Consider the following 72,089-nt stretch of genomic DNA (forward strand, 5'->3'; position numbering starts at 1 on the left):
CACATAGCACTTCAAAAGAATGTGTCTTTTCGAGGTCTGTAATCATTTTCTCCAGTCCCTCAGCACACACCGGACCAGTGACTTTTTTCGTACGCTTGAGTGACTGGAAGCTCTTCAGGACTATTGGCACACAGTCACAGTTCTTGTAAAAGAGCTTTACTAGTAACGCGCGATCGTTCACGCAGACGGTCAAGTTAGGCGTCTCGGACGTAAAGTGCGGAACAATCCGGCCCTTTAACTGAGTGGTCAGCGCGTCTAACTACATGTGGCGGGCTCCGTTCGATTCCCGGCTGAATTGGAGAATTTCTCCGGTCGCGGACTGAGTGTTGTGTTGTCATCATCATCATTTCATCATCATCGACACGCAGCTCGCCCAATGTAGCGTCAACTGAAAAGATTTCCAACTCCGCGGCCGAACTTCCCTAGGTGGGGAGTCCCGGCCATCAATGCCTTTCGGTCATTTCACTGAGCAACAGTCGTGTGCCACGTTCTGTTGTGCGCATGTTCTGACACTTACAGCGTTATCTAGTGGTCAAATTGTCCTTAAATTCTTTATTTATTTATTTTTACATTTCCTCTAGCGCCAATAATTTGCTGTACAAATTTGACGTCATTCTGAGCAGTGGTACCCTTTCTGCAGCGTTTTGAAACTGAAATGTACCGCATTTTTAAAATGTGACTACGCCTATTCAGGCTGTTTTAGTTTTATTTCTAGACCATGCCGTCTTAGACAAATTATAGATTCAGGTATATCTTCTGAAGAAGGCTCAGTTATTTGGGCTGAAACCTAGATTACCACAATCGAGGATGATAGTTTCTTATATATTAGATTATCACGATTGCTGACCGTGCTGCAATGTTGAAAGTACAAAAAAGTTTAGTTTCAGTTTGTTGCGCTGAGATCGAGTGTAAGCAAGTGCTCTTTTTTGTGGTCGTCTCGTTTTCAAGTAGTTTCCATAGTAACTGCATGTAGTGCCTATTCTATAAGCACTAACGTTTTTTGAGGAATGGAGTATGATTGTTCTGTTTAGAGATCACGACAGACCTTTAGAAGGCTAAACGCTCTTATGCGTTACAGGCCCTGGGAGCTACTTGGCTACGATGATATCGTGACCAGTATTGTACTTACGTACAGATTCTTTGGTAAGCATGATCTGAGGATAGTTGCTAGTCAACCGAAGTCGATTACCAGCTAGTTGCAGTTCTACCTCATGCTCATCAGGACTATTAAAATTTTTTAACTTCTGATGGCAGGGTTCACAATCATGTAGAACTATTTAAATGACATCATTTTAGCCATTGTATGTATGAAGTATTTATTTTCAAAATTTTAATTGGCCTTAACACTTATCAAATGCTACACTGATAACGACCGTGCTGCAGTATACGACAAACTTTAAAAATCCCCCAACATGTACTCATGTCACAGTCGTATCTGTGCCTTTTAAGTCTTTGAGGCATCAGTGTCATTCTAACCCTTCAACAGCGTGAATGTGTGGGTAGGATCATTTCTACGCAAGATACCGCTTCTCCACACATAGCACAGCAAATGTAGCTGGTGTTGCCGAGGCATTTCGGAAATGCTAGAACATTTCCCTACGGCCTAGCTGCTCAGATTACCTGATCTTAATCCAAGTGGCTTTTGGTTGTGAGGTTATATGAAAGATGTTGTATTCACCGCTCCGTTTACGAACGTAGCTTAATTGAAGGCATGCATTGCGCAACGCATTCTGAATATGACCCAGAGACACTCCGATCTGTTATGTAACATGCTGTTTCTCGATTTCAACTTGCTGCAGAAAACGGTGGACAGCATACTGAAGATTGTAAGAAGAGATGCTATTTATTGTGTTGCTATCAGTTTCGGCCCTTCAGTGCACTATCTTCATGCGTTAGTTGATACTGAAGGGATGACCACGATTCGTATATACGATGCATCAGTGGCCAACAGGACCGGTTTATGCAGACTGCCTGTAACTGTGATGTTGTCTCTCCAAACATCAACTGTCAGCTCCCAGTTGATAGTTGGAGACACGACATCATAGTTACAAGTGGTGTGCGTAAACTGGTTTTGGTGGTCACTTATACATCGTATATATTGATCGTGATAACACCTTCAGTATCAACTGAGGCCTGAAAATGGTGTATTGAAGCGCCAAAATGTGTAGAAACATAATAAATGGGATCTTAACCCTTTCGTGGTTGATGGGTCATATATGTCCCACTAACTTTGAGCGCCAGTTCGAGTGTCGGGATATATGTTACCCAACTCTGCACGGTGCTACCATCTAGGGACGACTGTACTGAACCTAAGAAAAAAATCGGGACTGCACTGCAAAGGCAATAGAGAAGCGGTGACTACTTTTGTTGACTGGCGTGTATATATGACCGCTGCAAAGCCACTTATTTGTGTCATTCTTCAGTTTTCATCATTTCTCACTTTCCAGCGATGTTTGAAGTAAGTAATTCATCTTATTATCCACTTAATAATCATTTTTTAGTACAAATAAAGTGTGGAATGTACTTCTCAGCGACTGTACTATCTTATAATCGTAATAAAATTAGTGGGACGCATGTGTCCCAGCAGACATTATTTGTAAAGATTAGCAAGAAAATTGATTAATGGGTATTCATCCAGCAAAAAAAGGGGATCAATGCCCACTTTCTTCCCAGCAAAGAGAGGAGTCTCTAGTGTGCCAGATGACGTCCGGCTCGTGAACGTAGGCAAACATGTACCGAAAAACAGTGGCACTAGGAAGCGATGCAGATTCTGCAGCACAAACTCTAAAGAGAAGAGAACAAAAGTTGTTTGCACTGTTTGTGGTGTACCTCTCTGTGCCACACCATGTTTTTCCAAGTTTCATGGCGTGTAAAGTTTTGAAGTATTGATCACGTATGCCGGCCGGAGTGGCCGTGCGGTTCTAGGCGCTACAGTCTGGAGCCGAGCGACCGCTACGGTCGCAGGTTCGAATCCTGCCTCGGGCATGGATGTGTGTGATGTCCTTAGGTTAGTTAGGTTTAATTAGTTCTAAGTTCTAGGCGACTGATGATCTCAGCAGTTAAGTCGCATAGTGCTCAGAGCCATTTGAACCATTTGATCATGTACCATGAAAACTGAAATGTAATGAATATTTTTTACACTGGCTCTACACAAATAAAAAGATTACATGCATGTATAATTTGTAGTTATTTTATTCTTTGCAAAATCCTTTTTGTGGCTAAAAAAATCAGTCAGTCAGCAGAAAAGGTATCTTGCGTAGGTTCATGGGACATGTGTGTCCCACTTCCTGTTGTGAAAAAATGGAGAACTTAAAAAAATATTTTGGTGGTGAAAATATAATAATGGTACTGAAAAGAAACTGTTATCACCTTAGTATTTTAAAAATCTGTAAAAAATGAATTTTATCCATGAAAGGGTTAAGGACGGCTGAGCCTGTTTCACTTTCTTACGATAGTGGTCACTCGTAGACCTCTGGACCTCCGGCAACAAGGATGGTCGGCCAGAGTGGCAGAGCGGTTCTAGGCACTACAGTCTGGAGCCGTGCGACCACTACGGTCGCAGGTCGAATCCTGCCTAGGGCATGGATGTATGTGCTGTCCTTACTTTAGTTAGGTTTAAGTAGTTCTAAGTTATAGGGGACTGATGACCTTAGAAGTTAAGCCACATAGTGCTCAGAGCCAACAAGGATGGACACAGCAAAATTTGCATACTGAAGAGGTCCTGCGCCACTATCACGATAGTCAGGAATCAATGCTATTATGCTTTTTATGGGAATTTTGGCCCCACGACACTTAAAAACCGATATCATTTTGTTTCTTATCTGAATTCGGCATCATAACAATTGAATACCAATGTTTTCCATTAGACATAGTATGACATTGCCGTGATGGATAGGGTTACCTAACTAACGGTGCCACAATTGTTATCTGCCGAACTTGTGCAATCTTGCACATTGAACAGTACAGATGATGTAATGTGCAATTCAAGCTAGAACCGTCGTATTGCCATTCATCTGTGATTTACAGCCGACCACATTCAAGTTATTGTGAGCAGTGATTCTCTCTCTACAGCGTCTTAAAACTGGAAATTTAATTACGGACACCCTATATATCTGCGGATAAAGGTAAAGCTAAGGTGTCTGGTGAAAGCCCAGGATCAGGCTATTGGGCAGACTGCAGGTATACACTTTCCTTCACCATGATACTAGTAAATGAGGGGTGAGCTAATCGATCCGGCCGCCTTTTACCCCCTCAGGTAAAGGCTAACACACAAATTACACAGCTATCTGATCATTTAACTGAGAGATAACCATTTTTTTTACTACATCAGTGACACATGTTTACGCAATTACACAGTTGGGTAACTTCACACTTATTAAATTGTATTTTGTCTGTACTTTGTGAACTGTTCATATTTTTTTGGAACCATTGTGATACTATGAGAGCTTTGAATGATGTATTTGGTAAGGGAGCATGATTTTAAAGTATGTTTGACGTAGATGACACTATTGAAATGAGCAGAGAATTTTTTTTAGGTTTTGACATTATTGCAGAAAGCTACAACGTTTTTGAGATTTGACTGAGGTGTTATGATGTTATTTTTACGATGACGATGTGTATTATGCTGTTGAGGTATGTTTATGATCAATAAGCTGATGTTATATGAGTAATCTGATTATGCTATGTAGTTATTATGATGAAATATTGAAGACGTGTTGACGAAAATGAATATGTATATGTGTAATAAGGTAAGGAATAATGAGTAGTGGTTAGGGACTCTGGTTTGTGCATAAGGTTGTTGGAAACCAAGAATCGTACTTTAAGAGTTATGAAATGTATGTAAATGCGTGAAGTATCACAATGCCGACGAAAATTTTTTGGACACTGTTATATCAATAGGATTTTGTTTCTACAGATTTGTAACGCAAATTCTTGACCTGTGAAATATTTTTATATGAGACTGTCACTGTAGCGGAAACTGCTGTCGTAAATATTTCCGTAAGAAAGTTAAGTGACCACCTGCACATAATGCGTCGTGGGCACCCAGCTGTGTCAGATGCCTGGAGAAAAAGCCATTAGTGCGTGCCTTTTCAGAGGTACAGGTAGAAAAGAAAAAAAAAGGGAGGCCATTATACTCGCTATTGACATTCCTTTGTAGAAAGCACCACAAATACGACACGCTCATTACTTGGAAAGATACTTACATCTGCACACCTGATTATGAAAAGCGTCTTTCTCGAGAATTGAGAGAATTTTTACTGCCTTATTAAATGCCATATGGCTAATGAATGATGTTTCATGCCATCCTTTGTACATATTTGCTCATTTTCTTTAATATCTAGTTTCTAGCTGCACTGCAGCATTGGTTAAAATAAAATTTTATGAGTGTACTAATATAGATATTTTCTGCCTGCAGATCCAGTAAACAATAACTTAAAAAAAAAAAAACGAAGGAGCACAAAAAGACATTTCCCTTCACAGGACTTGCATACATAATTTTCTTTTCAACTACTTGGTAATATTTTTCGTAGAATAAGTTGTGGTGCACCACTTTAATTACATAGACATTAAGACGTGAATAGACATTTCCCTTATCTGCATTGTTGTCTTTAGTGTACTATTTTTTCTGCTTGAGCTTTGTCATGCTTAGGTATAAGTTATAGCATTTACTGCTGCTGTTTGCCAGGCATAGTGCTACTAAATTTCACTTTGTATTACTCTGTTAAGATAGTTTTACTACTGATTTATTTTTCTTGTTGCTGCACATTCGCTCATATTAGTTGTAATGTTGCATTGCTTGGTAATTTAGATTTACTGTAGCTTGCTTTGTAATTTTCCATTTTTTTTGTCATTGCTGTTTGTGTTAATTGTTTTGTGCTGCTGCATTGCCTCGTCCCTTAGTTTAGCATCTGAGCTCAGTAGATTTAAGTTAGCTTAAGAGGGGGTAGACTATATAAGAAACTAACTATGATGAATTGGAAGAAATGCATCGAGTCGCTATAAGAAAATGGTTTGACCAAAAAAGTATTTTGAAAGAGGATATGAACCAAAAAAGTAGGGTTTAGGGACAACAGGTTTAGTTAGGATTTTCTTGGAAATAAATGATGAGGTAAGATAATGGAAAATAAATAATGAGGTAAGAAATGTGTGAACATATAAATACAGAAAGCAAGCTTGGATTGGATTTTTTTGGTGTAAACAAATGTTGAAATAAGACGAAAGATCTATGGAATGAAGTTTTGGGTTGGACTGCAGTACCAAATGTTACACTGAAAACAAACCCTGCCCTTTCCTCTTGTGTTATTCTACTATGTGTCTGTGTACCTTGTATATTTGTGTTCTTCCTGTCTTTATGTGTTTATTTGATAAGACTTATGTTGTAGAACTTTTCTAATACTCAGCTACATTCACTATGATGAGGAATACTGTTATCCTCAAACATAATTTGAATTTATAATATGTTATTTACTTTGTAAAGATGTTTAGACATTATTTGTTGTGTTCTGTTTTAATGCTCATGTGTGAAGTTGGTGTTTCAAAAGTTATTCTGATCTTTTATGTATGTACTTATGTCATAATTCCTGTAACAATGATGTACATGTTTATTTCTATTATTTTGTAAAGCCTGTTTTACTACAAATGTTATCTGTATTGTTATGTTCTTTAATGATGTATTTTGTACCTTTGTTATTGTATACTTATCTTATAAAATTGTAATTGACACCAGTTCATCAAATTAAGTAACTTTTAAGTTACATTTCTCTGCACACGTTTCTGTTGGTCATAGTATATGGACAATATGTGAGAAGTAGGGACTGATAGTGTTTGCACATGTGTTAATAATTCAGCAAGGGACTGGATAACAGCATTGCTGGTTCTAAGGACAATTCCAAAAACTTCGTGAGTGCACAAGTGGTGGTTTATGGACTTGCTATATTCTCCGCAAGACTCTTCGATGGTGATTGTGCACCTGCGCAGTCGCAACAGATGGCTGCTGGCCATCTCTACAAGGACTACAGTGGGTCTGCATCTTTGATGACCCACCAATACCATTATTTCTATAAGGACTACAGTGGGTCTACACCTTTGCTGACTCACCAGTACCATTATTTCTACAAGGACTGCAATGGGTCTGCACCTCTGGTGGCCCACCAATAACGTAATCTCTACCAGGACTACAGTGGTCTGCTCTGTGATGACCTACCTACCAATATTCTTCAAAACTTCGACTGACTCTATTGTGGGTTTGCTCTGTTGTGACCCATTACCTGTCTGCATGTCGAGAGTCAGCACTGTCTTTCCGTTGGAAGGACAACACTACTTGTTCAAGACTGCAAGGAAATCCACTACTTCCATGTGCATTTTCTTTTACTGCTCAGACTTTGAAAAAAAAAAAAAAAAAACACTGAAATTTTACTGTGATGAACAATCTGGACTGTCTTTATGAACTGTAAGAAAATTTTAGCTTTTGACCAACATTGTATCAATAAGTGTGTACATTTGATTTCTTTGTTATTGTAATTATGAAAAATTTTATCAAATCATTATTGGCCACTGCCCAAAACAATTTGTAAAATTTTTTGTGGGGAGCATGGGGGCTATGTAAGTAGGCTGTTTATGTTTTCTTATTGGCAACGTTACATAGCGCTCTGTATGAAAATCACTGGCTGTGCTGTGTGCAGTCTGTGGCTAGTTTGCATTGTTGTCTGCCATTGTAGTGTTGGGCAGCGGCAGCTGGATGTGAACAGCGCGTAGCGTTGCGCAGTTGGAGGTGAGCCGCCAGCAGTGGTGGATGTGGGGAGAGAGATGGCGGAGTTTGGAAATTTGTAAGACTGGATGTCATGAACATGTATATTATGGTTTTTCAACACTATTAAGGTAAATACATTGTTTGTTCTCTATTAAAATCTTTCATTTGCTAACTATGCCTATCAGTAGTTAGTGCCTTCCATAGTTTGAATCTTTTATTTAGCTGGGAGTATTGGCGCTCGCTGTTTTGCAGTAGTTCGAGTAACGAAGATTTTTGGTGAGGTAAGTGATTTGTGAAAGGTATAGGTTAATGTTAGTCAGGGCTATTCTTTTGTAGGGATTTTTGAAAGTCAGATTGCGTTGCGCTAAAAATATTGTGTGTCATGTTAAGCACAGTCTCGTATACAATTCTTCAAAAGGGGACGTTTCAAAACCACCTCCTTCCCCTAACCCAGTGTGACTTCCAGCCATCCTTCTCAGCCAGCGACCAGCTCCTTAACCTTACCAATCCTCTTTCCCTCTAACTTAACTCCCGTCGCTCCACTATCCCTTGACCTCCAGAACGCCTATGACCTTTTATGGCATCCCAGACTCCTCTTCAAACTCCAGACATATGTTCTCCCTATCAATTTCGTCCGTCAAGTTGCTTGCTTCCTCTACCACCGTCCCTCCTTTCCCAACGCAGCTTCCAGCATCTACCCCTCCCAGATGATGAGCTTTGCCCTGATGTCTACCCCTCTACCAACTCTAACCCCACCTTCCTCCTCCCTCCTCCTCAGGGCTCCCTCTCCTCCCCCTCCCTTACCCTCCTCCTACACCCACTCCCTGTCCTGTGCTCCCCTTCAGTGTCTCTGCATTCCCTCCTGCCTTGTCTTCCCTCTTCATCTCCTGCCCTGTCCGTCTCATGCCTCTTGGTGCGCCCCCTGTCTCCCCCTTTTCCTCTTCCTCCCACCCCCCCTCCCCCCGCCCCTCTTTTTCCCTCCTCTTCAGTCTCCAGTCCCTCAGCAGGTCCCCACCAGCGGTTTTTATTCTTTGTGAACGTTCCATCGTTTCCAGTAGGTTTGTTTTTTAAGTGACTCGCTCTGTGTGATTTTTATTCTGTGGCCGACTTTTAACTTGTGTTTGACTCCTGTGATTTAAAGTGCGCAACGAATTGCCAGCTGTGTTCTTCTAACTACATGCCGACTTTTTAACTGCCCCCCCCCCCCCCATTGTGTATGTCCCCATATTACTGTATATTTTAACTCCCATCACATCCATTTGCTGTGTTTTCATGTCCCCCTTTCATCACCCCCTTTTTTGTAAGCACTTCCCTTTCATGTATGTTGTAAAACCGTTTGGCTGAAGAGCGGTGGACTGTACTACTGCCAGCCCAGAAATTATAGTATAGGAAAAAAACTCATACTCAAAGATATGTGAGCAACTTTGGGGTCATTCTTTATAATGCACTGCCAACTTATATAAATGTGCTGGAGAAGGAATCAGCTATTAGAGCAGAATAAAATCATTTCGTGTTGAAAAGTGTTTATCTTACAGGAATAGTTGGCCCCATTTACTATTGAGTTCTTTTGATTCTGTTGACTGATGTTTCATCAGTGCCGAGTTCGTCTTTGCGAGGGAATGTTTCTGATGTTGGATTTCTGTTTCCTCTGTTTCTGATGCAGTTCAATATGCCTCCTTACAGAAGGGATCTCGTGCTAGCTTAGTTATGATGTCAGCAGGTTACCGTGTGTTCATGTGTTCTGCTTTTAAGTAGTACTATAGAGGATGGTTGGAAACAGTCTGAAAAGCTTGTAGGGGTGTTGCAGGGAAGTTGTGAGGAGGAAGAGTTGTTAAGAAGAAAACTCTATACGTTGAGCCATTTCCGACTTAATTAGCGTTGAAGTTAACCAATAATGTCGTTAAACTACAATCAATTAAAATCCGTCTGAACAGGCCTTGATAAGCACAACGGTACCGATCGGTCGCCGTGTCATCCTGAGCCCATAGGCGTCACCGGCTGCGGTTATGGAGCGGCATGTGGTTAGCACACCGCTCTCCCGGCCGTATGTCAGTTTACGAGACCGGAGCCGTTCGTCCCCAAACAAGTACCTCCTCAGTTTGTCTCACAAGGGCTGAGTGCACCCCACTTGCCAACAGCGCTCGGCAGACCAGATGGTCACCTATCAAAGTGATAGCCCAGCCCGACAGCTCTTAACTTCGGTGATCTGACGGGAACTGGTGTTACCACTGCGGCAAGGCCGTTGGCAATCAGGTCGTGACGAGCGCAAATTCAAGCGCTCCCCAAGATACAATTAGTGTCACTTGTTCTCATAGCATAGATGATAGCACACGAGACTACCCAGCCTTTGGCTCACCATGGATTCGCACTAAGGTCCCAAACCAATTTCTGTATCGTTCTCTTGTTCGGTTTTAGGAAACCAAACGAAGGACAGGTTTCGCGACATCGTCTGTGGTGGTCCGCTTGAATTTGCCTAACTGCAATCCTAAATAACGCGGAAATGGCCAACGTATCGAATTTTTTTTCAACAATTATTTCTCAGCGCAACTTACCCTACAACACCGCTACGAGCTTTCCGGATTGTTACTGACCACTTTGTATAATGTGTTCATTAAGTATTGTTTTTCCAGACGTGTTTCATATCAAAATTTCGAGATCAAATTAGATCACTGATTTACTTCTTATGCATGCAGCAACCCGAATGAGGGCTATTTATTTGTGATTTCCTTCCAGTGACTTTAAAAATGGTTCAAATGGCTCTGAGCACTATGGGACTTAACATCTATGGTCATCAGTCCCCTAGAACTTAGAACTACTTAAACCTAACTGACCTAAGGACATCACACAACACCCAGTCATCACGAGGCAGAGAAAATCCCTGACCCCGACCGGAATCGAACCCGGGAACCCGGGCGCGGGAAGCGAGAACGCTACCGCTCGACCACGAGCTGCGGACCCTTCCAGTGATGTACTACACCACGTGGCTATGCATATCTTACTGCAGTGGACTTGCATTTGAGTGAATGGGGTTTATTCCCAAACCGGCCATCCCGACTTGGGTTTTCCGTGGTTTTCGCAAATTGCTAAGGTGTATTGTGGGGTAGTTCCATTCATGAGGCCATGACCGACTTCCTGCACTAACCTCGCCTAATCGTTTACTGCTTCATGTTTTATATACGTATATATTGATTTTGTAATGTATCTCACATGTCTTATATTGTTGTACTGAATGGTCGAAGGGCAAATAAATAAAACATAACGATAATCTCATACGTTAGCACGGGGTCCCGGGTTCGATTCCCGGCGGGGTCAGGGATTTTCACCTGCCTCGAGATGACTGGGTGTTTGTGTTGTCCTCATCATTTCATCATCATCCAGGAAAGTGGCGAAATTGGACTGAGCAAAGATTGGGTAATTGTACAGGCGCTGATAACCACGCAGTTGAGCGCCCCACAAACCAAACATCCAGGTGGTACTTACAGCTGCGATAGGCTAGAGGCTTTAGCGTAATCCTCAATACTGGCCCTTGAAACTTTGTAAGAAGGTTTACATGGGATAGCTGACACGACTGATGTCTGTCTTGAAGCGTCCACCAGCTCAGGTTTTTCAGCATTTGCTTGATCTTCTCCCTTGACTCAAAGAAACTTGTGGTCAATGGTGTTTTCCTGCTTTGTATACGTTACTCCTGCTCGGTATGGATCCTAAACACCAGAGGAACATGAGTGATTTGTAGGCAATCCCCTTTGTAGACTCATGCAGTTTCCCAGTATCTTGTCAAATAAACTGACGCTCGCCACCTAGTTTACCTAGAACCGAGAATATGTGATGGGTCCATGCCAAATAGCCACGAACAGAAAAGCCGTCTGCAGAGTTTAAAACTAACGGAATAACTACATTTAACAGGATGGTTCAAATGGCTCTGAGCACTATGGGACTTAATATCTGAGGTCATCAGTCCCCGCGGTGGTCTGGCGGTTCTGGCGCTGCAGTCCGGAACCGCGAGACTGCTCCGGTCGCAGGTTCGAATCCTGCCTCGGGCATGGGTGTGTGTGATGTCCTTAGGTTAGTTAGGTTTAAGTAGTTCTAAGTTCTAGGGGACTTATGACCTAAGATGTTGAGTCCCATAGTGCTCAGAGCCATTTGAACCATTTCATCAGTCCCCTAGAACTTAGAACTACTTAAACCTAACTAACCTAAGGACATCACTCACATTCATGCCCGAGGCAGGATTCGAACCTGCGAACGTAGCGGTCGTGCGGTTCCAGACTGAAGCGCCTAGAACCGCTCCGCCACTCCGGCCGGCCACAGATTCCAATTGTGACTTGTTCACATTGTAGTCATAAGATAATAGCTTTTTACGTTTGTAAAGTGCACAGTTTTGTATTTCTGCACGTTTAAATGCGAGATAAGATGACGATTTTTGTGCGTCTTTGAGATCTTATAGGTATGTGGCAGGATTTTCGTGCAGCTTTCTTCATATGTCACGTCAGTGCAAAACAACGGCGTCATCTGTAAAAAATCTGAGTATGTTGTACGAGCAATATAGAAACACAGTGTGTATCATGCCTATTCATTCGATTGCTGTTCTCTCGAACAGACTGCGGTTTTCTACAAATCTCACGCACGAGCGCTTCCACTAGAACAGTCAACCGTTAAAATTACTATGAAAGAGAAATCCCTTAAGTATCACTAAATATTTATGGAGCATAATTCGTTACTCAGTATACATTGCCTCTGGTAGACAAGTAGTATGACAATACATGACGATAAAGGAAAAAAATATCAGCACTGAAACCTTATAGTCATATCGAGAAACTCCGATATTCAAGAATGTTCGGGAACAGTACGACAACACGACAGTAAGGATGAGTAAATGTACGTTTCAGTTATTTATGTTACTATCAAATACAGATTAATGAAATCCTGAGAAATGAAGAGAGTTGTTAGCAATAAAAGTTTTGCTTCAATTTTACAAAAAAATGTTCAAACGTGTGTGAATTCCTAAGGGACCAAAATGATGAGGTCATTGGTCCCTAAGCCTACACACTACTTAACGTAACTTAACCTAACCTACGCTAAGGACAACACCACACACACCCACGCTCGAGGGAGGACTCGAACCTCCGACGAGGACAGCCGCCCGGACCGTGGCAAGACGTCTAAGACCGCGCGGCTACCCGGCGCGGCCTCAATTTTACAAAAATTTGGAAAACATTTGTGGTTATTCTTACCTCTGTGTACTCTCTGTCTGCGAAACAAAACAATTTTGAATCAGTGACAAGATTAGTGGAAATGGAAGTCTTTCGAAGCATGGGAAAACAGTTTTACGCAAAACTGTACATTGTATGTAAATAAGTTATAGAAAACTGCAACCAGTAACTCGTTGCAGTTTTGTATAACTGATTTACATTCAATATACAGTCACGGTTCTAAAATATCTGTAATGGAGAGGCATGAAGTGTACATTGCCGAAACGCAGCAAATTTGCTCCTTTGCTTAACCTATAGTCAGAAACTCCTTCCTGAGAACCACAGATTTATTTCCTTGGTGCGGACGACGAAGTATCAGAATTCGGTCTCTAAATGTATGCAATACCTGTTTCTATTCAGCGATATTTGCCGCAATATTTCAAACGAACTACTAAGTAAACTGAGGTGCAAGGTTATTGAGATTGATTTGTTTTGTAAAGGCCACAAAAATATCAATAGTTCGTCTCTAATTTCTTCAACGGTTATTTACTTCCAACTGTTGCTGTTGCACAATTTTCAAGGAACAGATAGATAAATAAGATACAAGACCAGCAACTCCTTTGAGGCACTAATTGTATATGGCGTATCAGAATAACGTTGACAGAAGAATTGGTTAACATGTGACACTAATTCAAAATCTCGAAAACGGCGAATTAACAGGTGACCGCGTGTGAAGACATTATAGCGCTTGCTTGAAATTAGAGAAGAAAAATAAAGAATTAAAAGTATGTTTGATAGTCGGAGTCTTTTATTCACTGTGAAGGGGAGTTTAAGTTACGAGTATATATTTTACTGTGCAGCGCCGGCCGGGGTGGCCGAGTGGCTCTAGACGCTACAGTCTGGAACCGCGAGACCGCTACGATCGCAGGTTCAAATCCTGCCTCGGGCATCTATGTGTGTGATGTCCCTAGGTTAGTTACGTTTAAGTAGTTCTAAGTTCCAGTGGACTGATGACCTCAGAAGTTAAGTCCCATAGTGTTCAGAGTCATTTACTGTACAGCTTGCAAATAAGCATGTTAGAGTTAAAGCAAAGAATAATTCTTTGACCATATTAGATCATATAAAATATCTGGATAATGGCTGCGTAAAGAATATTCTAAAACGGAACCTTTAACTCAGTTTCCTAAACCTCAAAATATCGACTTAAGACACTACAGAGAACACTCAATAAGTGGTGTTACGTTTCCTAACGAGGCAGAAGCTGCACGCAGAAAATGAATAGCGTTTACTTACAGTCGCTTCGGCAGAGTGACGTATCGCTCTTCAGCCCACTTGTCCTTCGTGATAGCCGCGGTCACGTCAATAGGTTTCCCGGTACGTGCCGACTGCCTGCGTAGCAGCGGCCTTATCCAAACGGCAATTTGAGGGCCCTGCAAACTACTGAGACCAGCGGCCGGCTCTCCGCTGCACTGGACGAGGAGGACGGCCGTGGCGAGTGCTGGTATGACGTCACTGGAAAGTCCGGGGAATCCCTCGCCTTGAACCGCTGCGAGGTGGACCTGTTCCCCAGTAACAGGGAACCTCCGAAACCGACCTCGGTCTGTGTTTCGCTATTCTGATACTGTGGACTTTCAGCGTTGCGGCAGCTTTGCACAAACTTGAGGTGCATCTTTTCCTGCCTAGATAGTTCTTTTATTTTGAAATAAACACTTTGTTCCGTTGTTTAGCAATTAGCTAACTTGTCCCCCTTGGGCACTGTCAAGCTGCCTAGTGGTAAAAACGATAGCAAATGTTGCAGTAGCTGCAAGTAAAAGCATAAGAAAATATAAAAATACACGTCTCGCTAACATACATCACAATAAAGAAAAAAATGCCGCGCGGGATAGCCGCGCTGTCTGGGGGGCCTTGTCACGGTCCGCGCGGCGCCCTCCGTCGGAGGTTCGAGTCCTCCCTCGGGCATGGGCGTGCGTGTTGTCCTTAGCGTAAGTTAGTTAAAGTTAGATTTAATAGTGTGTAAGCTTAGGGACCGATGACCTCAGCAGTTTGGTCCTATAAGATCTTACCACAAATTACCAAATAATAAAAATGTTTTGCTTACTGCATGTTATATTCCACTCAAGAGTGTGGGTGAAAAGCAACATGTGAGTGTCCCTAATAAGAATTTCGCGCAGTCAAAGTAGGTACATCAACAATGAACGGAGTTGACACTAAAAAAAGTAAACACATCATGAGATATTACTCTCAGGTGTGGTAAGGACCTACATTCGCACATGTGGAGTCTATAAGTAAAACGGAAAAAATGTAACAATTTTTCGGTTTTCTCACGGTTCTATCATGTATATCACATACCATACGTTAGTGTAAGTTTGGAAATGGAAACCACATGGTATGGTCGATGATAAATTTGTATTTGTTTGTATGTAGTTTTTAATAATTAAAATAATAAGTTTCCTTTAATTTACGTCTATGGTCACAAACTTTTTGTTAACAGATTACCGGTTTCCGTCTTTAATGGCCATCATCAGATCTGTTTAATAAAACAGACGATGCTGATGCTGGCGCTGATTCCGCATTTAACATTTGACGATGCCACTATGGCTGCAGTACACTAGGACTTTGTTTTTATTAAACAGATCTGATGATGGTCATTAAAGACCGAAACCGGTAATCTGTTAACAAAATGTTTGTGACCATAGACGTAAATTAAAGGAAACCTATTACATAAACGGGTCACTGTTTTTTTCGCGACGATGTCGCAGCTTGTGAATTTAAAATAATTCTACTGTACCGTTTATTCCTCAGTCCCAGTAGAACATTCTTAAACTATGACATGTTTCGATCTCCTTGGATCATTTTCACAGCTATGTAATTGCGTCAGCAGCCTGTCATGTCTCTGTCAGAACCAAACACCAGAAAACATTTTTGAATCTTTGACTTTACGTTTGTGCTGTAAGCTCGCTGACGTGCGCATTCTATTTGATTTTAAGACGATTTTAAGGCAATCAACCCAGTAGTGCAGAAACTTGTGAGACAGCGGCCTGCTACAGCTTTTTCTCCTGCCACTTGTATCCTGTTTGCATACTGAATTTGCATACGAGACTTTCATTTACTTTGCTATTTGATTTTTACTTGTCGACTTTTCACCTGTGTTGCGCGCTGACTATATGATTAGTTAGCCACGTCTCTCTACCTTATCTAGCATCTCATTCGTGTAGTAATTTTTCCCTTATGTGCATCTGGTCTTGTACAGGGGGACTCGTTTTCCCTGGGGCGAAAACTTCCGCACGCTCTGGAAGAGCTGACGGCCATTCAGAAGGCAGGTCCCATGTTAGCGGATCACACGGATAGTTGGGCGAGTCTTGTGGGGAGGCGTTGTGCTTCACGGAGAGATTTTCTACTGAAATTTCGATGTAGCATTGTTGGGTAAGAGTCGGACAACATATTACTTCCACCCACATACGCCTCGCATAATGACCATGACAAGAAAATTCAAGAAATTAAAGCCAAAACTGAAGCTTACCGACATTTATTCTTCTCACGCACTATTCCCGAGTGGTAGAGAGTTGGAGGGCTCAGTAGTGCAAAAGGTACTCTCCGCCACACATCATCAGTTGGCGTGGGGGAAGGGGAGTATGAGGTACATAAAGATATAGATTAACCTCTTGGTTCAGCTTCTGCGAAAAATTAGCGGCGAATCGGAACACTGGTGTCCTCAGTAGCGGAACGGAAAACGGCTGGTGGAAGGACTGAGAACTCGGCTTGTTAATAAAGTTTGGTAGGAAACCTCATGTGTCCACTTGCCGTTGCCTTGCTATGTGTGGTCTTCAGACACGTTTCCTCAAGCAAAATATATGGCCACTCGTTTTCAACTGAAAATTGCCAAACTTTCCCTTTCTCGTCGCTGAGCGGTTCTAGGCGCTTCAGTCTGGAACTGCGCGACCGCTACGGTCGCAGGTTCCAATCCTGCCTCGGGCATGGGTGTGTGATGTCCTTAGGTTAGTTAGGTTTAAGTAGTTCTAAGTTCTAGGGGACTGATGACCTCAGATGTTAAGTCCCATAGTGCTCAGAGCCATTTGAACCATTTTTTTGAATAACTTTCCCGCGGGAATGCCATGCGAAACCCTACAAAGTTTCCAGAAGTGCTGTTAAACATTTCTGGATGTGGGAACGGTGCGACACCCATTCCCTGCTCCCATATACACGTATCCTATTGGGGGATACATCTTTAAATCCATGGCGAGGCTAGTGAACGGACTTCCACATCCCCGATTGGAAGAACACTGAAGCCCTTTCTGCGACTGACAAGAAAAGACTATGACAGGTGCCTTTCCGAGGTCTGAAGCAAGGCTACGGCTATGACAACTCAGTCTGGCATTCATATTCTGATTTGAGTTGCTGCTTGGTGATTCATACGTTGTTTCTTGACTTCAGTCTCCTGCCAAGACTGCGAAGCTTCACTTTGGAACTTACTCTCATCTGCGACAAGTAATCAGGCAGATGACGATATCCGCGATTAGCAATCACATCACATCAGCTCAGACCAGCAGCAACTAGCAGCGGCTGCAGTTCGGCGCACCGTGACTTTCCGCAGCCGCCTCAGTGATAGTCATGGCAGGACTCCATCTACAATGGGGATTTCCGCCTTTGGATATCACGATACAGTGAGAAGAGAGGAGTTCATTCCCGGTTTCTATTCTTAGCGTTCATAGGCCGGTCTACGGGCCTAATGCGCTAATGTTCATATTTCTCTGCAATCTAAACCTTGTTTTGAAGCGGATTTTTTTCTGTGAGCTGTCATATTTTGTTTCGTTAACGAGTTAACTCATCAGAGCTCACCCACCTAGTGGTGTTTCTTTCGATTCTTCCTTTATTAATTGATCTGTTGTGTGTTCTGTTCGGATTTATACCCCTCTTTGTGTAAGTATATAGTTTTGCAATCACAGTTGAAAAAGTAATTTGTGTCCTTTGTGTGTCTAGGCACCAGCTTAGTCATACTTGTGTAGCATAATGCTGACGGTGACAGTGACAAGCATTCATTTTCCTGTTGTAAAACTTTTCGCTAAGTTACCAGATGGAATAAAATGTCTGACAGGCAGCAGTAATAGTTTTAAAAATAAATTGAAATCATACCTCCTTAACAAACCCTTGTACACCATAGATGAATTCTTGAATAGGAATAAATAAATCTGCAAGTACAATATATGCATTTTGTGCCATTTAAGGGAATTGGGTAGGTAATAAAAATTTTAATCCTAAAAAAAAATAACCTTGACTCGTGCGCATTTCTTGTGCACTTCACACATTACACATCACAAAAATTATTGTGAGATTCATCAATGAAACATGTAACTAACTATTTAACTCCACCTAATTTGCAACATTCTTCTGTGGCATCCACATATCAAAGGCTCCGATTATCTTCTCTTTCCTCAATTACCATATTGATAATTCTGTGATCTATCAGGATATGTAAATTTTTCCTTTAAAAATGCTGCTCTGTTTTTGTGGGAATATATACTATAAACGGATCCCCTCTTAACCATGTTCTTCTCTTTCTTCTTTTTCAAATTCGATTCAATACATCTTCATTAGTTATCCCACATACAATCTTTAGAGCTGTCTGTAGCAGCACATTTCAGTTTGCCATTCTCTTCGTATCTATACTGGTTATCGTCCACATTTTAGCGCCACATAAAGTTCCACTCCAGACAAATATTTAAAACGGTAAAAAAGCGCCACATACAGTTATACTCCAGACAAATATTTAAAAAGGTAAAAAAGATAAAGTTCGGCGATACCACTGGCCTGACTGCAGGCAGTGCTGTCATTTTTCGTCGTGGCACTAGGAGTGGAGTGTGGAGTGGGGCGGGCCCATCGCTCCAGGCGCCTTTTACCCTCAGCAGGAATCATTTGACAACAGGCAGAGTGAATTTGGGGCTGTCCTGGAACGACTGGAACGAGGAAAGTGACCGTCCCACATCTGGGGGTGAACCCATAACCTCCTGAATCTGAGTCTGAGCTCTACCCGACAGATCACCATGATCACAACAAGTACTTACAGAAAATAATTACCAGTTCTTTTTGTTGTTAACATGTCTATCGCTTTCAGTAAGGCTTCTTACTATTCCCACTCTGCATCTTATATCCACTTTACTTAAGTTATCGTCAGGTATTTTTCCGTTCCAATACAAAAACTCATCAACTGATTTTACCGTCTCATTTCCTAATCTAATTCACTGGGAATCATATGCTCTAATTCGAATACCCTTCATTACCCTTGTTTTTGATTATATTAGTCATCTTAGAAGCTCCTTCCAAGACACACTTCTTTCCATCTAAGTGACCTTGCAAGTCCTTTGCTTTCTCTGACAGAAATACAGCATCATCCCAATTTTTATTTCGTCTGCCTGAACTTTAAATCGTTTTCCACATTTCATCTTCTCTTCCTTTAATATTTGCTCTGTACTGAAACTGGATAATGTGGGAAATAGCAACAATCTCTCGTCACAGCCTTTTCAAATACCACCTCCACGTAATGTCCTTCGATACAAATCATGACATTTAAAATTATTAAATGGAATGTAAATCCAGATGTAATAGAAAAACAAAAGGTTTGTATTTAAAAATTGGTTTTGCTGTGATTACCTACTTTACTCTCTAGTAAAATTTATGCCACGATGAACAAGAACGCTTCAGCTATACGATAAATCTTTATTTATGATCCAGGTAGTTTCACGGCGTTAGAGACATATCTTCAGGAATAGATATGTGTACAGACAAGAGCAAAACGGACAAAGATCCTCTTTCGGTTAAAATGTAGTTGAACTGTACACGATACTGTATACACAGGTCGGCCAGAACATTATGACCCTTCCAGGTGGTAGCACCGTCACCTGACGAGGAATGACTGTTAGTCAGACACACGCACGATGCATGTCGCATCAGAGAGCATGCTGTCTACATGTATAATGGGGAAGCGTGCGATCTGTCTGAGTTTGACCGAGAGCAGATTGTGATATCCCGGAGGCAAATTGTGATGTCTTCACGACATGCCAGGTGTTCGAGGAGTTCTGTGGAGAGTACGCACAAACGTCGTGGGGTTAGGCAGCCATCCCTCATTACAGATGTCGGACGTGTAGACTGGGCAGACTGGTAGAACAGGACAGGTGGAGAACTGCGATGAAACTAACATCAGACATTAATACTGGGAAGAGTGCAATTGCACTGAATACTCTTAACGATAGGCTTCCGCAGCCGACTCCCCATGCATGTGCCAATGTTAACATCACGACATCGTCAACTACGACTGAAATGGACACGTGACGATCGGCACTGGACGTTGGCGCAGAAGCAGAGCATGGTATGATGAATCCCGGTACTTTTTCATCATGTCCATGGGAGAACGCGGATCCGTCGTCTTCCAGGGGAACAGGTCCTTGACATGTATACTGCGGGACAGAGACAAGCTGGTGGTGTCTCCATTTTGCTGTGGGGAACATACGTGGGCGTCCATGGATCCAGTGGAGCTCGTGCAAGGCACCACTACGGCCAATTAGTATCGTACATTGGTTGCGGATCATGTACACCCATTCATGACGATCATGTTTCCCGCAAGCAGTAGCATTTTTCGGTAAGATAAAGCGCCATGTCAAAATACCAGGAGTGTGATGGAGTGGTTCGTGGAACACAGTGGCGAGTTACAATTGACGTGATGGTCCCGCAGCTTTCCAGACATCTGGGATGTGAGAACGTGGCGTCACAGCTCATTTTCCCCCCTCCCCGTAATTTACGGGAGTTAGGTGACTTGTGAGTGCAGATGTGGTGACAACTCTCCTCCAGCGACCTACCAAAGCCTCATTATTTGCATGCCACGACACGTCAATGCTGTTATCCGTGCCAAAGGTGGACATATCGGCTATTAAGTAGATGATCATAATATTCTGGCTGATCAGTGTAGGGAAAATTGTGTACTCACATTTATTTCAAATTTTACACATGATAACCAGTAGATGACCGAATATTCTTTGTTGAATTGTGATAAAAATGTTCATCCGTCATGAGGGCGGTAGTCCAATTTAAATGGTTCAAATGCCTCTGAGCACTATGGGACTTAACATCTGATGCCATCAGTCCCTAGAACTACTTAAACCTAATTAACCTAAGGACATCTCAGACAGCCATGCCGAGGCAGGAAAGGAATCTGCGTAGCGGTCACGCGGTTCCGGACTGAAGCACCTAGAACCGCTCGGTCACAAAGGGTCCAATTTAAAATAGGGCGGAAGGCAGAGAAGATAATTTTGGTATAGGATATCAAGAATAAGAATGAACTGTGCAAACCAGATGAATGTAAAAGATAAAATAAATTGTGTAGGTAGAGAAAGCTACGTTCACACTCGCAAGCAAAATAAATCTTGTGTAACTGTGTGATTGAACGATAGGTAACAAAGGACACGCTTAGATAAAATGGTGCTTACAAAATAGACCATCCAGCTGAAAGAAAGACTTCTGAAAGGTATAATGCGAGGAACTTAATCCTGATACAGGAAAACTATAATAAGAAAATGTTCAAATGTGTGTGAAATCTTATGGGACTTAACTGCTAAGGTCGTCAGTCCCTAAGCTTACACGCTACTTAACCTAAATTATCCTAAGTACAAACACACACACCCATGCCCGAAGGAGGACTCTAACCTCCGGCGAAATCAGCCGACTGGAATAAGGATGTAAGCGGTAAAGCAGATGGACCGTAAAACTATAACACAAATCATATGTAGGTGATGAAATGTACGTTCTTCTGGTAAGGTAAAATAAATCTCATAAAGCAGAGCCTGTATGACTGTACGACAAGTAACGGAAGTCAAGTCTAGATAAAATGTTGCTTACGAAATATGCCATCATGTAGATAGAAGGGGGACTGGAGAAGAGGAAAAAAATGTTATATAGACGTACCAAAGACGTAATATCGTCGTGACAACATGAGGTCCGAAGTAACAACCTGGACGAACTGAGCTTGCAATAATTTGTGGATAAATGGGAGAACTAACTAATGCTTCTCTTCCCACTCGCGTCTCTTGCCCTACATTCTGGCCACATTCAAAGTGCTCGCTCTCCTGCAGTTTAAGGAATATTTTAATTAAGTGCGCCCTTCTGACGTCGCGGCCTTTAATATTTCTGTTTTTCTTCCGTTATCGCTGGCTGGCCGCACATCGCAAACGGAGAGACAGCGGCGCGAACTGACGCCTGGCGACCCCGCAGAGAGTTAAGTAATTCTGGCCAGCCCCGCAAAGGAACCGCCGGGTCAGCAGTTCAACAGGCGATAAGTTCCCGTGACTGCGCCGCTGGCGGATAGCGCAGCCAGCGGCGCCTACTCTCCTACGCTAATTTTCGCGCCAGGAACGCTCAAAAAACAAACAGAATCCGAGACACAGTTGCGTGGTTCACCGCCACTTGGCTACGCGCAGTTGGCTCATAGAGAGCCTGTGTAGACAGCGTGACCAACGCTCAGGCGCCCGCCGTGTCTTCAACACACTTGGCGTGAGAAGTACCATTAGTGTCGCAAGCGGAAATGCAGTCACCCGTCTACAATAGTAAGACGATGAGTCAGCTCTTCTAATGTGTTATGTGATGACAAATTAATGTTAATGCCACTCCCACATTGATGAGCCATAAGATATTGTCACTGTCTATCGCCAGAGTGAGTACTGCCTGGCGAGATAGGAGGCACATGACGCGGTAAGGTTGTAGTAGTAGTAGTAGTAGGAGGAGGAGGAGGAGGAGGAGGAGTAGTGGTAGAAGCATGTCGTAGCAGTCGTAGAAGTAGAGTCATACATCCGTGCATCACTTTTACAAGCATACTAGACATGCCTTGTTACTGCAAAGCCGCACGGGATTAGCCGAGCGGTCTTAGGGCGCTGCAGTCATGGTCTGTGCGGCTGGTCCCAGCGGAGGTTCGAGTCCTCCCTCGGGCATGGGTATGTGTGTTTGTCCTTAGAATAAGTTAGGTTAAGTAGTGTGTAAGCTTAGAGACTGATGACCTTAGCAGTTAAGTTCCATAAAGTAGTCCATTTATACAGATTGAAACATGGGACTTAGGGAAGGTAGCATTTGGTGTGGACGGGTCCTTACTCAATTACCATTGGTTGCTCAGTTCTTTTTTTAAATCATGTGCACTTTATTTGTAACCAATTACATATAAGGTTGACAATAAGGAACAATTATCAAATTTCAACTTAAGACAATATACAGGGTGATTCAAAAAGAATACCACAACTTTAGGAATTTAAAACTCTGCAACGACAAAAGGCAGAGTTAAGCACTATCTGTCGGCGAATTAAGGGAGCTATAAAGTTTCATTTAGTTGTACATTTGTTCGCTTGAGGCGCTGTTGACTAGGCGTCAGCGTCAGTTGATGCTAAGATGGCGACCGCTCAACAGAAAGCTTTTTGTGTTATTGAGTACGGCAGAAGTGAATCGAAGACAGTTGTTCAGCGTGCATTTCGAACGAAGTATGGTGTTAAACCTCCTGATAGGTGGTGTATTAAACGTTGGTATAAACAGTTTACAGAGAATGGGTGTTTGTGTAAAGGGAAAAGTTCTGGACGGCCGAGACCGAGTGATGAAAATGTAGCACGCATCCAGCAAGCATTTGTTCGCAGCCCAGGAAAATCGACTCGCAGAGTCGGTGTTTCGGCCACCTCTCCCAGCCACCATTGATGATTTGAAACGAGAAATAACAGCAGCTATCCAAACTGTTACGCCTGATATGCTACAGAGAGTGTGGAACGAGTTGGAGTATCGGGTTGACATTGCTCGAGTGTCTGGAGGGGGCCATATTGAACATCTCTGAACTTGTTTTTGAGTGAAAGAAAACCTTTTTAAATACTCTTTGTAATGATGCATAACAGAAGGTTATATTATGTTTCTTTCATTAAATACACATTTTTAAAGTTGTGGTATTCTTTTTGAATCACCCTGTATAATTAAAAATTCTTTTGACAAATTGCATTCACGGCTGAAGGCCTTATTGACAAGAGATTCAAATTATCTGTTGGCTGAAGGCCCCAATAGTAATAACTCAAAAAAACAATTTGACAACTGAAGGCCTAGATAGCAAATTCTTGCTAAAATATCTTTAAAAAAGGACAATCATATTAAGATACAATATATAATAAAAAATTCTTAAGACAAAAAGCCCCCCCCCCCCCCCCATGAACCATGGACCTTGCCGTTGGTGGGGAGGCTTGATTTCCTCAACGATACAGATAGCTGTACTGTAGGTGCAACCACAAAGGAGGGGTATCTGTTGAGAGGCCAGACAAACGTGTGGTTCCTGAAGAGGGCAGCAGCCTTTTCACTAGTTGCAGGCGCTACAGGCTGGAAGATTGACTGATCTGGCCCTGTAACACTAACCAAAACGGCGTTGCTGTTGTGGTAATGCGAACGGCTGAAAGCAAGAGGAAACTATAGCCGTAATTTTTCCCGAGGGCATGCAGCTTTACTGTATGATTAAATGATGGGTAAAATATTTCGGAGGTAAAATAGTCCCCCATTCGGATCTCCGGGCGGGGACTACTCAAGAGGACGTCGTTATCAAGAGAAAGAAAACTGGCGTTCTACGGATCGGAGCGTGGAATGTCAGATCCCTTAATCGGGCAGGTAGGTTAGAAAATTTAAAAAGGGAAATGGATAGGTTAAAGTTAGATATAGTGGAATTAGTGAAGTTCGGTGGCAGGAGGATGGTTCAAATGGTTCTGAGCACTATGGGACTCAACTTCTGAGGTCATTAGTCCCCTAGAACTTAGAACTAGTTGAACCTAAATAACCTAAGGACATTACAAACATCCATGCCCCAGGCAGGATTCGAACCTGCGACCGTAGCGATCTTGCGGTTCCAGACTGCAGCGCCTTTAATCGCACGGCCACTTCGGCCGCCGTGGCAGGAGGAACAAGACTTTTGGTCAGGTGAATATAGGGTTATAAATACAAAATCAAATAAGAGTAATGCAGGAGTAGATTTAATAATGAATAAAAAAATAGGAGTGCGGGTAAGCTACTACAAACAGCATAGTGAACGCATTATTGTGGCCAAGATAGACACGAAGCCCACGCCTACTACACCAGTACAAGTTTATATGCCAACTAGATCTGCAGATCCTTGAGTAACAGAAGACATACTGAATTTAATTGATGAAAGGAGAAAATACAAAAATGCAACAAGTGAAGCAGGCAAAAAGGAATACAAACGTCTCAAAAATGAGATCGACAGGAAGTGAGACATGGCTAAGCAGGGATGTCTAGAGGACAAATGTAAGGATGTAGAGGCTTATCTCACGAGGGATAAGATAGTTACTGCCTACGGGAAAATAAAAGAGACCTTTGGAGAAAAGAGAACCACTTGCATGAATATCAAGAGCTAAGATGAAACCCAGTTCTAAGCAAAGAAGGGAAAGCAGAAAGGTGGGAGGAGTACATAGAGGGTCTATACAGGGGCGATGTTCTTGAGGACAATATTATGGAAATGGAAGAGGAGGTAGATGAAGATGAAATGTGAGATATGATACTGCGTGAAGAGTTTCACAGAGCACTGAAAGACCTAAGTCGAAACAAGGCCCCGGGAGTAGACACCATTCCATTGGAACTACTGGCAGCCTTGGGAGAGCCAGTCCTGACAAAACTCTACCATCTGGTGAGCAAGATGTATGAGACAGGCGAAATTCCCTCAGACTTCAAGAAGAATATAATAATTCCAATCCCAAAGAAAGCAGGTGTTGACAGATGTGAAAATTACCGAACTATCAGTTTCATAAGTCACAGCTGCAAAATACTAACGCGAATTCTTTACAGACGAATGGAAAAACTAGTAGAAGCCGACCTCAGGGAAGATCAGTTTGGATTCCGCAGAAATACTGGAACACGTGAGGCAATACTGACCCTAAGACTTATCTTAGAAAATAGATTAAGGTAAGGCAAACCTACGTTTCTAGCATTTGTTGACTTAGAGAAAGCTTTTGACAATGTTGACTGGAATACTCTCTTTCAAATTCTGAAGGTGGCAGGGGTAAAATACAGGGAGCGAAAGGCTACTTACAATTTAAACAGAAACCAGATGGCAGTTATAAGAGTCGAGGGACATGAAAGGGAAGAAGTGGTTGGGAAGGGAGTGAGATAGGGTTGCAGTATCTCCCCAATGCTATTCAATCTGTATATTGAGCAAGCAGTAAAGGAAACAAAAGAAAAATTCGGAGTAGGTATTAAAATCCATGGAGAAGTAATAAAAACTTTGAGGTTCGCCGATGACATTGTAATTCTGACAGAGACAGCAAAGGACTTGGAAGAGCAGTTGAATGGAATGGACAGTGTCTTGAAAGGAGGGTATAAGATGAACATCAACAAAAGCAAAACGAGGATAATGGAATGTAGTCGAATTAAGTCGAGTGATGCTGAGGGAATTACACTCCTGGAAATTGAAATAAGAACACCGTGAATTCATTGTTCCCGGAAGGGGAAACTTTATTGACACATTCCTGGGGTCAGATACATCACATGATCACACTGACAGAACCACAGGCACATAGACACAGGCAACAGAGCATGCACAATGTCGGCACTAGTACAGTGTATATCCACCTTTCGCAGCAATGCAGGCTGCTATTCTCCCATGGAGACGATCGTAGAGATGCTGGATGTAGTCCTGTGGAACGGCTTGCCATGCCATTTCCACCTGGCGCCTCAGTTGGACCAGCGTTCGTGCTGGACGCGCAGACCGCGTGAGACGACGCTTCATCCAGTCCCAAACATGCTCAATGGGGGACAGATCCGGAGATCTTGCTGGCCAGGGTAGTTGACTTACACCTTCTAGAGCACGTTGGGTGGCACGGGATACATGCGGACGTGCATTGTCCTGTTGGAACAGCAAGTTCCCTTGCCGGTCTAGGAATGGTAGAACGATGGGTTCGATGACGGTTTGGATGTACCGTGCACTATTCAGTGTCCCCTCGACGATCACCAGTGGTGTACGGCCAGTGTAGGAGATCGCTCCCCACACCATGATGCCGGGTGTTGGCTCTGTGTGCCTCGGTCGTATGCAGTCCTGATTGTGGCGCTCACCTGCACGGCGCCAAACACGCATACGACCATCATTGGCACCAAGGCAGAAGCGACTCTCATCGCTGAAGACGACACGTCTCCATTCGTCCCTCCATTCACGCCTGTCGCGACACCACTGGAGGCAGGCTGCTCGATGTTGGGGCGTGAGCGGAAGACGGCCTAACGGTGTGCGGGACCGTAGCCCAGCTTCATGGAGACGGTTGCGAATGGTCCTCGCCGATACCCCAGGAGCAACAGTGTCCCTAATTTGCTGGGAAGTGGCGGTGCGGTCCCCTACGGCACTGCGTAGGATCCTACGGTCTTGGCGTGCATCCGTGCGTCGCTGCGGTCCGGTCCCAGGTCGACGGGCACGTGCACCTTCCGCCGACCACTGGCGGCAACATCGATGTACTGTGGAGACCTCACGCCCCACGTGTTGAGCAATTCGGCGGTACGTCCACCCGGCCTCCCGCATGCCCACTATACGCCCTCGCTCAAAGTCCGTCAACTGCACATACGGTTCACGTCCACGCTGTCGCGGCATGCTACCAGTGTTAAAGACTGCGATGGAGCTCCGTATGCCACGGCAAACTGGCTGACACTGACGGCGGCGGTGCACAAATGCTGTGCAGCTAGCGCCATTCGACGGCCAACACCGCGGTTCCTGGTGTGTCCGCTGTGCCGTGCGTGTGATCATTGCTTGTACAGCCCTCTCGCAGTGTCCGGAGCAAGTATGGTGGGTCTGACACACCGGTGTCAATTTCCAGGAGTGTAGATTAGGAAATGAGACACTTAAAGTAGTAAAGGAGTTTTGCTATTTGGGGAGCAAAATAACTGATGATGGTCGAAGTAGAGAGGATATAAAATGTAGACTGGCAATGGCAAAGAAAGCGTTTCTGAAGAAGAGAAATTTGTTAACATCGAGTATTGATTTAAGTGTCAGGAAGTCGTTTCTGAACGTATTTGTATTGAGAGTAACCATGTATGGGAGTGAAACATGGACGATAAATACTTTAGACAAGAAGAGAATAGAAGCTTTCGAAATGTGGTGCTACAGAAGAATGCTGAAGATTAGATGGGTAGATCACATAACTAATGAGGGGGTATTGAATAGAATTGGGGAGAAGAGGAGTTCGTGGCACAACTTGACCAGAAGAAGGGATCGTTTGGTAGGACATGTTCTGAGGCATCAAGGGATCACCAATTTAGTACTGGAGGGCAGCGTGGAGGGTAAAAATCGTAGAGGGATACCAAGAGATGAATACACTAAGCAGATTCAGAAGGATGTAGGTTGCAATAGGTACTGGGAGATGAAGAAGCTTGCACAGGATAGAGTAGCATGGAGAGCTGCATCAAACCAGTCTCAGGACTGAAGACCACAACAACAACAAAGACAAATTGCTTTCGCGGCTGAAGGCCTTATTGACAATCATTACAATCTGACCAAATCAAGAGAGAAGTGGGCCTCAGATAGTGGTCCAAGAATTGACCTGGGAAAGACGCTCAACTTTGTAAAGAATGAGACAGGCAGCTAAGAGTTGTATTCACTCAACCGGATGGCAACTCAGACTAGTGACAGTTTAAACGCTGGCCAACACTCTTGCAACATCTACCTAATGTCTGATAACCAACACAATGATGGAATAACGCAGGCAAGGTGGAACCGTCGGACAGCGTTGCGTCTTCTGAATCCGGTTTTTAGAATCAAGAAGGCTAGAGAACTAGACGCCTTACTGGACAACAGCAGCAAGGCGAGGAAAGGTACACTGCCGCGAAAATATGCTAAACTTCAGGGTAGGTAACTGGGGCGTTAGCGGCCACTAGGTAGAAAAATACCGCTGGTTGAACTTCATCAGTAAACACAAGGAATTCAATGATTAATAATAAAAGGTGGAGGATGGCTAATTAATTTCGCCAACTCCAAGCACACCTCTCGTTGGTCTTCATCTCAGTGACCCTGCGAGCAGCAACGCGCGAGCAAATGGCGTGATCTCAAAATAGTGGAGGTTTCACTATTGGGTTAACGTTCACTCAACGCAGACGTCCTGGGTCTGGTGGAGAACGAGGTTGGCGCTCTCGCAACTAAGCCCCTCGACCCGGCAGTGCCTGCGTGCCGCCAGTGGTCCCGGCATGTCCTCGCACTGTAGAACGTCACTGCTGCTCTGTCTCAACCGAACTACCCGACACACTCCGACCTGGAAAACACTTGACGTCTCTCCAAAGATAGTACCACCGTACTAGATATAGTTAACCGCTGCTGTTGCTACTCGCGGACAGACAACGCTAGCAAACTTCGTGGCGCCAGTAAACACAAGAAGGAAACGAGACACCACTATCCCTATTACACGATGCCAACCTAGCAATGGCACCAACGTGAGCCACAACACAGCTCACAGATATTTACATACTTACAGGTCTAGTTGGGCAAGGATGGCACAGGTAATCCGGCGTGACCTTAAAGCAGGAAACCTAAGTTAGGATCGCCAGATTAAAATCGGAGCTTCCATGCGGAAGATGGAAATCTGTTTAAAACAGTGGTACCTTATTCGGTTTATCCGTAGTGTAAAATACTGTTTTGCTCAGTTGTTTAGTAATGTAATATGTTAGTGGCACACTTTTCATTCATTTCTCTTCAGAGCCGCTATACATAAACTATACACACATCCCCAAGTATGCGTCTCGGTCCGGCACACAGTTTTAATCTGCCACGAACTTGTATACACACATAGTTTCTTGATATAACTCTGCACACACTACTTGCTGGTGTCGGGACCGTAGAGGATATGTTTGGTTTCCATTCTGTGTGCTTCAACTTCCCATTTGCTACCCTGAAAAACTGAGTCAACATTCCTCTATAATGAATGAGATACTGAGTCACAAAGAGCGTAAGGTGTTAGTAACATACGTTGCATAGCGCAGGCAGTAAGCTTTTACTGAAAACGAAAAAAGGGGAAAAACATCGTGCGAAAGTTTTATGTCAAACGACCAATGTTTTATAATGAGAGTCATTATTTATTCATTTATTTTACGTTTTAACCAAATCCTTATTCTGTGTTTCTTAAGTAATCCTTCAATGTATAGAATTTACATTCCTAATATCGTGTCGGACCTCCTTTTTCCCGGTATAGTGCACCAGCTGGACGTGGGAGGGACTCAACAAGTCATTCGAAATCCCTCGCAGAAATACTGAGCCATGCAGCCTCTATAGCCGTTCATAATTGCGAAAGTATTGTCGGTGTAGGATTTTGTGCATAAAGTATGTCCCATAAATGTTCGGTGAGATCCATGCCGGCGATCTGGGTGGCCAGACCGTTCACTCTAACTGTTCAGAATGGTTTTCAAACAGAATCGGGAACAATTGTGCTCCGGTGACATGGCGCATTGTCTTTCATAAAACAGCCATCGTTGCTTTGGAAGATTGCGTCCATGAATGGCCGCAAATGGTCTCCAAGTATCCAGACATCAAGAGGACCCGTTCCATTTCATTTAAACGTAGTTCACACAATTATGGAGCCACCACCAACTTGCACTGTGCCTTGGTGACAGATTGGATCCATGGCTTTGTGGGCTAAGAGCCACACTCGAGCTTTTACCAACTGAAATCTGGTCTCTTCTGACCAGGCTACGGTTTTCCAATCGTCTAGGGTTCAACCGGTATGGTAACGAGTGCAGGAGAGATGCTGCAGGCGATGTCGTGCCGTTATCAAAGGCACTCGCGTCGGTTGTCTGCTGCCATAGCCCATTAACGCCAGATTTGGCAGCAGTGGCCTGACGGATACGTTCGTCGTACGTCCCACATGGATTTCTATGGTTATTTCAGGCTGTGTTACTTGTCTGTCAGCAGTGACAACTGTACGCAAACGCAACTGACCTCGGTCGTTAAGTGAAGGCCACTGCGTTATCCACTCTTGACACTGTGGATCTCAGAATATAGAATTCCGTAACGACTTCCGAAATGGAATGTATGTTAATTTCTGTCGTGCGGTCATACTCAACGTCGGAAACCTTTTGCACACCTCAGTACATACGGCAGCTCCACGAATGCACTGCTCTTTTACACCTCGTCTATGCCATACTACTGCCGTCTGTATATGTGTGCAATACTATCCCATGACTTTTGTCACCTCTGTATGTTGTTCAACAGGTTTTTTTAACTGTTTTTTTAAATATTTTTGTTTCAGTACCTCGAAGAAAACGATTTATTCACACTTAGTCAGCACGGATTCAGAAAATATCGTTCTTGCGAAACACAACTATCTCTTTATACTCATGAAGTAATGAGTATTATCGACAGGGGATGTCAAATTGATTCCATATTTTTAGATTTCCAGAAGGCTTTCGACGCCGTTCCTCACAAGCGTCTTCTAACATAACTGCGTGCCTCTGGAATATCGCCTCAGTTGTACGACTGGATTCGTGATTTCCTGTCAGAACGGTCACAGTTCTTAGTAATAGACGGAAAGTCACCGATTAAAACAGAAATAATATCCGGCGTTGCCCAAGGAATTGTTATAGGCCCTCTATTGTTCCTTATCTACATTAAAGACGTAGGAGACAATCTCAATAGCTGTCTTAGATTGTTTGCAGATGATGCTGCCATTTACCGTCTTGTAAAGTCATCAGATGACAAAAATGATTTAGATAAGATATCTGTATGGTGCGAAAAGTGGCAATTGACTCAGAATAAAGAAAAGTGTGAAGTTATTCACATGAGTACTAAAAGAAATCCGCTAAATTTCGATTACGCGATAAGTCACACAAATATGAAAGGTGAAATTTCAATCACCAGTTTTCTCCTCCGATTGCAAAAACATTCTGTTGGCACCCACCTACATAGGTAGAAATGATCATCACGATAAAATAAGAGAAATCAGGGCTCGCATAGAAAAATTTAAGTGCTCGTTTCTTCCACGCGCCGTTCGAGAGTGGAACGGTAGAGAGACAACTTGGAGGTGGTTCGTTGAACCCTTGCCAGGCACTTTATTGTGAATAGCACAGTAATCACGTAGATGTAGATGTAGTAACTTCGTTAATCTCCTTGGGCTATTTAGTGTACGGTTTCTTCTGCAGAAGAAATTGCTGAGTTTTATTTTTATTCTTTCTTGTTAAATGTAAATTCAGTGTATATCTTTCTTCTTACATATAAATCCAATATAGATATTGTTCCATGGTCATGGACATGCAGAAATTATCAATAGTATTTTTGTGTGTACAATTGTAATCACTTGGTATATTTGAAATCCCCACTGTTTTGAACAGATCTTTAAAGTGAGCTCCATTAGTATGAAAGAGGAGCAGAGATAAAAGAAGAACCATTCTAGCGACGATACAGGCCATCTTTGAAAAAGGAAAGGCTGGATAGGTGGCGATCTGTGGCAAATCTGGTGGCAGACTTCATTGCTTGTGCGGGAACAAGTGTTTCGGAGCACACTGTTTAGCGCACGTTGTTAAATGCTCGCTCACAGCCGACGATCCCTACGAGCTACCACAATGATCCAACGTCATCGTCAACTACTACTGCACTGGGAACTGGATCACTGAGATTGGATTGTGGACCGATGGGAACATGTCACTTGGTCAGATGAATCACGTTTCTTTTCACACCAGGTCTGTGATCGAATCCAGATAAGCGTCATGCAGGTCAATGGATGTTCGAGATATGCACCATGCCAATGCTCTGAGCACTATGGGACTTAACATCTGAGGTCATCAGTCCCCTAGAACTTCGAACTACTTAAACCTAACGAAGCTTAGGACATCGCACACATCCATGCCCGAGGCAGGGTTCAAATCTGCGACCGTAGCAGTCGCGCGATTCCGGACTGAAGCGCGTAGAACCGCTCGGCCACCGCGCCCGGCGCCCCATGCCAAGGACGTAGGCCAGTGGGGACAGTATTGCGCTACTGGGAAAATTTGGTAATTGTGTGTATTGTGTGTGTATTGAACCAGGGACCTAGAAACGACAGAGAGTCTTCGTCCCCGCCATAGCCCTCAGTGATTCACAACCCCACAATAGGCCACAGCAGTCCATTCACACCCTCGCCTCCCCATACCCAGGGTTATTGTGCGGTTCGGCCCCCAGTGGATACCCCCCCCCCTCCTCCCCCGGGAACGTCTCATACCAGACTGTAGCCCCAAATGTTTGCGTGGTATAGTAGTTATGGTGTACGCTTACGCGGAGACAGTGTTTGCGCAGCAATCGCCGACATAGTGTAACAGGCGGAATAAGGGGAACCAGCCTGCATTCGCCGAGGCAAATGGAAAACCGCCCTAAAAACCATCCACAGGCTGGCCGGTACACCGAACCTCGACATTAATCCGCCGGGCGGATTTGTGCCGGGGACCGGCACTCCTTCCCCCTCGGGAAGCAGCACGTTGGACCACGCGGCTAACTGGGTGGGCTAAATTTGGTAATAATCGAACACATGATGGCAGCTGTGGACAACATGAACATTATTGCGAACCAAATGCAGCTCTTCGCGCTTGATGCCTTCCTTGAAGCCGAAGGCAATTTCCATCAGCATAACTGTCCGGGTCACAAGCCCAGAATCGCGCTATAGGAGTTTGAGGAGCGTGATAGAAAACTCATGCTGAGGTCTTAGTTACTGGATTTGCCGTATCTAGATCGAATGGAACACATCTGGTACGCTATTGAGCACCAGCTTCGTACTCAAAAATCACCGGCCCAAACCTTATGGAAGTTGTGTTCTCTGTGCTGACACGTCTGGTGCCACAAGCCTCCTGAAACCTACTAAGGACTTGTCGAATCCATGCCGAGCTGAATGGCTGATGTATTGCTTTCCAAAGGTGCGGTAACGCTTTATGAAGCATGTGGACCTAATGTTTTGGATCATCAGTGTACAGCTACATAATCACACCGGATGAAACATGAGTCGCCTCCAGTAGACATCACGCTGATATGGTCCAACATCGGCTCTAACTATGATAATAGTCTCATCTCATCGGGAAAAAGAATTCACAAGTTTTTCAGGTATGTCAATTCCAGGCAAAATCACTCATTGACGATTAGATCCAGTACAGCCAGAATGCGAAGATGTTTTCGAAACGTTTCATCTACAGTTGCAAATAGTTCTAAGAATAAACGGCACACTGCCCAGACCGCCAGAATGACATAGAATAAAGAGAAGTTAATACGGAATGGCCCATTTGCTGCCAAAGGGGAGGGAACCAACGCATGTGATGCGTAAATGACGTTATATTCGGCTGTTCAACAAAGCAATAAGCAACTCACAGTATCTGCTCCCCTCTGATTAAGAAACAATTAGCATCCTTGAGCATAGCATTCAAACCCGCCGACGCATGGCCTTTTTGTGCATCAAGGAGAAGCTGCGTATTTGATTACCGACGACAACAAGAACACTTTCTTGTAGGCTGCTACTGACTCAAGTAACTCTCTGCTACAGACACGCCTTACTGGTTAACAGTGCAACAAATTTCATAATATGTCAAGCTACTAATATATAGATACAGGGAGAGAGAACACAAATTTCGGTAAACACCCAACAGACTTTGAGTTTGACCCACACTGACCGCGGCACGAGCCACCAGGACTTGGGGTCACAGGATGTACGGATGTGCTCTTGTTATTTGGAATCCTCCCTAGAACCAACTCGCTCAGATTGACACCGACCCAAAAACGCTCGTTGACCGCCACTCCAGCGGCTAAAATCTTTGATCAAGTCGACTGTCAAGAACAATTAAAGAAGAGACAGTCTGTAATGCTAAAGAAGGAAATGTGTGGTGTACATAACCGTTATCTACATGGTAAATTTTCCATCTCTGCGAAACACAGCGTCGGGACAAAGCTACCATATCCCCAACGCCGCAATAACGATGTGACAACAAGAGGCATATTGGAAAAAATCTGCAAGGAAGCACGAAACTTAGTCAGTTTCAGAACCAAAAAATCGCTACCTTACTGGCGACGGTCCAACAACTACTGGCTGCCAAACTGCGTCCGCCGCACAACCACAACTGACCAACCAGCCAGCCCAACAAGTGCTGCCGACCAGTATACCAACGTTCCGGCAACTTAAGGAAACAGAGGAATGGATTGAATACCTGACTCCGTTCCAAGCACACTTTCAAGTTCATCGTGTTCAAGATACTGTAAAGTTACAATACTTCCTTTCAATTGCGGCGTCCCCAGTGTTTTAGGTTAATACAAAAGCTATCCCCAACCGCTTCTCCCGATGAACTCTTGTAAAACCAAGTAATCGCTGCATTAGCTCAGTACCATGACCAGCATGTCCAATTAGCTACAGCTAGATGTCAGTTCTTTGGCTTTCAGAAAAAGCTGGAACGGACGTGCCGCCAGTGGTACACATAATTAACGGGAACGACTACGAAGTGTAAATTTAATTGTAGTTGTGGCAACTTAGTGATTCAATGATAGGTGATGCAATAACATTCATTGTCCCAGGTAGTAGAATACGGGAACAGATCTTAAAGTACTCTGATCCATCACTTCCACAAGTGTTGCAAATCATAGAGCAATATGATTCGGCTGCCACAACGGCCGGTAAGTTTGACCGCGCCCCGATTTGTTTGGTGGAGTCGCCCTTGTTAGCGAACGCCCCAAGCAGCCACAACAATGAGCGCGTACATAGTCGCGCGGAGAGCCATGTAGACATGTAAACAGGCCTGTGAATATAGTGAAGATGTTTTGCTCGCCATAAAGGACAGGACTGCCCATCGCGTAACGCAACGTGTTACTCTGTGGAAAAAAAAAGACCATGTCCAAGCCGTTTGTTTTCGACGGCATAAAAACGACAATTTGACCAGTTCCCAGAAAAACAAGCTCGTGCACATGCAGTGAACATTGTGTTTTCAAAACCTACCACAGGTTCTGACAAAAGTAATATTAAGGTTGTGCCCCCTTCTCTCCCTAGTGCTGTGCAACGACGTTCTGACAAACTGTGTCTCATTATGAATTGCTGGCCGTCCTGTGACCTTTCAGTTAGACACAGGTGCCTCAGTTACTTTACTTAACGTGTCACATTCGAACAGTTAGGTTCACCATATCTTTCTAAATCTAGCAAGCACGTTACTGCTTACAAAGGACAGGAAATTCCAGTGCTTGGACAGTGTAGTTTACCTGCCACTTACAAATCTTACACTAGGGCAGTGACTTTTATTGTTTTGAAATCAAGCGACAGTGAGAACATATTCGGATTAGACGCCTTTGATTTGTTTAGACTTAACATTCAAGACAGTGTATTTTCAGTGTCTGCTTTTGAACCAAAGACGGTGTAGCTAGTTTGCTTAAAGAGTTTCCTTAAATATTTTCAGAGAGAATGGGAAAAGCTAATAACTTTGTAGCGCATGTTACATTTAAAAACAATGCACAGCCTAAGTTTTTCCAGGCCCGTCCCGTTCCAATTGCTCAGACTCAAAGTAGCCAGTGAATTGAAAGAATTGCAAGAAAATGGTGTAATTGCTCCCACTCAAGCTAGTCAGTGGGCAAATCCTCTCGCTTTTGTTGCCTAGGCCTTCTGGTCGCATTTGCATTTTTCTTGACTTCAAGTCTACAGTCAACCCACAGACACTTATCCGTTACCTCACCCTGAGGAACTCATGGACAGGCTTGACACTGGCCGTTACTTTTCTGAGATACATTTGCGTGATGCCTACTTGCAGATTCCATTGGGTGAAGAATCACAGAAAGCGTTTGTTGTACACACAGTTCAAGTATTTGCGTTTGGCCTTCGGCAGTGCTTCCACACCCGCCATTTTTTTTATTGGGAACAGCTGATTTTGAAAGTGCCATTTTTTCAAACTACCTTGACGATATTGTCGTCTCAGGTCGTAACCAGAGGAGCACATTCCCAATCTGGGTACTCTTTCTCGAGAGTTGTCAGAAGCAGGACTCAAGTGTCGTCTCGGAAAGTGTGACTTTTTTCAGACTGAACTACAGTACTTAGGTCATGTGATAAACAGTCAGGGTGTGCACCTGCTCCAATCTCATTTGCTTGCAATCCTAACCTGCCTATTCCTCGCACTTTATCTGAACTGCAGTCAGTACTAGGCAAGATGACATACTAGTTTCGTTTCATTCCGAAAGCGTCACATATCGCGGCTTCATTGCATCGCTTTCGTCGGGAAAGTGTGCCTTTCGTGTGCATCAAAGAGTGTCTAGACGCATTTCACAGACTCAAAATGCCTTGATCAGGGACTGATGTTTAGTACATTTTGATCTTGCCAAAACATTAATTTTGCAAGCAGACGCTTCTTCTTACAGAATCGGCGGTGTGCTTTCGCAAGACATTGGTGCACTTGACAGACCTTTTGCTTTTGCCTCAAAGTGGTTAACTCAAACTCAGTGCAGTTATTCTCAAATAGAAAAAGAGGCTCTCGCTGTTGTGAATGATGTGATCAAACTCCATCTCTATTTATACGGTCGCAAGTTATTTTAGTGACAGATCACAAGCCTTTGCAGTCCTCGTTTCATCCGTCAAAGCCGGTTCCTGCACGTACTTCTCAAAAATTGCAAAGTTGAGCTTTGTTACTTTCGCAGTTTCAGTACGAAATTGTGTACAGACCTACGGCAAGCCATAGCAATGCCGACGCTCTATCTCGGCTTGTGATTGATATGTTGATGCATCTGCCGCATCTGGTTGTCAAATCGATGCGCAGAACTCTCAATTGCTGAGATCTTTTCCCTAGCACTACAGAAATATTGCACAGGCCACAGAATCTGACTCAGATCTCAGGAATTTGTTGCGTTACATTCGCACTTCTTGGCCTCGTTCATTGAACAGTATCCGGAAGTCAGTTGTGCGCCGATATTTTGTACGTCGGCATAACCTTATAGTTCAACAGAGTGTGATTCTAGTTCAAAATGACAGTGGACAATGTGTGCTCATTCCCAAAGTGTAGCAAAAGGATGTGTTGCGATTGCTCCACCAAGGACATTAGGTTACTATTCGCACTAAACAGTTAGTGCGCCGGCACTGTACTTGGCTGGGCATGGACGCTCACATTGGACAAATGACGTCCCAGTGTCACACGTGCGCGGAAAACCAAAGCTCTCCCCCACAGACATTGTCAACTTGGCCTAAGGCTCAATCCTCATGACAATGAGTGCACACACACACTTTGCAGGACCACTTTGGAGAGTCGTTGGTTCATAGTGGTAGACTCTTTTAGCAAGTTCCCATTTGCAGTACCTATGGCCCCTACCACATCACTTAGCAATATTCAAGCGTTCTCCTCCATGTTTTGGACAGAAGGTTTGCCATAAATACTTGTGTCGTACAACGAAGCACACGCGGGAACAGACGCAACTCTTTCTTGCCTTCTATCGCTCCTACCCAAGAGACGGACCATCACCGGCGGAACTTTTTCATAGTCGCCGCCATCACACTCTGCTACACTTGCTACACCCACCGCAGCATCCGGTGGCGCCAGTGGTCTGCAAGTATCGTTTTGCGCCGCGCGATCTTGTTCTTTTCAGGGTTTATGGCAACCGTGGGCGCTGGGAAAGAGGCGTGATCCAGGAACGCATTGGCTCTTTTATGTATTTGGTAGCAGGTCCCGATGGTTTGCAGCGCTGCCACCAGAACCAAATTCATGCTTGTCATTTGCCCCATGATTCCTCTGCTTTACTTCCCTCTGATTCACGGCCTTACGGAATCGCTCGGTTTTCGCAGCCCCACGCTGGTGTCACCGGGGCACCCCAGGAGGAGCGGATGGACGATGCGCCATCGTCCCCGCCGTCCCCGCTCGCCGACCAGATGGACGTGGATCCGTCGTCGCCATTTCAGACGCCTCATGACCCATGTTGCCTCACAAGCCAGATGGCGGGATACGGTCCGGAGTATGCTTACCTCCACAGTCACGGCTTCCAGCTCAACTCTACATCCAGCGTTCTGCCTACCCTCCCCTCCCCCTCCCTCTTCCCGTTGTCGTTCGCATCCTTCCTACACAACGGCGCGGCGAAGAATGTGCTGGCGTGTGGCGTGATGAAGCGCGAAGATCGATTAGTAGGCGCTGGATCAAGCACGAAAATGGTTCAAATGGCTCTGAGCACCATAGGACTTAACATCTGAGGTCATCACTCCCCTACAACTTAGAACTACTTAAACCTAACTAACCTAAGGACATCAGACACATCCATGCCTAAGGCCTAGAACCGCTCGGCCATCGCGGCCGGCGATCAAGCACGTCTATCACGACATAGGCCAGAGACAACCCATAAACAACAAGCCACCAACTCCCTCTCGATAGCATGTATTTTGGCCGCTGCCGCTGACTGGAGTTCCTCACTCAATCATCCAGTTTGACGTCTGTCAGTTTACTCACAGAGCAGGTTTAGTTCGTAACAAGCTATGATGGTACATAGCGACCAGATTAGTGACTATAGCGGGACTACTTTACCTCAACCAGAATTGTACCTCACCAGCGGCGGGAAACTAAAGTTTGTAATAGCAAGACTACTCGTATTGACGTTACATCAGCCTGTAAGGGGATTATTACTGATGAGCTCGTGCCGCAAAACATGGACTCTCTTCAAATTAAGTAAATGTTTCCAGTTAATGTAAATAAAGAATCGTATTAATACACATACGCATTTGTGTCGTAGATAAAGGATACCGGCCACCCATAAAAACATGTTTTCCCTTGCCACCTTGTCGTACAAGACTGCACAGGTAATTTAATAAACAAGTTTAAAAATTTCCTACTTTTGCAGATTTTGTCATGGTTAACGAATAAGCTGTATCCCTCCTATGGCGTGGAGAAGCAGAAAGTCTGTCCCAATACATGACAGATTTTCATTTGGAGTCACCCAGAAGATTGTCATGTTACGCACTCGTGGGATTTCGCCCCCACTACCAAAGTAATTACTGTGAGCCAACCAGACAATCCTTTACTAGAATTTGACCAAACATTCCAGCTGGACCCGCCTGGGCTTAACAACCTGAGCTTAACAACTGTTCTCATCCTTTGTAGCCTCACGTTTTCTCCTGCCCTTCCTTTTACATTAGCCAAAAAAAAAAATCCCTTTCCCTTCTTGCACTATGCAGTTCTACGGCAGGCTGCACGGCTTCACTCGATGCCCCTTCTGGACTGGGATGGCAGACAGTCCTCTGCTCTGTACCTGAGCAGAGAACAGCTGTCATTGCAATCTGATTTCGCAGGACAGAGCGGATCAGGTTATGGGTTTGGAAAGGAACCAAAATCAGTTACTGTCAATTGCACAAAACACACAAACTTTATTTTCCTAAAAACATTTAATCACACATGCCTTTAAAAGGATTCAAAACAATACGGCTGAAAGCCCGAACACAAGTTATTACAATTGCTTTAAGGAATACACGCGGCTGAAGGCCTTGCCTAAAAAAGAAAATATTACGTAAATACTCGGTTGAAGGCCACACACTTGACACAGAGGAACTGAGGCTTAAGGCCTGGATACCAAGAATTTCCAAAAGAGAAGAAAATTTAAAAAGGTTTTAAACAATTGAATATTCAGATTTTAATTTAAGACGACTGAAGGCCTTATCTTAAAAATATTTGACATAAAACTGGGCTGGAGGCCACATACTGAACATAGAACAACTGACGGCTTAAGGTATGGATAACAATTGCCCGCATCTCGTGGTCGTGCGGTAGCGTTCTCGCTTCCCACGCCCGGGTTCCCGGGTTCGATTCCCGGCGGGGTTAGGGATTTTCTCTGCCTCGTGATGGCTGGGTGTTGTGTGCTGTCCTTAGGTTAGTTAGGTTTAAGTAGTTCTAAGTTCTAGGGGACTGATGACCATAGATGTTAAGTCCCATAGTGCTCAGAGCCATTTGAACCATTTTTTTGATAACAATGATTTACAATAGAGCAACATCCCCTTTTTTTATTTAAAAAATTAATTCAAACAAGAATCGTCAAAGATTTAACTTAAGAAGGCTGTAGGCCCTTGTGGCGTGGGTACTGCAAGACCTTCGGTACACACACCATCAGATTATTTGACTTGTCACTAACGAAGTAGGCGAGTGTCAGCAATATGTCTCGTGGTCTTATCGTGGTGTGTTTATCTTCTGCCTTTAGGTCAGACGATAGAAATGCCACTTGCGCACTTAGAGTAGCAGATTGACAGTGACCAACTTTAAACAGAACTTGATTAATTTTCACACACATTTCTTAAAATAATAAAAAGCATAGACATTACGTAACTTGATTTTGGATGCTGTTTAAAATTGACAATCTGAAGTTCCTTTGGTCTGGGTACGTTAATCTTATTCTCACATATCTCTGATACTTGACAAAGTGTCTATACATTTATCTTCATGGCTATGTACAGGAATGTGATAAACTTCTTAGGTGCAGACTGAAACTTGACTATAGACTGGTACAGACTAATGCAGACTGGTGCAGACAAATGCAGACAAATGCAGACTGACTAATCAGAGGTCTGTACACTTGTTATCATACCTCGCGTGTTCAGGTATCACTGCGCGAGTGTGATCCACAAGGAGAAAAGGTTCTACGTTAGCAGCAATCTCATTGGCTGCGTTACATATTAATACGCAGATCGGCGGAAGCAAAATTTGGTCCGTCTCTAAGGCAGCGCCATCTCGTAGTGCGGAGACGGGCGAGCGCTGCGCCTGCGCTGTTGTGCTTAGCAGGGCGCGCTCTAGTGGGAAAGTTGTGTACACGCTGACTACGGACCAAATAAAACGTCGCCCTATGAGACGACCGATCGAACGACAAACCAACGGTCGGTCCCGCTCCAGTCTCCTTCCCAGGCCCCCACAACCGCATGAGTGGTCGACTGTGAAGAGCGGACAAATTGAATAGCTGGGCGGCGGCCATTAGAGTGGTAAACTGACGCGCGGTGTTCGAATGTTTATACATCGCTTTTGGTTATAAAATGGCTTCCCTTCAGTTAGGTCACAAACATAACGCCTCATTTAAATACGTTACTACAACATACTTTTTAATTTATGAACAAACAGCAACTAGTCACTCTTTATGAATTTATCTTACATACTACATGGAATCTGTCGTAGCTAAAAGTTATGTACTGGACCCCTAGCATTTTTCGTAGTTCATTTACGATAGATGTACGCAAATCCATCAAAATACTCGAAGTTTTGCCCACTATATTAATAGATGTTTTCTGACTCTACCTTGCTTTAGATTTTATGGCGAGAAGTGCGTTATATGTGGCATAGTGCTTTGGCAACTCGACCAAATTATCAAATTTCAAACTAATATAGACCATGAAAACACTACCGATCAGCCAACTTCCTTCTAAATGATCAGAACATATAAAATGGTATTCTGTCGGTCGGAAATCTTGCCTTCTGACAGCGTGTAACCATTTTTGTAACAGCTGTTGTTTTGAGAAAGGAAACCTGCAAATAGATGCACATACATTATGCTAATACCGTGTTACAAAAACATTTATTAAGAAAGTGCACTGACATACAAAACAACTTAAAATATTCACATATCTGTAAAATGTAATATTCGTTTCTTTCTCGAATTTATCTGTACAGTTAATCGCTGCACAGCTCTTCACCATTGTACTTCTTTTGATTGGAACGTACACACAGTAGAATTACGAGTAACAAATACTGTATGTACGCCCCAACAAATATACAACATTGAATCAGGGTCTTCATAAACAACAGTACTACACAACACATCAGACTACAACCACTATAATGGCGTCCAGCTGGAGGTTCAAATTATCCCGCGACTGCAGCGCCATCAGTGAGTCTAGTTATTTTTTACAAGGTCTTTGCTCATTCCGTCGGACAGTGCATGTGTGTCGCAAGCGGTCGGCGCTTACTGGCTGTCCGGACCTCGCTGGCGCTGCGTCCCGGCTCAACCCCTGGCACACGACGAGCCGGAAATACTAGCGGCCGCTTCAAAGTGCTCTTATCCACACGCGCTGCTGCTGCCACTCACGGGCAGGCAAGCAAGAAAGAAACTTCGTGACGCCAGTAAATCGAATAAGAAACGAGGCGACAGTTCCGTGAAGAGAAGCTGTAAAGCAAGAAACGTCATGAACACGAGCCGCGCACTGCTCAGTCATCACAAAACATCTTTATAAGTATTCTGTTCCCCTAAGTGAAACTTCCCGTTTGTGAGACAGCTAATAGTTCCAAGGCTGCCAAAATAACAGGACTCCCTCATGACACCAAGAGGAAAGAAGATACAGAAATAATTAGAGAAGTAGTCATTAGCAGTCATGAATAATGCTTGCAGTTTTCATGCAGCGTTAGTGATTTGACGTGACTGACTATCGAGATCTGCATTTGGAATTATAAAGCAGGCTATGGAACAATTTGGGAATAAACTGACGCGTAACAACATGAAACATTTTTCCTGTACCTTTAAAGGAGTCATTTCTGAGACAGGGAATAGCTTAATTCTGCTGAATACATTGCTTTATTTCTTAAGAATTACAATATAACATTACTCGAGGGAACCAATCCCAATTTAGTAATGTCTACAAGTGACAGTATTGTGGAGAACAGTGTCCGGATTGAGAAAACTGTGTTTCTCTAGCCTGTCTCTTAATAAGACGTTATCGACTCTTCGACATTTTCTTTTTTTAATTTACATGATATTATGGGGAGCTTCCCATTTCTGAGGGTGACGGGATAGAACCTAAGTATCTCAAGGCTATGCTAAGCAGCTCACATGACACCTCATAGTGCACATAAAAGGAAACTAGAAATGGAAATGACTGAAGTCTGCGAAGCCAAATCTGGAATATTTGGTGAAAACGATTTCCATGAAGCGTAGATATAAAAAAGAACAAGCCATTTCAGATGTGATACATAGTATGGTAAAATCTGGATAAGACTGGGAAATACAAGAAGTCAGCATAACCTGCAATACGACTGAGTACTCGCAGAAAATAAATGGACCCAAAGGCATTTAAGGCATTAGCGAATACACAAAAAATCTGTTTATAAAATCTCAATACTCGTTTCGATCTGCTTAAAAAGGATTCTTACGTAGTATCTAAGTGTGGTGGTCTCGACATCATACATCTAGCAAACAGAAAAGCCGTCTGCAGAGTTTAAAACTAACGGAATAACTACATTTAACAGGATGGTTCAAATGGATCTGAGCACTACGGGACTTAACATCTGTGGTCATCAGTCCCCTAGAACTTAGAACTACTTAAACCTAACTAACCTAAGGACATCACACACATCCATGCTCGAGGCAGGATTCGAACCTGCGACCGTAGCGGCCACGCGGTTCCAGACTGAAACGCCTAGAACCGCACGGCCATCCCGGCCGGCTATTTAACAGGAAAGAGCTGCCACCATACTCCCAAAAGGTTGTGAATGTCTTAACAGTATTACTTTACCGAAAATAAAAGACAAATTCTCATATGCTCTCAGCTAGAAGACTTGCAAGAAGGGACGGAGCTAATTGTTTTGCAGGAAAAGTATTAGATGTGTATTAGATTCGAGAACATAGTTTGTTTGTGTTTATCGAATACTGGTTGGAAAAATAGTTATATTATTTTAATGTAGATTTAAATTACAAGTTAATGTTATTTAAAATCCATGAAAAAAGGAAGTACCAGTTCTTTTCTGTGTGTAATACATCGCAAAATTTCGTGAAGTTTTGTACAATAATATTGTTTTGTTACTCGTTGCCCTGCCAAACACCCTAAAATAGTCTCCTATTTACAATAATCGATGTGTGCCTCTTGGATAGTGATTCTGAAAAGTAATCGGAGGTGGGTAGCTGAAAATATAACAAACCTCTTTTCCAAAAGTAACTAAAAGTGTATAGTTGAAGGCATTGCACGCTCCATTTTTTACCTGATGTGGAAATAACATTGTAGTATTTAATGTGAGCTGCACTCTGCCGTGAGCCATGTGTGTACATTGATCGAACCAAATTCGTTTTTTGATGCTAAGTGTACCTTAATCAATAACTGACCCAGGTGTGTGAATTACTAGTAGCGCCAATAAGTAACCCAGGTGTGTTTTGTACTGTTATAGAACAAATCCTTATGTTGCAGTGAACACATAGTGTGTTGTGGGGCGATCACTCTGTTGTAGAAATAATTCAAAAGACAAGATCGCTTAAACACTGTTTACTAGATGACCGGTTTCAACACACTAAAGGTGCCATCAATCATCGGATCTGTATAGATATAACATGACAGGTTTGAGGGGGGGCTTACATGAGTTACACTATATACATTACTATTAGTACAGTACCACACACCTGAATATAGCTTAACATGTATAAATCATTTGGAAATAACGATACATGAGGCAGACCAGCTGATATAAAATCATTGTCGCAGAAATAAAAATTAAAAGTTGAAAAACAACTGCTCTCATGGTCATTATATTCCATCAGATATATAAAACCGAAGTCACAAGATAAAACTATTTCACACATGACCGCAGGTCGACTAACAACGGTCAGCATCACACTGTCCTCTTCCGCGCCGGTTGGCCTGCTGCTAGTCTATTAGATTAGCAATAATAGTAGAGCAATTGTTTTTTAATTTTTATTTCTGCGACAATGATTCCATTCAGCTCGTCTGCCTCATGTATCGTTATATCCAAATGATTTATACATGTTAAGCTACATTCAGGTGTGTGGTACTGTACTAATAGTAATGTATATAGTGTAACGCATGTAAGCCCTCCCTCAAACCTGTCATGTTATACCTTCACAAATCGGATGATGGCAGTATGTTGAAACCGGTCATCTAGTATGAAGTGTTTAAGCGATCTTGGCTTTTGAATTATTTCTAAATCCTTATGTATTTTGAGAACTATATCAAACAACTGAATTCATTAAATTTCTTTTTACATTTAGATCTATCCCACATTTGCTGTTAAGAGATAGGGCTTCCATGATTTTGTCACCAAGTACAGAGATCAAACTACAAGAAAAATATGGAGGCTCTGGAATACTTACTGACTGGCTGCTTCGTTATTTATAACGATAAAATACTGGACTGTGGTTGGTAGAGAACAATTTGTGTGTGTGTTTTATGCATGTATGCTGACGATTCTGTATCGGTTTTGTGAATGTTTATGAAGCTGTCTGGGTTCTGCTAATGCTGTTAGAGCTGGGTGGGTTCTGTGAATACAGACGAAACTGTGAAGATTCTGCTAATGCAGTTGGATCTGTGTCGGTTCTGTGAATGCTGATGAAGCTGTGTGGATTCTACCGATGCTGTCGAAGCTGTGTGAATTCTGCTAATACTGTCGTAGCTATGAAGGCTCTGCTAATGCTGACAAAGCTGCGTGAATTCTGCTAATGCTGTCGAAGCTATGAAGGCTCTGCTAATGCTGACAAAGCTGCGTGGATTCTGCTAATGCTGTCGTAGCTATGAAGGCTCTACTAATGCTGACAAAGCGGCGTGGATTCTGCTAATGCTGTCGAAGCTGTGTGGATTCTGTGAATGCTGTTCAAGTTGTGTGGGTTCTGTAATTGGTAGAAAAGCTGTGTAGGTCTGCGAATGCTGAGGAATCTGTGTAGGTTCTGCGAAGCTGAACAATCTATGTGGGTTGCCGAATGGAAGGTAGAATGAAGCACCTGGTTCCCCAATTTTCAGTTAGTCTTAAATATTCATATTTTTTGTGCTCTCATAGGAGCATTTTTCCGCTGTTATTATAATGTGTTAATTAGAACCGATTTACCTTGGAAAAATTGGATTCAGTTTTGGCTACCACGTGCAAATTAGCGATATGGATGCAAGAAAGATGTGTAGAAACGTTTCCACATGTAATGGATTAGGAACAGGATGTGGGAATAAAAGGTCAAATAAATGAGAAAACCACAATCATTTTATTGCAGCTTATGCAAGTTGTACAATATGAACACCAGAGACACCGACAAGATCCCGCATCCATAAAACGACATTATCAACAATTCCTCACAGCAGTTCCATTGGAATCTGAGCAATGTGCTAATGTGTACTGTCCTTCAGGTCAGGAAGAGGCCAAACGTTTCCCTAGTAAATGCATTCTTTTAGATATCACCAGAGCCAAAAGCCACATGGATTCAGATCAAGTGATCTTTCAGGCTAGGCATCTGTAAACCACCTGGAGATAACACATTTGTGAAGTTTACATTAATCAGATTTTCCACTGAGGGAGCAACATGAGGTGAGTAGTGGGACAAACCCTTTCTGGTGTACTTTTGATATAATAGTGACATGCTAATTAATTAAATTAATCAATTAAGCCAATCTTCCCTTTCCTGTCACCCTTAACCTACTGTTGAGTTAAATGATTTATGACCCCCTGGGGGTTGATTTATGACCCATGGGGATAATCCATCCTTTTGAGAAGCCCCTCACCTTTCCCCCTCCTCTTTACTCATCTTTCTATGAAAAGGCTTGCTGATACTGGGACACTTATCTGTCACCCCTCCCTAGTTCAGTCCTGATCTACTTTTCCCCCTCCTTTGAAATCCCCAGCCCTTCCCACCCCCCAGCCCCGCCCCCTCCCCCCACCACTGATATGAACACACTTTGACATCATATTAATTGACCTGTTAGGCAAACTGAAAAATTGATTACTCCCTCTCACACTGGTAAATCCCCAGTAAATCGGAGGGTCCCTCCCCGTCCCCCTCTGGGAAATCCCCAGCCCTCCCCACCTCTTCCCCACCTGAAAAATGGAGGGAAATTCAAACTTCCATGGCAAATTCCAATTTCTGCAGTCACTTCAATTTCTAATTACATTGCATTGTTGAGGACATAACAATATTAATAATAAATGTATTCTTTATTTATAAAAATTCACTTTGCATATTGCTGGTGTGGAAGCATGTAGGATACCCTCTTTATTTCACCAGCTTTGGAATACTGGCACAATCTATGACATCAAAATCCAACATGGTCGACCCAGAACACTGGTGCAGTATAACTCCCCACCCCGCTATTGGTGAGTAATTAAAAAGTCTATGGGAAAATAATTTTTTTTTCCTCTGGTTGATAAGCATAGGAGTAGGGGAGGGGTAGTTGCCATTGATTGAGCTCTAGTGAGTCATCAACAGCTGCTGGATGTAGAAAGGATATTTTTGCTGTTAGTCTAGCACTAGAAAGTTGCTCCACCCACTACTGTAGCCAACAGCCCTTTGAAAGAAGGATTGGTAATAATAAAAGGACAGCAAACTACCACTGAAATGCATAGGAGTAGCCTTCTGCTGCTCTGCGAGTAAATAGCTGTTGGGAGAGGTACGAAAAATTAATGGTCATATGTACGCATATTTACCCACGCCCCATCTGCGAGTGGACTAGGAGAGGAAATGACCAGCAGTGGCATAGGGCACCATCCGCTACAAACCGCACTATGACTTGCGAATTATACTTAAATTTAGTCTACCTATTCAGATGTCAGTCCATCCATGTACAGACACACAAAACTAACAGAAAAATGTTGTCTCTCTATTATCTAGAAAACAGAAGACGAAACTTCTGCTTCTGATTGTCTCTCGCCTAAGATCTTCATATTAGCATTTAATTATCTCGTTGCAGTTACTTCGTGAGAGATATCTGAGAGATTGTAATATGTTTCCACACAACACTTTGAAGACACAGTATAGCATACACCTCTCAACTCCCTTTTCGTCAGAGGACCAGTTACCTGTCACATTCCCTCGACTCTTCCAGTCTTTGATATATATAGCACCTAAATCTATTGGATATTGACAAGGAAGAGTTGTCCTCCACCAAGTCACAGATCTGTGTTAATTCCATTGAAACCACAACACGTTCCGACAGGTCTGTTCGATTATTTAGAAGGCTGTCTAGTCTCCCACCCGTCGCTGACAAGGTGAAGAACTATCAAAACCAAAACAGCACATCACGTCTTTATTTTACCGTAACCATATGACTGTGGCTGTCCTGTATTTCCTATTTACCTTATTCCTAAGGCATTTATATAGCTGAATAACCTTCTTTCCATGAACTTTTTTGTATTTCCTCAGTCTGTTCTTTGATCAGTTGAGATATAACAGCTAACTTTCTAATTGGAGTTGCTTCACGACACTATGTGGTTGGGATTAATATGTTCGCTCACGACCATTACAAGATGCAGTACAGAGATCACCTCTATGTATGATTCCTTGGGCGAAATGTATGTTGGCGGCAATAGAATCCTTCTGCAGTCAGCTTCAGATGACAGTTCTCTAAATTTTCTCAGTAGTGTTACTCAAAAAGAAATTTGCCTTCCATCGACGGATTCCCATTTTAGTTACCTGGCGAATGTAATCTTACTGCAGGAAAAAAATTACTCAGCTCGTAAAGGGGCTGTCATCATGAATTTAATTAATTAGTCACTCAGTTTGATATCAGCGATGTGCCGCCAGTGAGGGCGAGAGTGCCACTAATATTTTTCCAGGACTGGACGGATAATCAAACGTTTTTTCATTGCCATGAGATGTTTAAACGGAATTTCAATCCCCTACCTACACAGGGAGGGATGGCAATCTTAAAATGTTATATTACCGAATTTACTCATACAAAGTGGTATTTACAACTCTTCTGTGCTGGTGTTTGACTACCTAGAAAGTTCAAAAGTGAGACAGCATCCTCTGACAGAGTTAGAGCATGTTCTTAGCACTCCATCATGAGACAAATAAATTTCATATTCCAGTCCTGTGATGCATGACGTAACAGATATTTTTTTTTACTGGATGTGAGAAGACAGAGGAAATACACTGATCAACTAGAACATTATGAACACCTACCTAATGGCGCCGGCCGGTGTGGCCGTGCGGTTCTAGGCGCTTCAGTCTGGAACTGCATGACCGCTACAGTCGCAGGTTCGAATCCTGCCTCGGGCATGGACGTGTGTGATGTCCTTAGGTTAGTTACGTTTAAGTAGTTCTAAGTTCTAGGGGACTGATGACCACAGATGTTAAGTCCCATAGTGCTCAGAGCCATTTGAACCATTTTGAACCTAACGGCTGGTATGTCCACCTCTGACCCAGATAACAGTGGTGACACATAGTGGCATGGAGGCAGTGAGGCATTGGTCGGTCTCTGGAGGGTGTTGGTACCACGTCTGCACACACAAGTCATGTAAGTCCCCTAAATTGCAGGGAGGGGGGATGATGAGCTCTCACACCACATTCACACACATTCCAGATTTCTTCAACTGGATTCATATCTGGCGAGTTGGGGGGGGGGCAGCACATCAATTCTGACTCACCACTATGTTCGTGAAACCACTCCATCACACTCTTGACCTTGTGACATTGTGCATTATCTTGCTGAAAATGCCACTGCCATCAGGAAACATGATCATCATGTAGGGTGTGCATGGTCAGCAACCAGTGTATGATACTCCTTGCACATCATGGTGTCTTGCACAAACTCCACTGTACCTATGGATGCCTACGTGAACGCTGTCCAGAGCATAATGGAACTGCTGCCAGATTGTCCCTGTCCTTTAGTACACTTGCCAAGTATCTGTTCCTCTGGAAGACGACTGTTGGCATGATGAATAAGGTAACAGCATTCATCAGAACATGCAATGCTCTACCACTGTGTCGCCATCCCAGAGGGTTCAAATGGTTCAAATGGCTCTGAGCACTATGGGACTCAACTGCTGTGGTCATAAGTCCCCTAGAACTTATAACTACTTAAACCTAACTAACCTAAGGACAGCACACAACACCCAGCCATCACGAGGCAGAGAAAATCCCTGACACTGCCGGGAATCGAACCCGGGAACCCGGGTGTGGGAAGCGAGAACGCTACCACACGACCACGAGATGCGGGCTATCCCAGAGGGAGAGAGGGTAATTAATTGATAAATTTAAGTAATTAGTCAGTTAATTTATCATAAGTACACTCTTATCAGTTTGGGGAGAAGGGATCCCTGGGGATTTCCCAGAAGGGGAAAAAGTAGCTCAGAACTGAACTCTGAGAGGGGAAAAGAAAAACTTTTCCTGGATTGGCATCCCTTCTCCCAGAGAGGTGGGTGTGGAGGAGGGGAAGGGGAAGGGATTTCCTCAGAACGACAGCTTATCCCCAATAGGTCATAAATCAACCCCCCAGAAAGTCACAGATCATTTAGCATAATGTGAGGTTAAGGAGAGGGGGAGGGGAGTTGTGGTTTAATTGATCAGTTTATTTACTTAGCATATCAATTTCATATCACAGGTATACCAGAACTGGCTTTGTCTCACTACTGAGACGTTTCTCCATCTTGTCTGTAAACAGTGGTTTCCACACAGTTGCACTCTCCCAAAGTAGGAGTAACTTGTAGAACGAGGTCTCTATAACATGCTGACATCACAGTACACCAGACAGGCCTTGTGGGTATATTTCATTCAAAAAAGAATAGAAGAACAGATCGAGATGAAAGTTCTTGTGAACCAATACCAAATAGTCATACTGTGAGTGCAGTGACAATTCGTGTGCAACACGTGCTTAACAGTACCCCAGATTCGGCAGTTCTGAGTATTACTGCACCCAGTAGTGCAAAATGTGCCTCATCACTTCATAGAATTCTCCATGGCCACTTATCGTGAACTCCGTTCCATGCCAGAAACTGAAGAGCAAATTCAGAATGCCGTTGCTTGTCATCAGGTTTCAGTTGCTGCACCTGCTGGATCTTGTATGAGTACCACTGTAAAATAGACTGCAAAACCTTCTGTACTGTTGACAAGATGATGGACAATTCTCATGACACTTCACGTGCACTACCACTATCCAGAGCACGTGTAGCATGATCAGTTACAGCGACAGTAACCTCATCAGTAACTTTCACCATGATAGGACGCCTTCCTCTTTCAGGTGCTACACCAAGCTTACTTGTGTTTTCAAATTTCGTTACCATCTTCTTTAAACAGTTTAATGATAATAGACTGTCGCTGATACACTCTCTATGAAGCAATGTGATTGCTGCTGTTAACATAAAACAGTTTCACTAACAGTACACAGACTTCCTTTTCGATAGCCATACTGTTCATTCACGTTATGTCTTGTCATATGACTGCGAGGATGTTGTACCGTCATACAAACAAAGTACAGCGCCAGATTTGTACCAAGCGGCCGTCTTGTAATATGACTGCGAGACTGTTATACCGTTATACAGAGTACAGCGCCCCTGGGGGCCAAATTGGAACTAACTTTTTTCATCGTAAATAGGTTTCGCTATAATGTATTAGCGTATCTATCATGTTCGCTGTCATACGATAATTACAACCAATACTAGACCCCTGAGAGTAGCTATACTTTAATCATGAACGCTCGGTACCTAGCACGATGTTGCTTTTTCTAACGTAATTTTTATGCTGGTTTTAAAACGCAAAACCGTTTAGCTCTACCGCCTCATGTTTGAAGATATCGACAAAAATAAATTTTCATGCAAGACTGAACTGTTCAACATTTTTTTCACCCCACATTTTCAGTAATGTTTCATGCAACGTCCTAGAATATTTTCGTCATGTATGAAAAGAGTTATATTTAAGGTAAGACGTCAAGAGACTTTCGATATCGCATTACTAATAATTCATTTGTTTCTTTTCGTTTTCAGTTTAAGGCGATATTACGGCGTCCTGAGGTTGCCTAAATCACCGGATATGTTTTGCTACATGTGCGGCTATCTAACAGACAAATCGTGGGCAGCACATGTCATCTGTCTGACATCTGCATGCTGTTATACGCGGTTGGATAACGAAGGCGAAAAAGAGCAACTATCTGACATTCGGAGGTCCTATGGTATGGCGTGAGTCTAGAAACGATATCACAGACTTATTTCTGTTATGCATATGTCACTGGATTTTCTTACAAAACTCGTGCATCTGTAAGGTATCCAGACGTTCCTTCCATTTCTAAACCAATTCCACATGATCACTTCACTCGCCCAATAACAGTAATACCTACACAATATACAGCTGGTGAAGAAAAGCCAGAGGAAAGTCCTCTTTCACATTACAATAGCGCATGATACCACTACCAACATGGAGAAGCATTCATTTATCGAAGATAGCTGATCTTTGCAACTTCGCACGGGACCTGGCACTACCAAAAGGGCATCCTGAACTTCTCGCTTCACATGTTAAAGAATTTAATTTGCTTGCACTGGATACAATTACTTCACATTTTTGCCACTGGCACAAAGAAGTTGTGAAATTTTTTTGTAATGAGTAACACTACCTGCTACTGTAAGGACATGTCGAGCTTCGGAATGGAATACAACACTGAGGCGTGGCGATTCTTCATCGACTTATCTGAAATACGAGTTTGAAAGCAATATTATTGCACAATAGAAACAAATGTCCCTCACTACTGGTTGGATCTTCTACCCACTTGAAAGACAGGAGTGAAACATTTCGCTACTTCTCAAAAAACACGCTATCATGAGCATAAATGATGTATCCGTGATGATTTAACAGTTGTCACCATTCTAACGGGAATGTAAACAAGGCTACACCAAAAACCGCTGCAGTGTCTGCCGAATGGGGCAGTAGAAATAGAAAGCACAACTATCAGAAATAGAATGCAGCCAGGAAATCAAAATTTCCTGGAGTGCTGTTGAATGCCAAAGTGACCATGGTACCGCTTCAAATCAAGCTGGTGCTCATGAAGAATTTCGTGATGTCACTAGAAAACGAGTCAGGTGCCCTTCGGTACCTAAGCAACATGTCGGCAAAGTTGAGTATTGCGAAAGTGATGGAAGATGTGTTCATAGGTCCACAAACAAGGGAAGCAACTGCCGACACTTGCGTGACTTACTGAACGATACTGACAGAAATGCATGGGTCACATAAAATCAGTTGCAGCCGATTTCGTTGGCAATTACAAATCTGCTTAGTATGTAAAAGTCGCAAATAATTCATCCGTTCGTACCACATCATACGTGAATGAATCCAAACGAACAGTTCACTAAAGTGAACGGAAGGACTGAGGAACGACTTCTAAGGAACGGTCGTTCACCATGTACTGTGTTCGTGGCTTGTCTTCGTTCCTGGAATGCTCACGGCCAGTCCTCGTTCAAGGAACGGTCAGTCCTTGTTCAAGGATGTAACAGCCAGTCACGCCGCCTCTGTTTCGTTCTTTTTCGAGTAGTCGCTTGTTCCACTTTCCATTTCATTTTTTTTATAATTATATAATTTGCAGAAAATTTAAGCTGCATTTAATATATTTTTTCTGGCAACAAAGAAATCTACTTCTCTCATCGTCGTTTTGATCACCTGTAGAGCAAGACAAATTTAATTTTTTATTCGCGTATTTTCTAGTGTCATCTGCTTGATTCAACGACTGCTTTTTAAGATGACTTTTAATCATTTTTTGATTGTATTGTAAGAAACTCCACATAAAATGTATTGTAAGAAACTCCACATAAAATGTATTGTAAGAAACTCCACATAAAATGTATTGTAAGAAACTCCACATAAAATGTATTGTAAGAAACTCCACATAAAATGTATTGTAAGAAACTCCACATAAAATGTATTGTAAGAAACTCCACATAAAACTTGTGTTTTTTTCCTTTTCTTTCAAAAATAAAACGAGACATTTAGGGACGCTCGAAGTTTTTACTTCTGGCTGTCTCCTTGAGCTAACCCATAGTTTTGTTTCTTTGCACCAAAAACGAATTGTTCGTGATTTCAGCCCTGTAGGAAAAGTGGTAGAATGCCATAAAATGTATTTTCTTTTTATCTCAAGAAATAATGTCTAAAAGTTCCTTTTTAGCGAAAAGCTTTATTGCTTTCAACTTAATTATTCGTGCTGTATTGCTGCGTCAACTTACATAATACAACCTACAAAACTACCATCTACTAAGCGTGTGCGCGAAATACGACGAGGAAATCGAATTTTCTTTTAAACGTACATATTCTTCGATGACGTGACCTTTTTTTGCCCTGGAACAAACTGAGGTACATTTTTTAAAATTATTTATGACAGTGTTACACGAACTTGGCACCTCTCTCGATCGGATAATTTACAACGTTTAGTTTAATACCTAGGTGTAGAGCCTGACATTTTCATTTACACGCCACTGAAGAATGTGTCTTAAGAAACCCGTCACGCAATTCAAATTGTTTGAATATATTGTGGGTTGGCAAGAGAGCCTGTACCGAGCGAGGTGGCGCAGTGGTTAGCACACTGGACTCGCATTCGGGAGGACGACGGTTCAATCCCGTCTCCGGCCATCCTGATTTAGGTTTTCCGTGATTTCCCTAAATCGCTTCAGGCAAATGCCGGGATGGTTCCTTTGAAAGGGCACGGCCGATTTCCTTCCCCATCCTTCCCTCACCCGAGCTTGCGCTCCGTCTCTAATGACCTCGTTGTCGACGGGACGTTAAACACTAATCTCCTCCTCCTCCAAGAGAGCCAACCCGGTACTACTAGAGGAAGCCGAAAGGCACGCGTTTTAGCTCACGCAGGCTGGCGTGAGGTCTGGAACAGGACCAGGAAATTAGACTTAGAAAAAACTGATGTAGCTGGTGGAATACTTAACTTTAATCCATAAATGGTGAACGTCGCTCTTGACGGTACATGTTTTACAGTATCAATAGTAACTGGTAACGGCGCCTTGCTAGGTCGTAGCAAATGACGTAGCTGAAGGCTATGCTAACTATCGTCTCGGCAAATGAGAGCGTATTTTGTCAGTGGACCATCGCTAGCAAAGTCGGTTGTACCACTGGGGCGAGTGCTAGGAAGTCTCTCTAGACCTGCCGTGTGGCGGCGCACGGTCTGCAATCACTGATAGTGGCGACACGCGGGTCCGACGTATACTAACGGACCGCGGCCGATTTAAAGGCTACCACCTAGCAAGTGTGGTGTCTGGCGGTGACACCACAGAATATACCCTTATTTTATTAGAAAAGTCAACACCATTGGTCATAACTTTATTATTAGAATTGAACTGGTTGTGGATTTTTCTTCCATTTTATTTTCAAATACATATGCGAGCGAAACTTATGTCTTAAGTACATTTATTGATTTGTTGTTTTCATTTTTGCTTCAATCTCGTCTGTTAATGGTTACCTGTGCTCGCTGAGGAGTCTGTTTCTCAAGTAATTGATGATTGATCCCATGCACCTTTCTCAACAATTGACTGAGCAAATACGGGTTACGTTTTTTTAAAGATAGTCGAAGCAATGACGTGGAAAAATGTATTGTTTCTTTGCACTTGTTAAGTTTCAACGATCTCCCAGAATATTTATGTAGTTGCCGCCGTTATTAATACAAATTTTCTAATATCAGCTTCAGTTACTCATATCCTGAGTCGGAAGTCATTTATTTTCCAAATAAACCTTCACTTCCCACACATTACGACACTTCAAAGCGTAGTTAATTTACACACCAGCAAATTGTAAAATAAACTATTAATATTGATTTGACAGATTATCAGTGAAGGGCGAAAGAATCTGGTATAGACTTGCGTATTCAAACACACAAGTATTTAAACAGGCAGAATACGGCGCTGAGGTCGGCAACGTCTGTTTAAGTTAACAAGTGTCTGGCGCAGTTGTTAGATCGGTTACTGCTGCTACAATCGCAGGATATCAAGATTTCAGTGAGTTTGAACGTGGTTTTATAGTCGGCGGACGAGCGATGGGACACACCATATCCGAGGTAGCGATGATTGTAATGGTGTGGGGCGTGTGCATTTGGAGTGGTATGAGACCCCTGATACGCCTAGATACGACTGTGACAGGTGACACGTACGTAAGCATCCTGTCTGATCACCTGCATCCATTCATGTCCATTGTGCATTCCGACGGACTTGGCCAATTTCAGCAGGACAATGCGACACCCACACGTCCAGAATTGCCATAAAGTGTCTCAAGGAACACTCTTCTGAGTTTGAACACATCCGTTGGCCACCAAACTCCCCACACATGAAACTTACTGAGCATATCTGGGATGCCTTGCAACGTGCTGTTCAGAAGAGATCTCCACTCCCTCGTACTCTTACAGATTTATACGCAGCCCTGCAGGATTCGTGGTGTCAGTTCCCTCCAGCACTACTTCAGATATCGTGCTGCGGCACTTCTGCGTGCTCGCGAGGGCCCTACACGATATTAGGCAGGTGTACCAGTTTCTTTGGCTCTTCAGTGTAGTTTGTTTGAAGTTATTTCATGCTAGTGGCGCCCACATAAATATATATAGTTTTCTGTTAGCAAACTGAAGGTTGCCTCGAAACTGAATAATGACTGGCGTTGTCCGCACTGGGTCGTAAACAGGTTACGCAGTCCGAACTTCCGTTCAGTTTGTCCTGGGTTCTCTCTGCCTGGCCTGCTGTTACTGGCCCGTCACATCACCCGGCTAACATGATGCGTTCTGAGAACACATTCAGCTGAGGAAATCGAAATAAACAACCTATCTGCATCAGATAATCAGTGGATTCATAATGCAGAAGTAATACTTGGTTGTATTTGATATTTTCTCGTGATATTGATCTGAAATCCTTATAGCACACAATTACATAAAAAAGGAATTGCGAACGAGTAAAAGTTAACGGTTCCCGAAAGGGAACGATCACCACTGAACTAGTTCCCAAAAATACAAGAGTTTATCGATCTCTAATGCTTTCTTTCTCAGAGTAGTTACTCATATATTGCTTAAAATTTCAAATTGGTCAGCGTCGCTTAAGCTACTTCTGTCGATAAAGTGGAAAAAAATGTCATTTTTCATAGATGTAGTTGGAAATGGAGAAACGTTAACACAATCCGTACCTGTCTTCTGAATTGACCACGTCAGACTGACCGCAAGAAGTGAAACTAGAGGTAGCTTTCTGTATTGCTAACATATCTTCACCATTTCCTTTAAGGTCTTGATTGGGTGATTCCAGTTTTATTTATTTACTTTGAAAAGATGATTTAATTGCTTTCGTAGATCTTTTCTGAACTGTTGGCGCTATCATAGTTCATAAAAAACGGCAATAAACATGTGAAATGATCGGTGTTGAAATGTTGTGGCATCACATGCCTAAAATAATCATAAATAATGTGTGTGTTAATGTAAAAGAATGAAAGTGGCCTAAGTAAGGTGACGTTCTAGAATATATATTCTCTAATGGATAATCTGAAAACTGACAAATTACGTAGAATGAAATTTAAAAATTTCCAGACCCTCTGCACAATTATTTATTCATTCCGACAGGATGACTATTAACTTTGTAGGTATTAGTATGGCACTGTCATTATTTTCTTCATTGACTGACTAGTTTCGTGGGTTAAATTGAAGAGTGTGATTGGGATGTGGCCAGTTATGTTTCTATGATTTACATTTCTGGTTTAAATAAAAAAGTCTAATTGCTGTACCACTGCTCACACGTACCTCACTTTTTTTTCATTGAAAAGCTTCCCTATTTACTTGAAAATAGCGGACATGTAACATAGTATTCCCTTTTCTTTCACACTCGCGTAACGTCGATCCAAGCAATTACACCACATCACATGCAAATGTTTGCCTCAAGTAACATTGCAATTTCTTACTTTGTACGCTAAGAGCCATTGTTTCTGCATAACATCACAATACTATACAGCTTGTCCAACTTTTCTTAAGGCAGGGCCCCCTGTTCCTACTTAGAATTCATCTACAGAATTCGGAAGTTTGCGTGACGTTTTTCACAGTGATTTTCAGTCCACGCGAACTGACATTAAATGACACTGCACTATCCTTTACACAGTGAACTGCTTGACCTTGAGCTGTGGCATTAATTTAATTCCATATTCAGAGCTATAAATAAGTAACATATATGAACATCAATGTAGCTGTAACGCGCTTTCACAAAAACTTGTTATTTCCTTGTGTCATTTCCATCACAGCACTTGGTCAGATAGTAACGTGGACATCAAATGTGGTCAGCTCTGTGGGAGATTTCACCCATAACATTCCACGGAATAAGCTATATTGCTATTGGCTTATGACAGATAAACAGGACCCCTATACTAGATTTACGTGATTACGTCTTTTACTCAGCAGTTTTCAGTTTTCTGCACAATGTTACCATTTTTTGCTGTTTTACGCATGAAAATAATTTGAAAATACTCCCATAACTTTTCGTTATAAGGCATAATTTGTAAGTATGGCAAATCAGCGAGAGGATTTGCAGCTCTTCAACACTATCACCGTAATGAAGTATCAGACGAAAGCAAAATTGTACACTACTGGCCATGATAAACGGGTATTCATTGGAAAAATATATTATACTACAACTGACATGTGATTACATTTTCACGCAGTTTGCGTGCATAGATCCTGAGAAATTAGTACCCAGTACAACCACCTCTGGCCGTAATAACGGCCTTGATACGCCTGGGCATTCAGTCAAACAGAGCTTGGATGGCGTGTACAGGTACAGCTGCCCATGCAGCTTCAACACGATACCATAGTTCATCAAGAGTAGTGACTGGCGTATTGTGACGAGTCTGTTGCTCGTCCACCATTGACCAGACGTTTTCAATTGGTGAGAGATCTGGAGAATGTGCTGACCAGGGCAGCAGTCAAACATTTTCTGTATCCAGAAAGGCCCGTACAGGACCTGCAACATGTGGTCGTGCATTATCCAGCTGAAATGTAGGGTTTCGCAGGGATCGAATATAGGGTAGAATCACGGGTCGTAACACATCTGAAATGTAACGTCCAGTGTTCAAAGAGCCGTCAATGCGAACAAGAGGTGACCGAGACGTGTAACCAATGGCACCCCATACAATCACGCCGGGTGATACGCCAGTATGGCGATGACGAATACACGCTTTCAATGTGCGTTCACCGCAATGTCGCCAAACACGGATGCGAGCATCATAAGGCTGTAAACAGAACCTGGATTCATCCGAAAAAATGACGTTTTGCCATTCGTGCAACCAGGTTCGTCGTTGAGTACACCAGCGCAGGTGCTCCTGTCTGTGACGCAGCGTCAAGGGTAACCGCAGCCATGGTCTCCGAGCTGATAGTCCATGCTGCTTCAAACGTCGTCGAACTATTCATGCAGATGGTTGTTGTCTTGCAAACGTCCCCATCTGTTGACTCAGGGATCGAGACGTGGCTGCACGATCCGTTACAGCCATGCGGATAAGATGCCTGTCATCTCGACTGCTATTGATCTGCGCGTCTATGAGATTGAATAATGTTTTGAAATATTGTAAGCTGGCGGTTGTCGCCGTGTGTGTCAAATTTTAACTTGTATTTGAGTTTTGGTGTAATTGTATTTTGTCATCTGAGCTAATTTTATCTTGCCTACTGCTGCGATGTCAGAAATGTTAAAATCTAGCCTTGGGCTCCTTGTGAATTTTCTGTTGATAACTGATGCAGCATTTTAGTGTAATGATTTATCTTTTACCTTTTGGAGAAATTTAACTTGGCAAATCCTTGGGGTTAAATTGTGCAACTTGTGTCTATTATCTATGGAAAATTTGTGGTGGATTGCACCTTCTTGTTAGGCCTATCACTTATTGTTTTGCTAAAGGCATTAAGGGATATTTGTTGAAAGTTTTTTTTTAAAAAAAAAGAATTTTAACAACCAAATTTAATCTTACCTGTGAAGCCATATTTGTGGAGAGTTGTTATTTAAATTTCATTGTCTTCCCGTGCTTGCCCTTTGCTACTGTATTAAAAGTGTTTGTTGTTTTGATTAATCCCAGCTGCTTGCATTAAAGAACTAAAGCTGATTTTGAAAGATTGATAATTAGTGTAACTGTTCACATCAATAAAGCCACCCTGTTAAAAGAAAAATTTTGGTGCTACCATTTGTTTCCCCCTTCCACGACTCAACAGTAATTGTTCTAGTGGAATGCAAATAGTTGAAGGAATATATGTAAGAAACGATGAGTAATTGAGACAAATGGTTTGCATATTTTGAATCAGCACTTGTCACTTGTCGTAGAGCAAGTGTTGATACGAAGACACGTGCAAATTTTTAAAATTTGTTTTTCATTGTAATTAGCTAGACACGGAGCAGCAAGAGAGTGGCGGCACGCAGCAGTTGCCGTGACACAATTCCGTGCCAGCCTGCTGCTATAAGTGGCCCTCATTACGGTGTAGGGCCCTCTGGCCTTGGCCCATGCCGTTACACACAATAAGTAAAAAACACGTTATTGTTACTCTTCCTGACGTCGCCGTTTAATAATCAGCAGGGCGCATGTGTACAGGACGGCGAGTGGGGTGTGGACAGACTGGAAGATGGGGCTGCCAGAAGAGACTGGAAGTTATAAAGTCAAAAGAAATGTCTGTCTTTATTGCAGTCTAGGGATTACATTGGGATTCTTAAGGATGGATGTACTCATATTAAATGTAAGTCATATGAGAAACGTAGGTTAGAAGGTATTAAAAAAACAGTAATATTTCTGGAACGAAAGATGAAAAACAGGGGCAGGCGTATATTGCGAGAGAGACAGGACACATGGCCTAAGCCATTTTCCATGGAGTAGAGCTGAAACAGGTGAGAGGCAGAGGCAGATGGCTTGAAACGGTCTGTGCTGGAACGGGAGCAGTACGCAAGATAGAGTAATTCAGAAGGGTCCCTCGGCGGGCAGGCGTGGGAGGCAGTCACATGGCCTCTGACCCATGCCTCCTAAATGGTTATTCAAAGAATTCTGGGCTGTGCTGTGTCTTAGTATAGGCTCTGTACTGCCCTGGAACTTTGGCCAATTAATTCAGCGCTGCCATGCAGGATTAGCCGAGCGGTCTCAGGCGCTGCAGTCGTGGACTGAGCGGCTAGTCCCGGCGGAGGTTCGAGTCCTCCCTCGGGCATGGTTGTATGTGTTTGTCCTTAGGATAATTTAGGTTAAGTAGTGTGTAAGCTTAGGGACTGATGACCTTTGCAGTTAAGTCCCATAAGAAAAAAATAAATAAATTCAGCGCTGATGTAGCGGCACTTTTAGCTGGCTGGGATTACGTAATACTGAACCTAAGGCCTTAAACTGAAGCGAAGACACAATAAAACATATTTTCTTGTATAGGCGCACGTTGCAACTGATAATTGGGGTTGTACACAGGCAACCGCAGTTAAATAATTTCTTAAGAGACAGATAGCGCAGCGGTTAACACGTCGATTCGTTGACTTGCGGAATGCGAGCGTGTAGCAGATCGAATTAACGGATAGGATTAACGACGAGGGCCGCTAAGCTGGATACCCTGGATGTGGTTTTTAGATGGTTTCTGAAATCCAGTAATGTGGATATCGGCTTAGTATCAACATCCCACCCCAATTACAATGGACAAATGTGGGTGAAATCTTATGGGACTTAACTGCTAAGCTTACACACACACACACACACACACACACACACACACACACACACACACACGTACCTGAGGGAGGATTCGAACCTCCGCCGGGACCAGCCGCACAGTCCATGACTGCAGCTCGCTACACCGCTCGGCTACTCCCGCGCGGCCTTAAATTACACCTACATTAACATTTCGGAAACGTTCTCACATTTTAATATGAGATTTACTTCAGACGCAGACAGATGGGGTACACAAATGGTTCAAATGGCTCTGGCCACTATGGGACTTAACATCTGTGGTCATCAGTCCCCTAGAACTTAGAACTACTTAAACCTAACTAACCTAAGGACAGCACACACATCGATTCCCAAGGCAGGATTCGAACCTGCGACCGTGGCGGCCACGCGGTTCCAGACTGAAGCGCCTAGAACCGCACAACCACACCGGCCGGCGAAGGGGTACACAGATTCCGTCCTTGGGGGAGTAGTGGCATCAGAAAGGGCATCCACCCGCCGCAGCACCAGCATTGCCAAGAGATATATAACAATGCTGACTCATGTACCAAGGGTGGCACGAATTTCTTTTTGGTAACAAGGTTGGCACCTCTCTGGTTCATCGCTGACCAGATATGGTGTTTCCTCCCTCAGGCGGAAACAGGTATGGATATCTGGAGGCTCCACGAGAGGAGAGGGGACTTGGCTGTGATCGGAGTGCTGGCTTGTTGCCTGTAGAGTGCGCGAGGCGACGCCGGTAGCAAGGATGGTTATCGCTGAGACAACGGGTCTTCGGTTCTATCGGTTTTCTTCAACTCCAGTTTTACAGGACTGGAAAAACTGCTCAAAATAACCGGTTTCTGAAACAACCGATTTTCGGATTTTTGTTCCTGTTATTTCCTGTAATAAACGTAGAAATCGAACAATGACTGAAAAGTTTTGACTCTCTCAATTTCAAGACACGTAAAATCAAAATATTAAATTAAATAGGGAAATAAAAGAAAACTTAGTCCGTCCACTGTTCGTCGCGATTCTCGAAACGTCATAAGTTGTTTAAAACTAGAAAAAAATCACCAGTATTCTCGTATTGATCATAAGTTTTTATTGCTGCTCAGAAATCATGATGTAATTTGAGATCATGCAACTATTTGGACCCTGCGATTAGTCAGTGCTAAAGGATGACAACTGACATTGAAAAGCCGGCCGGAGTGTCCGAGCGGTTCTAGGCGCTACAGTCTGGAACCGCGTGACCGCTACGATCGCAGGTTCGAATCCTGCCTCGGGCATGGATGTGTGTGATGTCCTTAGTTAGGTTTAAGTAGTTCTAAGTTCTAGGGCATTGATGACTTCAGAAGTTAAGTCCCATAGTGCTCAGAGCCATTTGAACCATTTGATTTTGGGACTGAAAAACTATGTTTTTTGTGTTAATTTTCCGTTTTCAAGAGCTACAAGCAGATTAAGCCATGTTATGTAGACAAAAAGAGATCAACTTCTTTCTGTTTTTATTGTGATTGTGGATGAATTTTTATATTTTAAGTTTTCTCCTTATATTATGTCAAATTCTTTATTTTCCCGTTTTCAATCTTTTAAGGGAAATGGACCACTGTACTTCATTGATACTGCACTTCGTTAAATACTTCCAGACTAGAGAAGGTGCCATTCTGTAATACAACTGATGTCCGACAACGACAGTGAGAAACTACTATATGCACCAGATGAGGTAAGTCTTGCACATTTCATATACACGTTTAATACGCCACACCACATGGTAACAGGTTCAGTACTATCTCACCAGTTCTGTAATAATTCGTGTGCCCTGTGTTTGTTGCTCGGCATTGTTATTAGAATAGCACTGATCGCTTTTTCCATTTTCTATAATAACTCAATACTTCAAAGCAATGCAAATTTTACGAATAAAGATTACTCACTCTTTAATGAAGATTTATTTAAAAAAGAAAATTTGTAGCACTGTTGTTACGGCTAATTGGTATTTCAGTTTCTTACCCGATTATTAGAAAAAAATAAAAACACCTTTTGTAGCAGAGACCAAACAAAACCGAAAAATGTCGATTGTTCAGAACTAAAATACAGGTACCGGTTTTGACTGGTCGAATTTTCCCTTACATTGGCAGCCCCAGGTCCTAACAGGCGGAGTACACACTTGACGTTTCGGAAAGTGTGGCTCGCCGGTGTTGACTGTGCCACTGGCTGTGAACTCTGACGTTTGGAAACCGGCAAGTAATGGTGGTTTGCTTGTGCCTGGAAGATGGACTGACGATCAGATTCTGTAAGCTGGTGTTTTGCTGTTTCTGCACTTGCTTAACTGCAGTGACTCAACGGATTTCTTCACTGGAACTTTGTAACTTGTTGTTGAGATGTACTGCCCATTAGTAATAAGATTACAAGTTTTCGTTACATGTGAATATGTGCAACCTGTGGAATCAGTTGTAATTAATTCAATAATTAATAATATTCAATAGTGGAGTCTATTGATTCAGTATACTAGGTCAAATTTATTTATCAAATTACACAATACCAAGTACAACCAAATGACTGCAAGTTAATATAAGAATGACTAATAGGATAAAGCTACTAAAAATTGAATTGGTGGAGCGAAATCTTATCAGACCTGTTTGATCCTCGGCTGTCGTCGCTATTTCATCTCTTAAAGCTACCCATTCGCCTTCTACTGTATTCCTCCTGCAACTTCCATACTGTTGTCTCTGATAAACGAAAGCTTGACAGGACGTTATTAAGACAAGAATTCTTAAAAAACAAAAAAATACAAAATGCAAATTATTACTTATATGAAACCATAGTACATTCATCTTGATTTATCCCCTTATCAAATAAACCATTATCATGGAACTCACTAGTCTTTCGATCCAGGTTAGAGCCCAGTAGATGAACAACTTCTATAGCGCCATTTACATAAATACATAAGTCTATAATGGATACAAAATAACGCTTCCCTTCTGTTGCAGCGTTTCTCAACCGCTGCCACTATCCTGTCCAATAAATCAGCAGCATAGAATGTGTATATGGCGTGTTTTCCTTTTACAGAAGCAATATTACATGAAGTTAGACCGTGACCTCAAATAGATAGACCTTGTACACAGGTTTCCTTAACCTGCAACAGGCATGTGTTACACACTGGAAACAACATTCCATCAGCTTAACAAATTATACGAGGGTTATTCGGAAAGTAAGGAACGATCGGTGGCGAAATGGAAACAACAGTGAAACTCCGAGGAAGTTTTGCACATGCGTGTTGGGCAGTGTCTCTAGTATGCCCGTCGATCGTGTTACGTCGTTCTTTTAGTTCTGAGCACACAGGCAGCACATATAGATACCTAGAACAACAGTGTCTCCCACCAAGTATGAGGGCCTGGTGAGAAATTTCGCCTGAAGCTATGCATCCAATATAACACAACTGTCGTGCGTTTTCTTCTTCAAGACAATTCTCAGCCGCATTCTGCAGGGGCAATGAAGATTCTCCTGCATCGTTTTCAGTTGGAAATGTTTGATTACCCACAATACAGCCCGTAATTGTCTCCCTCTGAGTTTCATCTCTGCTCACGTGAACCACTGGCTATGGAGACAACATATTGCCACAGACAACTAGCTACAGGCCAGCATAGAGAATTGGCGGAGAGCACTGGCGGCTGCCTTCTATAACGAGGGTATTGGAAAGTTGGTACAACGCTACGACAAACGTCTAAGACAGCTCGGCGACTATGGAGACAAGTAGCTGGAAGCTGTAGCTAATTGTTGCAAATACAACAGTTCTGATTTTCACTGTGGTTTCCATTTCGCGACCTATCGTTCCTTACTTTCCGAATATCCCTCGTATGTAAGCACCGTAACGAGGTCAGTAGCGTGCAGACTGGTACAGAACTATTGGAAAAACATCAGCTTATTACTCTGGTGCCTTAAAAGGATGCCTGAAATGCTAGTTTTAAAATGCCTTTAACCCATTGCAAAGGACTGACCACTATTAAATTCAGCACGCCTCGGAACCACGAATAGTAGTCGGTATTTCACAAGACATAGACCGTCATAAATAGTTGTGAACAGGTCGTAGAGGATTCTTCAGTACGCCCTCAGCGGAGGCACAGTACAATCAAACCTTAATTTAAATGTCGGCCTCGTACATGCTTGCATCACCACAATGGAGTTATCGCGTTTTACGATCAAGCACTGATACTTCAGCGATAGCACCTCTTGAGCAGGGGATCGAACACAACACCCGTTACCGGCCAGTTCTCTCGGACCACCAGCTATGAATCATCTACCTCGCTTCCACTTGCCTCATTCCAGTCAACAGCCCCTCACTCGCCGCGGACAGCCGCGTCAGTGACCCTACGGTGATTCCCAGCCAGAAGAGAGGTCGTTGCCCCTTGATGCGACTACTGATAATTGCCGACATGGCACAGTAGGTACTGATTTGCTTTATAACGTGCATATGTGGCTCGCCTCTAATACTGAACTGTTTCTGGTAACCCATTGGTTAACGACTAATTTTGATGTAAATTTTATGAGCATATGGCGATTGTCTGTTTCGATAAAAATGGTGGTATAAACACACTGCGTGTACCAATACTGTCACACCCCCTGGAGAAACAGAAAAAGGCAGGGAGTGAGAAGCAGACTCTTTTTAGAGATACGGTTTGATATTTATAACAGTACCAGCTCGTCCCAGGACGATATCTGGGAACGTAATCATTTACGATCTTCCGAAGACCAAAGGAAGACAGGTCGTACTGACGTTAGGACATGACGCACAAACTTTGTCAGTTTCCGAGAACGAGCGAGAAGACGCGGAACTGTGGAAGTGAATTGCGGTATCGGGGAAGCGCGTCTGCGCCGCTCTCTCAAAGGACGCGTGTTTCTGGGAACGCTGCCTCTCATTACCAGGTGAAACCAGGCACCGGCAAACCTGTCGTGCCTGCGTTCGCGGCAGGCCAGCGGGACGCAGTGACCTTGCAGCCGGCTTACACAATTCCTCGCCAAGAGCAGCGTCTGCCGGCATACAAAGTGCAAAAAGGCTCCCATCCTTACCCGTACCTGCCGTTGAGATAGATTCCACTGAGAGCGTAGGTACAGTACCAATGGATTCCTCAGCTAATAAAAATACACTACTGGCCATTAAAATTGCTACACCAAGAAGAAATGCACATGATAAACGGGTATTCATTGGACAAATATATTACACTATAACTGACATGTGATTACATTTTCACGCAGTTTGGGTGCATAGATCCTGAGAAATTAGTACCCAGAACAACCACCTCTGGCCGTAATAATGGCCTTGATATGCCTGGGCATTCAGTCAAACAGAGCTTGGATGGCGTGTACAGGTACAGCTGCCCATACAGCTTCAACACGATACCACAGTTCATCAACAGTAGTGACTGGAGTATTGTGACGAGCCAGTTGCTCAGCCACCATTGGCCAGACGTTTTCAATTGGTGAGAGATCTGGAGAATGTGCTGACCAGGGCAGCAGTCCAACATTTTCTGTATCCAGAAAGGCCCGTACAGGACCTGCAACATGCGGTCGTGCATTATCCTGCTGAAATGTAGGGTTTCGTAGGGATCGAATGAAGGGTAGAGCCACGGGTTGTAACACATTCTGAAATGTAACATCCACTGTTCAAAGTGCCGTCAATGCGAACAAGAGGTGACCGAGACGTGTAACCAATGGCACCCCACACCATCACGCCGGGTGATACGCCAGTATGGAGATGACGAATACACGCTTCCAATGTGCGTTCACCGCGATGTCGCCAAACACGGATGCCACCATCATGATGCTGTAAACAGAACCTGGATTCATCCGAAAAAATGACGTTTTGCCATTTGTGCACCCAGGTTCGTCGTTGAGTACACCATCGCAGGCGCTCCTGTCTGTGATGCAGCGTCAAGGGTAACCGGAACCATGGTCTCCGAGCTGACAGTCCATGCTGCTGCAAACGTCGTCGAACTGTTCGTGCATATGGTTGTTGTCTTGCAAACGTCCCCATCTGCTGACTCAGGGTTCGAGACGTGGCTGCACGATCCGCTACAGCCATGCGGATAAGATGCCTGTCATCTCGACTGCTAGTGATACGAGGCCGTTGGAATCCAGCACGGCGTTCCGTATTACCCTCCTGAACCCAACGATTCCATATTCTGCTAACAATCATTGGATCTCGACCAACGCGACAGCAATGTCGCGATACGATAAACCGCAATCGCGATAGGCTACAATCCGACCTTTATCAAAGTCTTAAACGTGATGGTACACACTTCTCCTCCTTACACGAGGCATCACAACAACGTTTCACCAGGCAACGCCGGTCAACTGCTGTGTGTGTATGAGAAATCGGTTGGAAACTTTCCTCATGTCAACACGTTGTAGGTGTCGCAACAGGCGCCAACCTTGTGTGAATGTTCTGAAAAGATAATCATTTGCATATCGCAGCATCTTCTTTCTGTCTGTTAAATTTCGCGTCTGTAGCACGTCATCTTCGTGGTGTAGCAATTTTAATGGCCAGTGGTGTATTATCAGCCAAATACCACCTTCAAGTGTCCTAATACGGTAGTACGAAGTAAAATACTCAAACATATTTTATTCTCGATACAACTTAGTGGACATGTTTTACCGCTCCTTGGCTTATGGATATTTAAAGGGGAGCGGAGGGGGGGGGGGGATTCATTATAATAGACCTCCATCTAACACAGTGATGGCATGAATATAGTAGAAATACTGTAATATACTGACCGACATTGAAAGTATTACACCACGAACGCCTTCGTTGAACGCTACCAAACTGAGACTCCAGGACTTTTCCGTTACTCTTATCTCGTCCCCTCGGCCCACAATGGCGAGTGGAAGGGAGGGTGTCATCGGTTCAGTCATTCCGCTCTTGAGCCAGGACACAAGTAAAACTACGACGAAAGAACATTAACATAAAGGTGATATATGGATAAATGAATTAAATTTTTTAAAAGGTGAAATTAATGGTAGTTTCTATATATAAAAAACATAGCTTTCGTCGTTTTTAATTTTGAAAAAAATAATAAAAAAGGTATACTAAAGTAGTACGTAAAAAACATTTAAAAAAACGATGAAATCGCCCAGGAGACCTGTGACAATTATGTAAGCTTGAAAAGACATGCCACTGCTGAACAGGTCTCCGTCCTTCGTCTCTTCGCTAACAGCACATCATCTGCAGCGCCTCTCTTGGGTTCCTGACCAAATCGGTTACAGACAAGACGACTGGAAAAACGTGGCCTGGTCAGATAAGTTCCGATTTCAGTTGGTAAGAATGTTGGTAAGAGAGTTGATAGGGTTCGAGTGTCGCGCAGACACCACGAAACTATGGATCCAGGATTATCAACAAGACACCGTGCAAGCTGGCGGTGACTCCATAATGGTGTGGGCAGTGTTTTCGCAACCGATCATTGACTCGAAGGCAGTCACTTGACTTGGGGACGATTTGTAGCCATTGATGGACTTCATGTTGGAAAAAAAAGAAGTCGTGTCACTGGGCCACAACTGATGGCGATTGGTTTGAATAAGATTCTTGACAGGTCGAGCGAATGATTTGGCGACCCAGATCGCCCAACATGAATTCCAACGGATTGTTTGTGGGACATAATCGAGAGGTAAGTTGTGCACAAAATCCTGCACCGGCAACACTTTCCCAATTATGGACGACTATAGAGCCAGCATGGCGTAACATTTCTGCAGGGGACTTCCAACGACTTTTTGAGACCATGCCACGTCGAGTTGCTGGAGTACGCCAGGCAAAAGGAGATTTGACACGATCGTTGGAGGTATACCATGACTTTCGTCACCTTAGGGTATGTATAGTATATTTTTTTATAATTAAGTGTTTCCCAGAGACATTTAAGTCTCTTCATTATCTACGATAATGATCGAAGCAGAAGAAATGAATTAAAATTAGTGCTGCGGCCAGGACTTCATTTTTTTCTTTTATTTTCGTTGTTGATCGTTATGGACGTCACATGACATCCGTTCAAGTTCGTTGTTGATCCTTTCACTCAGGTTTTTATTACAGAGGCTAACCAGCTCTCTGACCGAACACGCTGAGCTACTGTACCAGCACTGGGACTCGAACCCAGGTCTTCTTGCTTGCTAGGCAGAAATGCTAACCATTACACCACCATAGCACGATTATCAACATTGCTGTACGAACTACCCAAGTTGAGTGCCCTCCCCAACACAAACTTGAATTCATATGTCTCAGGGAAACATTTAATTAAAAGATTTATAAGATCACCTGTTGTACAGGACTTTCCCATTACGTTCAACTCTGGGGTGCTATTCCAGTGTCGAAGATCCCGGGCGGTAGTGACAATGTAAGGGAAAATAAGCAGAAGATATGAAGTTTGTGTCGGGGAGGGGGGGGCACTTAACTTGTGTAGTTCGTGCAGCAACATTGACCATCGTGCTGTAGTGGTGTAATGGTTAGCATTTCTCCCTAGCAAGTAAGAAGACACGGGTTCGAGTCCTAACTCCAGCAGAAATTTTGATTAATTTTCTCTGCTTCGATCATTATCGTATGTATAGTATTGTTCATGATTTAAGAATCTCCGGAGCATAACTACATCCCAAGTAAAAACTTCATAAATACTTACATATATTAATACTCGTGAATGCTTAGCAAGCACCTAGTTTCTCTTTTTAGGTCAATATTCTTTGAAATACTTTTATTCATTTCACTATTTCATCTTGTTCCAGTTTAGTTATTCAACTTTCGCGTATTTACAGCACTAAACATCCACAATTTAGATTATTCTAATATTTGTCGATCTCTACACTTCTCCTTCTAACTGTTGCTTCCAGTGCCAAGATTATTCGCGGATGTCGCGTCAGCTGTTGCTTTAATCTACCTCTTCACGCGGGGAAATACTATCGTTATCACAAGTGCAGTAGCCACTTAAAGGCATTAAGTATCGGACCCCTTTCTTTACATAAAAAAGCCACGAAGGGAAAGCTTACTCGCAGAAAATCGTGCAGTAGGTCGTCGAAAACATTATTTACTATTTACTTTGTCGTTGTACATATTTCTACTCTTCAACAGCTGTTTTATATGTTGTTCCGTGAGATGACTTCTGGGAACGAAATGATTTTTGAATCCTGATAGCAGCCAAATAGTTCACTCACAAGGGGAGGCCACAACGTTTGGAACGCGGATTTACTGCAAACTTCGTACACTCGTAGTACTCCACGAGGACAACAAAGTGTGTTAGCAGTAGCGCGTACTTCTCAAGCGTTATTGAGAAAATAAATATATATACCTGTGATGGTGATTTTTACCTTGAAGCGCCGGCAGCGGAGTGGTTAGCGTTCAAGCCCTGTAATCGCTGAGTCGCTGGGACGAGGCCCGCTCGTCTTTTTTTTATTTCTAACATAGTATTTTCTTTACTATTTATATTACAGTTGATGTAACGGGAAAAATACGTGAAATCAGATGAAGTTTTATTAAATTTACAATGTTATTTGGCAGTCTACAAATTTTTATTATCACAAATAATATAATATTCATAACTACCGTCTATTAAACTGCCAAACCCATAAAGTGATACTGAAAATGCATGCTTGTCCGTGATTTGAGAAATCCTTTATACCTGGAAGGAGCCCGAAACGACTTGTTATCTGCAAGTTTTGACCGGCACAGACGGCTTTCGAAAGATGAACAATTAATCGTCGCTTTCGACATCACGAGTACAAGTTGCGGGATGGTATTTTTCGTAGAAACATGAAAAACAAAGTTAAACGGCACCAGCTGCATTGAATAAATGCTATGTTTCCGCATACGCAAGGTCTTTTGAGTTTTTCCGTGGAAAAACAAACCTCGTTAACATTTTCAAAAACCTCTCTTTCAGTCGAT

This window comes from Schistocerca cancellata, chromosome 3 (assembly GCF_023864275.1).
Source record: "Schistocerca cancellata isolate TAMUIC-IGC-003103 chromosome 3, iqSchCanc2.1, whole genome shotgun sequence".
Taxonomy (NCBI): Eukaryota; Metazoa; Arthropoda; class Insecta; order Orthoptera; family Acrididae; genus Schistocerca; species Schistocerca cancellata.